This window comes from Arachis stenosperma, chromosome 4 (genome assembly GCF_014773155.1).
Source record: "Arachis stenosperma cultivar V10309 chromosome 4, arast.V10309.gnm1.PFL2, whole genome shotgun sequence".
Taxonomy (NCBI): Eukaryota; Viridiplantae; Streptophyta; class Magnoliopsida; order Fabales; family Fabaceae; genus Arachis; species Arachis stenosperma.
The window spans coordinates 104,946,066-105,018,154 of record NC_080380.1 but is presented as its reverse complement, the minus strand read 5'-3'; the positions used below and the strand labels follow the sequence as shown (position 1 = coordinate 105,018,154).

General features: G+C 37.6%; 2 protein-coding genes and 1 non-coding gene across 3 annotated transcripts; 2 read left to right on the top strand and 1 right to left on the bottom strand.

The window, feature by feature from the left end:
- Window positions 1-8,737: 8,737 nt before the first annotated feature.
- On the top strand, window positions 8,738-8,841 carry LOC130977482 (small nucleolar RNA R71). The gene has a single exon (XR_009085171.1). It is a non-coding gene; the product is annotated as a small nucleolar RNA R71 (small nucleolar RNA).
- Window positions 8,842-47,721: 38,880 nt separating this feature from the next.
- On the top strand, window positions 47,722-49,795 carry LOC130973742 (uncharacterized). Its single transcript, XM_057898391.1, has 2 exons — window positions 47,722-48,075; window positions 48,890-49,795. Exons 1-2 carry the CDS (start codon window positions 47,890-47,892, stop codon window positions 49,286-49,288), a joined length of 585 nt encoding a protein of 194 aa, XP_057754374.1. The 5' UTR covers window positions 47,722-47,889; the 3' UTR covers window positions 49,289-49,795.
- A 1,225-nt stretch (window positions 49,796-51,020) lies between these two features.
- LOC130976292 (uncharacterized) lies at window positions 51,021-56,762 on the bottom strand. Its single transcript, XM_057901114.1, is given in 10 exon segments — window positions 51,021-51,604; window positions 52,130-52,729; window positions 53,264-53,437; window positions 53,883-53,934; window positions 54,023-54,090; window positions 54,290-54,348; window positions 54,904-55,047; window positions 55,399-55,502; window positions 55,685-55,793; window positions 55,988-56,762. Coding segments are annotated over 7 exon segments (1,302 nt in total). The 5' UTR covers window positions 55,037-55,047; window positions 55,399-55,502; window positions 55,685-55,793; window positions 55,988-56,762; the 3' UTR covers window positions 51,021-51,388.
- Window positions 56,763-72,089: the final 15,327 nt, after the last annotated feature.

Genomic DNA, 72,089 nt, shown 5'->3' with positions numbered 1-72,089 from the left:
ATGGGAGGAGCCTCAAAGGATTGATCATCCTTCTTGGCAACAACAACCTCCGGTTTCTTATGGGTATAACTCTCATCCTAATGCATATCAATCTAATGGAAGTGGTGACCCTTATTGTGATTGTCAACAACCACCACCACATGCCTATGAACCACCCCCTCAACATGATTTTGAACCACCTTACTCACAAGCCCCTTTTCACCAAACACCTCCATATGACCCCAACCCATATTCACCATACCAACCACCTTGTGAACCATATGAAGAACCACCCCAATTCAACCCCCAATACCCTCAAAAACCACCACCTCCATACTATTACCAAGATGAACCACCTCCAATGTATGAGAACTCTCAACCACAAGATGAATCACCTCCCATATTTGAAAAAATCATGGCTCAGTTTGCTAACATTACCGCTATCTTGGACTCATGGGACTCATGCAAGAAGCAAAGCATCTCCATAGATGAATGTGAGAAATCAACAGAATAAAGGAGCATGAAGGAGATTTTAGAATCTCAACATGAGGACAAGGAGATGGGGTATGTCTTGCAACAAGTGGAGAGTGAAGAAATTGTTAATGAAGAAGAAGTGGTTGAAGACTTAGGAGATGCGGAACCTCCATGGGAAGCTAAAATCATAGAAAATTCCTCCAAGAAGATTGAATTTGATGTTGAGGAGGAAAGTGCACAACCTCCAAAACAATTATTGAATGAAGACTTAGAAGGAATGGAGCAAGAGTTGAGTTCCCTTGGTGATGAAGACCATGCATCCAACCTTATTGGTGGTGAATCCTTTGAATTTGAAGAACCTTCTCCTAATGAGATGGAAAGCAATGTGGAGGTAGATTTCTCTCAACCTCCCATTTATGATTCGGGTAATGGAGAAGAGTTAGATGAAAATGATGAACAAAGGATTGAAATTAGAGAATTTTATGAAGAGGTGGAGATTGACAAGGAAGAACACAAGGGAGTAGAGCTTACAAGGACATTGGAAATACCTCTCCCCAAGCCACCACCATCCATTCTTTCATTCAAGTGGGTAAATTCCTTATACTTAAGCTTTATTATTCCCCTTGAATATGGTTTGATTGAAATGAATGGTCAACTTAGACATATTTGTGGCTTTAAGAGCAAAAGGGAGATGGTTAGTGGTTAGAAAAATCATTCTAGGTTCACTATGGCTACATGTTCAAAGCTCAATTGCAAGGGTTGGTGTAGAACTATAATGCTTGGGTATAGGAAGATGTTTGGTCACTTAAATGAGAATTCCAAGATTATGGCACCCGAATAGAACAACGATGATCAACTTAAAGATGGGTGTCGAAACAAGGTATGGGATCCGGGAATACATGAGGATCACCTTTGGGAGCCCATGGCTTGTGAAGAACTCCATCAAAGCTTGGAGCTATTAAATTTGAAGAATGGAGCTTATTGGAGATTCAAGCATTGGTAGATGTTCCAGGATAGCTTTAAGCACAAGCCACCTTGACAAGGAGCCTCCCAAATGTCCAACTTAAGGACATAAACTAAAAGTGTTAGGTGGGAGACACCCCACCATGGTAAACTCTTTCCACTCTCTTTTAGATTTGGTTGAATAAGTGATTGGAGTTGCCATTATAGGTAGTTTTCTTCTTTTCTACACTCTTATATATTTTGTTTCGATGATAGGTTGTAGTAGTGTGTTTTGATTAGTTTAGATTGTTGATTAAGTAGGTTGCTTGTAGTATAAGTTTTGTTTTTAGTGTATTTGAAAATTTTTCAAAAACTAAAAAAATTTTTTGTTAAATTTGATTTGTGATTGTTTTAGAATGCTTGTAGATTAGGAGAGTGCCCTATTCTTGGGAAAAAAACATGCAATCCGCACGCTAGCACGCTGCGCGCGCGCGGATTTGCCCTGCCGCATCCGCGCGTGCTAGCGCGCGCCGTTGTGGTTTCACAACTCCTAGTACTAAAACCCGAGAGTTGTGCCCACTTTATACCTACTTTGTGCCAGGCAATCCGCGCGCTAGCACGCTGTGCGCGCGCGCGGATTTGCTCTGCTGCATCCGCGCACTAGCACGCTGCGCGCGCGCGGATTTGCACCCTATTTTTTCTCCTTTCTCCTTTCTCCTTCTTTCTTCTTTTCTTATTCTTTCTTTCTATTTTTTTTCTTTTCCTTCTTCCTCCTCTCTTGAAAAATTTTCTGTTTTCTTCAAAAAAAAATTTATAAATAAAATAAAAAAAAATAAAAATAAATAAAAATTAAAGAGCTAAATTGATGATGATCAATCAGCTTTGGTGATGATAAGAACATCACCTTGAAACACTAGAATTCATTCTTAAGAACTCTGAAGAAAAATAATACCTAATCTAAGCAACAAGATGAACCGTCAGTTGTCCATACACAAACAATCCCCGGCAACGGCGCCAAAAACTTGGTGCACGAAATTGTGATCACTACTTTTACACAGAACAATCCCCGGTAATGGCTCCAAAGACTTGGTGCTCAATACCATGGCATAAACACAACTCCGCACAACTAACCAGCAAGTGCACTGGGTCGTCCAAGTAATAACTTACGTGAGTAAGGGTCGATCCCACGGAGATTGTTGGTATGAAGCAAGCTATGGTCACCTTGTAAATCTCAGTCAGGCAGACTCAAATGGGTATAGATGATGAACGAATAAAGCAATAAGATAAAGATAGAGATACTTATGTATATCATTGGTGAGAGCTTCAGATAAGCGTATGAAGATGCCTTCCCTTCCGTCTCTCTGCTTTCCTACAGTCTTCATCCAATCCTTCTTACTCCTTTCCATGGCAAGCTCATGTAGGGTTTCACCGTTGTCAGTGGCTACCTCCCATCCTCTCAGTGAAAACGTTGCCTATGCTCTGTCACAGCATGGGTAATCAGCTGTCGGTTCTCGGTCAAGCCGGAATAAAATCCATCGATTCTTTTGCGTCTGTCACTAACGCCCCGCCTGCTAGGAGTTTGAAGCACGTCACAGTCATTCAATCATTGAATCCTACTCAGAATACCACAGACAAGGTTAGACCTTCCGAATTCTCTTGAATGCCGCCATCAGTTCTCGCCTATACCACGAAGACTCTGATCTCACGGAATGGCTGGCTCGTTTGTCAGGCGAGCACTCGGTTGTCAGGCGATCAACCATGCATCGTGTATCAGGAATCCAAGAGATATTCACTAAGCCTCGTATGCTTGTAGAACAAGAGTGGTTGTCAGTCACTTTGTTCATAAGTGAGAATGATGATGAGTGTCACGGATCATCACATTCATCAAGTTGAAGAACAAGTGATATCTTGGAACAAGAACAAGCGGAATTGAATAGAAGAACAATAGTAATTGCATTAATACTCGAGGTACAGCAGAGCTCCACACCTTAATCTATGGTGTGTAGAAACTCCACCGTTGAAAATACATAAGAACAAGGTCTAGGCATGGCCGTGAGGCCAGCCTCCCAGTGATCAAAAGATTCAAAGATCTCCAGATGAAAATACAATAGTAAAAGGTCCTACTTATAGAAAACGAGTAGCCTAAGGTGTACAGAGATGAGTAAATGACATAAAAATCTACTTCCGGGCCCACTTGGTGTGTGCTTGGGCTGAGCAATGAAGCATTTTCGTGTAGAGACTCTTCTTGGAGTTAAACGCCAGCTTTTATGCCAGTTTGGGCGTTTAACTCCCATTTAGGTGCCAGTTCCGGCGTTTAACGCTGGAATTCCTGAGGGTGACTTTGAACGCCGGTTTGGGCCATCAAATCTTGGGCAAAGTATGGACTATCATATATTGCTGGAAAGCCCAGGATGTCTACTTTCCAACTCCGTTGAGAGCGCGCCAATTGGGCTTCTGTAGCTCCAGAAAATCCACTTTGAGTGCAGGGAGGTCAGAATCCAACAGCATCTGCAGTCCTTTTGAGTCTCTGGATCAGATTTTTGCTCAGATCCCTCAATTTCAGCCAGAAAATACCTGAAATCACAGAAAAACACACAAACTCATAGTAAAGTCCAGAAAAGTGAATTTTAACTAAAAACTAATAAAAATATACTAAAAACTAACTAAAAGATACTAAAAACATACTAAAAACAATGCCAAAAAGCGTACAAATTATCCGCTCATCACAACACCAAACTTAAATTGTTGCTTGTCCCCAAGCAACTGAAGATCAAATAGGATAAAAAGAAGAGAATATGCAATGAACTCCAAAAACATCTATGAAGATCAGTATTAATTAGATGAGCGGGGCTTTTAGCTTTTTGCTTCTGAATAGTTTTGGCATCTCACTTTATCCTTTGGAATTCAGAATGATTGGCTTCCTTAGGAACTCAGAATCCAGATAGTGTTATTGATTCTCCTAGTTAAGTATGATGATTCTTGAACACAGCTACTTATTGAGTCTTGGCTGTGGCCCAAAGCACTCTGTCTTCCAGTATTACCACCGGATACATACATGCCACAGACACATAATTGGGTGAACCTTTTCAGATTGTGACTCAGCTTTGCTAAAGTCCCCAATTAGAGGTGTCCAGGGTTCTTAAGCACACTCTTATTGCCTTGGATCACAACTTTATTTCTTTTTTTTTCTTCCTTTTTCTCTTTCTTTTTCGTTTTTTTTTTCGCTTGCTTTCTTCTCTTTTTTTTTTGTATTCACTGCTTTTTCTTGCTTCAAGAATCATTTTTATGATTTTTCAGATCCTCAGTAACATGTCTCCTTTTTCATCATTCTTTCAAGAGCCAACATTCATGAACCACAAATTCAAAATACATATGCACTGTTCAAGCATACATTCAGAGAACAAAAGTGTTGCCACCACATCAAAATAATTAAACTGCTATAAAATTCAAAATTCATGCAATTCTATTCTTTTTCAATTAAGAACAATCTCTAAGAAAGGTGATGGATTCATAGGACATTCATAACTTTAAGGCATAGACACTAAGACACTAATGATCACAAGACACAAACATGGACAAACATAAAGCACTAAAATTCGAAAAACAGAAAATTAAAGAACAAGGAGATTAAAGAACGGGTCCACCTTAGTGATGGCGGCTTGTTCTTCCTCTTGAAGGTCTTATGGAGTGCTTGAGCTCCTCAATGTCTCTTCCTTGTCTTTGTTGCTCCTCTCTCATGATTCTTTGATCTTCTCTAATTTCATGGAGGAGGATGGAATGCTCTTGGTGCTCCATCCTTAGTTGTCCAATGTTGGAACTCAATTCTCCTAGGGAGGTATTCAGTTGCTCCCAATAGTCTTGTGGAGGAAAGTGCATCCCTTGAGGTATCTCAGGGATTTCATGATGAGTGGGGTCTCTTGTGTGCTCCATCCTCTTCTTAGTGATGGGCTTGTCCTCATCAATAGGAGTGTCTCCCTCTATGTCAACTCCAACTGAATAACAGAGGTGACAAATGAGATGAGGGAAGGCTAACCTTGCTAAGGTAGAGGACTTATCTGCCACCTTATAGAGTTCTTGGGCTATAACCTCATGAACTTCCACTTCTTCTCCAATCATGATGCTATGAATCATGATGGCTCGGTCTAGAGTAACTTCGGACCGGTTGCTAGTGGGAATGATTGAGCGTTGAATAAACTCCAACCATCCTCTAGCCATGGGCTTGAGGTCATGCCTTCTCAATTGAACCGGCTTCCCTCTTGAATCTCTCTTCCATTGTGCGCCCTCTTCACATATGACTGTGAGGACTTGGTCCAACCTTTGATTAAAGTTGACCCTTCTAGTATAAGGATGTTCATCTTCTTGCATCATGGGCAAGTTGAATGCTAACCTTACACTTTCCGGACTAAAATCCAAGTATTTCCCCCGAACCATAGTGAGATAATTCTTTGGATCCGGGTTCACACTTTGATCATGGTTCTTGGTGATCCATGCATTGGCATAGAACTCTTGAACCATCAAGATTTTGACTTGTTGAATGGGGTTGGTAAGGACTTCCCAACCTCTTCTTCGGATCTCATGGCGGATCTCCGGATATTCACCCTTTTTGAGTGAAAAGGGGACTTCGGGGATCACCTTCTTCAAGGCCACAACTTCATAGAAGTGGTCTTGATGCACCCTTGAGATGAATCTATCTATCTCCCATGACTCGGAGGTGGAAGCTTTTGCCTTCCCTTTCCTCTTTCTAGAGGTTTCTCCGGCCTTGGATGCCATAAATGGTTATGGAAAAACGAAAAAGCAACGCTTTTACCACACCAAACTTAAAAGGTTTGCTCGTCCTCGAGCAAAAGAAGAAAGAAGAGAGTAGAAGAAGAAGAAATGAGGAAGAAGGGAGTGGCTTATGTATTCGGCCAAGGAGGGGGAGAAGTGATGTTTAGGTTGTGTGAAAATGAAGGAGTGAAGAAGGGTATTTATAGGAGAGAGGGGGGATAGGGTTCGGCCATTATGGGTGGGTTTGGGAGGAAAAGTGGTTTGAACTTGAAGGGTGAGGTAGGTGGGGTTTTATGAAGGATGGATGTGAGTGGTGAAGAGAAAGATGGGAGTTGATAGGTGAAGGGTTTTTGGGGAAGAGGTATTGAGGTGATTGGTTAATGGGTGAAGAAGAAGAGAGAGAGTGGTGGGGTTGGTGGGGATCCTGTGGGGTCCACAGATCCTGTGGTGTCAAGGAAAAGTCTTCCCTGCACCAAATGGCATTCAAAATCACGTTTTGAGCCATTTCTGGCGTTAAACGCCGGGCTGGTGCCCATTCCTGGCGTTTAACGCCAGGTTCTTGCCCTTTTCTGGCGTTTAACGCCAGTCTGGTGCCCCTTTCTGGCGTTAAACGCCCAGAATGGTGCCAGACTAGGCGTTAAACGCCCAACTGCTAGCCTCACTGGCGTTTAAACGCCAGTGGGTTCTTCCTCTAGGGTGTGCTGTTTTTCTTCCTGTTTTTCATTCTGTTTTTGCTTTTTCAATTGATTTTGTGACTTCTCATGATCATCAACCTACAAAATAAGATAAAATAACAAAGGAAAATATATAAAATATAACATTGGGTTGCCTCCCAACAAGCGCTTCTTTAATGTCAGTAGCTTGACAAAGGGCTCTCATGGAGCCTCACAGATACTCAGAGCAATGTTGGAACCTCCCAACACCAAACTTAGAGTTTGAATGTGGGGGTTCAACACCAAACTTAGAGTTTGGTTGTGGCCTCCCAACACCAAACTTAGAGTTTGACTGTGGGGGCTCTGTTTGACTCTGATTTGAGAGAAGCTCTTCATGCTTCTTCTCCATGGTGACAGAGGGATATCCTTGAGCCTTAAGCACAAAGGATTCTTCATTCACTTGAATGATCAGTTCACCTCCATCAACATCAATCACAGCCTTTGTTGTGGCTAGAAAGGGTCTGCCAAGGATGATAGATTCATCCATGCACTTCCCAGTCTCTAGGACTATGAAATCAGTAGGGATGTAATGGTCTTCAATCTTCACCAATACATCCTCTACAAGTCCATGAGCTTGTTTTCTTGAGTTGTCTGCCATCTCTAGTGAGATTCTTGCAGCTTGTACCTCAAAGATCCCTAGCTTCTCCATTACAGAGAGAGGCATGAGGTTTACACTTGACCCTAAGTCACACAGGGCCTTCTTGAAGGTCATGGTGCCTATGGTACAAGGTATGGAAAACTTCCCAGGATCTTGTTTCTTTTGAGGTAATTTCTGCCTAGACAAGTCATCCAGTTCTTTGGTGAGCAAAGGAGGTTCATCCTCCCAAGTCTCATTTCCAAATAACTTGTCATTTAGCTTCATGATTGCTCCAAGGTATTTAGCAACTTGCTCTTCAGTGACATATTCATCCTCTTCAGAGGAGGAATACTCATCAGAGCTCATGAAAGGCAGAAGTAAGTCCAATGGAATCTCTATGGTCTCATTTTGAGCCTCAGATTCCCATGGTTCCTCATTGGGGAACTCATTGGAGGTCAGTGCACGCCCCTTGAGGCCTTCCTCAGTGGCGTCCACTTCCTCTCTTTCCTCTCCAGATTCGGCCATGGTTATAGCTTTGCACTCTCCTTTAGGATTTTCTTCTGTATTACTTGGGAGAGTACTAGGAGGGAGTTCAGTAACTTTCTTGCTCAGCTGTCCCACTTGTGCCTCCAAATTCCTAATGGAGGACCTTGTTTCAATCATGAAACTTTGAGTGGTTTTGATTAGATCAGAGACCATGGTTGCTAAGTCAGAGGGGTTCTGCTTAGAATTCTCTGTCTGTTGCTGAGAAGATGATGGAAAAGGCTTGCCATTGCTAAACCTGTTTCTTCCACCATTATTGTTGAAACCTTGTTGAGGTTTCTCTTGATTCTTCCATGAGAAATTTGGGTGATTTCTCCATGAAGAATTATAGGTGTTTCCATAGGGTTCTCCTAGGTAATTCACCTCTTCCATTGAAGGGTTCTCAGGATCATAAGCTTCTTCTTCAGAGGAAGCATCCTTAGTACTGCTTGGTGCATTTTGCATTCCAGACAGACTTTGAGAAATCAAATTGACTTGTTGAGTCAATATCTTATTCTGAGCCAAAATGGCATTCAGAGTATTAATCTCAAGAACTCCTTTCTTCTGACTTGTCCCATTGTTTACAGGATTTCTTTCAGAAGTGTACATGAATTGGTTATTTGCAACCATTTCAATGAGCTCTTGAGCTTCTGTAGGCGTCTTCTTCAGATGAAGAGATCCTCCAGCAGAGCTATCCAAAGACATCTTGGATAGTTCAGAGAGACCATCATAGAAAATACCTATGATGCTCCATTCAGAAAGTATGTCAGATGGACATTTTCTGATCAATTGTTTGTATCTTTCCCAAGCTTCATAGAGGGATTCTCCATCCTTCTGTCTGAAGGTTTGGACTTCCACTCTAAGCTTACTCAATTTTTGAGGTGGAAAGAACTTTGCCAAGAAGGCATTGACTAGCTTTTCCCATGAGTCCAGGCTTTCTTTAGGTTGAGAGTCCAACCATATTCTAGCTCTGTCTCTTACAGCAAAAGGGAATAGCATCAGTCTGTAGACCTCAGGGTCAACCCCATTAGTCTTGACTGTGTCACAGATTTGCAAGAATTCAGCTAAAAACTGATGAGGATCTTCCAATGGAAGTCCATGGAACTTGCAATTCTGTTGCATTAGAGAAACTAATTGAGGCTTAAGCTCAAAGTTGTTTGCTCCAATGGCAGGGATAGAGATGCTTCTCCCATAGAAGTCGGGAGTAGGTGCAGTAAAGTCACCCAGCACCTTCCTTGCATTGTTGGCATTGTTGTTATTTTCGGCTGCCATGGGTTCTTCTTCTTTGAAGATTTCTGTTAGGTCCTCTACAGAGAGTTGTGCCTTAGCTTCTCTTAGCTTTTGCTTCAAGGTCCTTTCAGGTTCAGGGTCAGCTTCAACAAGAATGCCTTTGTCTTTGTTCCTGCTCATATGAAAGAGAAAAGAACAAGAGAATGTGGAATCCTCTATGTCACAGTATAGAGATTCCTTGAGGTGTCAGAGGAACAGAAAAATAGAAAGAGGAGGTAGAAGAATTCGAACTTGATCAGATAGAGTTCGAATTGTGCATTAAGAAGGAGTTGTACTCCATAAATAGAAGGATGTGGGAAGAGAGGAAGAAATTTTCGAAAATCAAGTGAATTATTTTGAAAACATTTTTGAAAAACTTTAATTAATTTTCGAAAATCAAGAGTGGGAAAAAAAATCAAGTAATTTTTTTTTGAAAAAGATTTTTGAAATTAGAAATCAACAAGATATGATTTGAAAACTATTTTGAAAAAGATGTGATTAAAAAGATATGATTGAAAAGTTATGGTTTTAAAAAGATATGATTGAAAAGATATGATTTGAAAACAATTTTAAAAAGATTTGATTTTAAAAATTAATGACTTGCCTAACAAGAAAAGATATGATTCAAACATTAAACCTTTCTCAACAGAAAAGGCAACATACTTAAAATGTTCAATCAAATTATTAATTGTTAGTAAGTATCTTTGAAAAAGGAAAGAAATTGATTTTGAAAACATTTGATTGAAAAGATATGATTTGAAAAAGATTTGGTTTTGAAAAACTTTGAAAACTTGAAAAAAAATTGATTTTGAAAACAAAATCTTCCCCCTAATGCCATCCTGGCGTTAAACACCCAGAATGGTGCACATTCTGGCATTTAACGCCCAAAACTCTACCCTTTTGGGCGTTAAACGCCCAGCCAGGTACCCTGGCTGGCGTTTAAACGCCAGTCTGTCTTCTTCACTGGGCATTTTTGAATGCCCAGCTTTTTCTGTATAATTCCTCTGCAGTATGTTCTGAATCTTTAATTCTCTGTATTATTGACTTGAAAAGACACAAATTAAAAATATTTTTGGATTTTTAATAATGAGGAATAATCAAAATGCAACTAAAATCAAATAACAATGCATGCAAGACACCAAACTTAGCAGTTTGTATACTATTGACACTAACAAAATGAGAATGCACATAAGAAATAACAAAACACTCAAGTCAATAGAATTCAAAGATCAAAACAAGGAAATCATCAAGAACAACTTGAAGATAAATGAAGACACATGCATAAATTTGAAAAATGCAAGAAGAACAGAAACATGCAATTGACACCAAACTTAAAATGAGACACTAGACTTAAACAAGAAGTATTTTTTTTTGTTTTTATGATTTTGTAATTTTTTTGGATTTTTCAAAAATTAAGTGGAAGAAGAAAATAAAGGTATCAAAATTCTTAATGAGAATTCCAGGAATCATGCAATGTTAGTCTAAAGCTTTAGTCTAAAGGAATTAGACATGGCCAGCTAAGCTTCAGCAGGACATTGCATTCAAGAGCTAAATTGATGATGATCAATCAGCTTTGGTGATGATAAGAACATCACCTTGAAACACTAGAATTCATTCTTAAGAACTCTAAAGAAAAATAATACCTAATCTAAGTAACAAGATGAACCGTCAGTTGTCCATACACAAACAATCCCCGGCAACGGCGCCAAAAACTTGGTGCACGAAATTGTGATCACTACTTTTACACAGAACAATCCCCGGTAATGGCTCCAAAGACTTGGTGCTCAATACCATGGCATAAACACAACTCCGCACAACTAACCAGCAAGTGCACTGGGTCGTCCAAGTAATACCTTACGTGAGTAAGGGTCGATCCCACTATGGTCAGTAAATTGACTCAAATGGGTATGAGATGAACGAATAAAGCAATAAGATAAAGATAGAGATACTTATGTATATCATTGGTGAGAGCTTCAAATAAGCGTATGAAGATGCCTTCCCTTCCGTCTCTCTGCTTTCCTACAGTCTTCATCCAATTCTTCTTACTCCTTTCCATGGCAAGCTCATGTAGGGTTTCACCGTTGTCAGTGGCTACCTCCCATCCTCTCAGTGAAAACGTTGCCTATGCTCTGTCACAGCATGGGTAATCAGCTGTCGGTTCTCGGTCAGGCCGGAATAAAATCCATCGATTCTTTTGCGTCTGTCACTAATGCCCCGCCTGCTAGGAGTTTGAAGCACGTCACAATCATTCCATCATTGAATCCTACTCAGAATACCACAGACAAGGTTAGACCTTCCGAATTCTCTTGAATGCCGCCATCAGTTCTCGCCTATACCACGAAGACTCTGATCTCACGGAATGGCTGGCTCGTTTGTCAGGCGAGCACTCGGTTGTCAGGCGATCAACCATGCATCGTGTATCAGGAATCCAAGAGATATTCACTAAGCCTCGTATGCTTGTAGAACAAGAGTGGTTGTCAGTCACTTTGTTCATAAGTGAGAATGATGATGAGTGTCACGGATCATCACATTCATCAAGTTGAAGAACAAGTGATATCTTGGAACAAGAACAAGCGGAATTGAATAGAAGAACAATAGTAATTGCATTAATACTCGAGGTACAGCAGAGCTCCACACCTTAATCTATGGTGTGTAGAAACTCCACCGTTGAAAATACATAAGAACAAGGTCTAGGCATGGCCGTGAGGCCAGCCTCCCAGTGATCAAAAGATTCAAAGATCTCCAGATGAAAATACAATAGTAAAAGGTCCTACTTATAGAAAACGAGTAGCCTAAGGTGTACAGAGATGAGTAAATGACATAAAAATCTACTTCCGAGCCCACTTGGTGTGCTTGGGCTGAGCAATGAAGCATTTTCGTAGAGACTCTCTTGGAGTTAAACGCCAGCTTTTATGCCAGTTTGGGCGTTTAACTCCCATTTAGGTGCCAGTTCCGGCGTTTAACGCTGGAATTCCTGAGGGTGACTTTGAACGCCGGTTTGGGCCATCAAATCTTGGGCAAAGTATGGACTATCATATATTGCTGGAAAGCCCAGGATGTCTACTTTCCAACGCCGTTGAGAGAGCGCCAATTGGGCTTCTGTAGCTCCAGAAAATCCACTTCGAGTGCAGGGAGGTCAGAATCCAACAGCATCTGCAGTCCTTTTGAGTCTCTGGATCAGATTTTTGCTCAGATCCCTCAATTTCAGCCAGAAAATACCTGAAATCACAGAAAAATACACAAACTCATAGTAAAGTCCAGAAAAGTGAATTTTAACTAAAAACTAATAAAAATATACTAAAAACTAACTAAAAGATACTAAAAACATACTAAAAATAATGCCAAAAAGCGTACAAATTATCCGCTCATCAGGCACCCTACCAATTTGAAAAAAAAAATTTGTTGAACTTGCTTGAAGAATTTATTTTGAAACATGGTTTTTGAGCTAAGAACACAAGCATGTGAGTTTTGAGCCAAATTGTGTGGTTACATCTTATAACCACTTATTTTCATTCTTGTGTGCATTGTTCTCTTTCTATGATTGTAATCCTTGCTTTGTTTGATTCTATATGTCCATTATTCCATGTATACATGCGTTTATATTATTGAGGCCATCATTTTATTTAGCTCACCTACCCAAATAGCCTACCTTTCATCAACCATTGTTAGCCAAATTTGAGCCTATTTAATCCATTTTGTTCTTAATTTTAGCACATCATTACCCCTAAGTGAAAAACAATAAATGTCCTTAATTTGGATCTTTGATTAGCTTAGGCTAGTGAGGGTGTGTATCATTTGGGTATGGGAAACTTGGGACATTGGTTGAGGTAAAAGTGTAATTTTTATATTTTTGTTGAAAATATTGGAAATTGGGTACATATTCATGCACTATATGTAAAACCATATGCATTGATACGTTTGTATATACTTTTGAAAAAAAACAAAAGAATGTGAAAAAAAATGATAAAGGAAAAAAATATATATATATATAAAGAAATAAAAAGGGGACAAAAATGCCCCAAAGTAAAGTTCAATAAAAAAATCAATGCATATGGAATGTGAATTAAAAAGAATGCATGAGTATGTGAAAAAGTGGAAATCATGGGTTGCTAGGTTGTGTATTAGAATTGTATAGATTGTCATATGTGTTAGGTGAGAGCTTGGACTAATCAAAGATGCAAATTTTAAGTTCACTTGACCATATATATCCTTATCTTGACCCTAGCCCCATTACAACCTATGAATAAGTACTCATGATGAATGTATGCATGCATTGAATAATTGTTGATTGTTAGATAAAAAACAAATATTAGAAAGCATGATTAGAAGAGAATTGAGTGGATCGACACTATACACTAGAGCGATTAGAGCGGATACACTTCCGATGAGGGTTCGATGCTCAATTCCTTGTTCCCGGCTTTCATGAGCTTTCTTCTTGCAAGTCTATTTGAACTTCATTTTGATATTTGAATTGTAGAGTTTGTGAGTCGTCATATGACCTTTGCCCTACTTGCTTATATATGTTCTTGGAGATTGATTTACTTTTAACCAAGTAGATAGAATTATTTTGCATTAAGTTGCATGCATGTAGATAGGTTTATATAGTTTATTTGCATTGAATAAATGTTCATACCCTTTTCTTGTCCTTCTTTACTCTTAGCATGAGGACATGCTTGGTTTAAGTGTGAGGAGATTTGATAAACCCCAATTTTGTGGTTTATCTTGTGTTTATTTTGGGGGGATTTTATCACCTTTTCTCACATTTATTCAATGAAATAGCATGGTTTTGCAATTCTCCCTTGATTTGTGCTTAAATGTGAAAACATGCTTTTTAGGCCCTAAAATAGCTAAATTTAATTCACTTTAATTTCATTCGATGCCTTGATATGTTTGTTGAGTGATTTCAGGTTCATAAGGCAAGTATTAAATAGAAGAAGTGAAGAGAAAAGCATGCAAAGTGGGAGAACTCATGAAGAAATGAAGGAACCGTAAAGCTGTCAAGCCTGACCTCTTCACACTCAATCGACCATAACTTAAGCTACAGAGGTCCAAATGAGGCGGTTCTAGTTGCGTTAATAAGCTAACCTTCGGGGCTTCGAAATGATATAAATTTTGTCATATGTTGTTTTGCGTATAGGGGCGCGCACGTGCAATGTGCGCGGACGCGGGGATTGAGCACGTGACCCACTAAAGAGCAACACGTGGCCAGCGATTTCTAGCTCATTTTGGGCCCAATCCAACTCATTTCTGATGCTATTGAACCCAAGGATTGAGGGGAAAATGAACCAAGTAGTCATAGTTGAGTTTTCATCATGTTTTAGGCTAGAATTCTAGAGAGAGAGGCTCTCTCTTCTCTCTAGATTTTAGGGTAGTTTTAGTTAATTCTTCTTGAATCCAAGGTTTAATTCATGTTTTGATTTACTTTTCCTTTACAATTTCTTGTTCATCTACTCTTCCTCTCTCTATTTTTGTATTTCATTCTTGCAATTGTTATTTTGTTGTTGATGCACTCTTTCTTCTTCTATTTCCCTTCAATGAAATTTGAAGTAATTCATGTAGATCTTATTTCCTTTAATTGTTGTGTTAATTCTTTACATTTGATTGTTGTTAGATTTAATTCTTGTTGTTAATTTATTATGCTTTCCTTTTATGCCTTCCAAGTGTTTGATGAAATGCTTGGTTGGATTTTAGTATAGATTTTGATCCTCTTGGCCTAGGTAGTTGGCTAGGACTTGTGGAATCAAGTTAATTCATCCACTTGACTTTCTTCCTTGGTTAAAGGTTAACGAAGTGGTACCAATAAACAATTTGTGGTCATAATTAAGGAGGATAATTAGGATAGGACTTCTAATTTTCATATCTTGCCAAGAGTTTTGTTAGTTGCTAGTTTATTTTCTTTGCCATTTACATTTCTTGTCCAAAATCTCAAAAACCCCAAAATACCTCATAACCAATAATCATACACTTCATTGCAACTCCTTGTGAGACGACCCGGAGTCCAAATACTCTGGTTAATTCTTATTTGGGGTTTGTTCTTTGTGACAACTAAAATTTTTGCATGAAAGGATTATCGATTGGTTTGGAAACTATACTTTACAATGAGACTCCATTAGATGAATTCTAAACCGTCAAGAATCTGATCATCAATAGTCTGCAAAGCGGGCAAATTGCTTATCTTGTTCCGCCTGGTGGAGTTTCTGAGGATAAAGCATTTTGGCTTTGTATTCCTCAACCTTAGTTGCTGTAGGTTAATTGCCTACAGATGTGGGTTGAGAAGCCTTTTTAGAGGGGTTGCTATCAGCACTTGTATGTGTCTGATCCCCCACTGGCGTTTGAATGCCAGGGGTGGAAGCTGGAGTGGCATTAGACGCCAACTCCTTACCTGTTTCTGGCATCTGAATGCCAGAACTGTGCTTCCTTTGGGCGTTCAACGCCAATTCCTTGCCTGTTTCTGGCGTTGAACGCCAGGACTGAGCATGGGTTGGGTGTTCAACGCCAGTTCTCCTCCTTTTTTCTGGCGTTTGAGCACCAGAATTATTCCTCTCTGGGCTCTGACTATCCTCAGAGGGATTTTGGGTAGCAGTTTGTTCATTTCTTGGCTTCCTGCTGCCTTGAAGTGAGGTATTTAATGTTTTCCCACTTCTTAATTGAACTGCTTGGCACTCTTCTGTTATTTGTTTTGATAATTGCTGTTCTGTTTGCTTCAACTGTACTTCCATATTCATATTAGCCCTTCTTGTTTCTTGTAATATCTCCTTGAATTCGGCTAGCTATTTTGTTAGAAAATCTAATTGCCGATTGAATTCTGTAACTTGTTCTGCAGGACTGAGTTCAGCAGTTACTGTTTTAGCCTCTCCTTTCATGGAAGGTTCACTGCTTAGATACAGATGCTGATTTCTGGCAACTGTATCAATGAGCTCTTGAGCTTCTTCAATTGTTTTTCTCATGTGTATAGATCCACCAGATGAGTGGTCCAGAGAAATCTGAGCTTTCTCTGTAAGCCCATAATAAAAGATGTCTAACTGCACCGACTCTAAAAATATTTCAGAGGGGCATTTTCTTAGCATCTCTCTGTATCTCTCCCAGGCATCATAAAGGGATTCATTATCTCCTTGTTTGAAGCCTTGGAAGCTCATCCTTAGCTATGTCATCCGTTTTGGAGGAAAATAGTGATTCAGGAATTTTTCTGACAACTGTTTCCATGTCTTTATGCTATCCTTAGGTTGGTTATTTAACCACCTCTTAACTTGGTCTTTTACAGCAAATGGAAACAGTAACAATCTGTAGACATCCTGATCTACTTCCTTATCATGTACTGTGTCAGTAATTTGTAAAACTGTGCCAGAAACTCTGTAGGTTCTTCCTGTGGAAGACTGGAATACTGGCAACTTTACAGCACCATGATAATGAGCTGAGGGTTCAACTCAAAGCTACTAACTCCGATGGAGGGTATACAGATACTACTCCCATATGAAGCAGTAGTGGGGTTAGCATATGACCCCAGAGTCCTTCTGGACTGTTCATTTTCACTTAAGTCCATGATGGAGAAAGGGAGATTATGTGAATTTATTTTATTTATTTTATTATTATAGAGAAAACTTCGAAATAATAAAATAAAATAAAATAAAAACTAAAATTAAAACAAAAACAAAAAGAATTTGAAAACATTTTATGAAGATTTTCAAAAAAGTGAGGCGAGAGAAAGTGGTTAGGATATTTTTGAAAAAGCTATAATTTTTTTTAAAATCTTAAAAGGATAAGATTTGAAAATTTTGAAATTGAAATCTGAATTTTTATAAAAAAAAAAATTCGAAATACTTGCTTAAAAATAGTTAGAAAATATATTTTTTGAATTTTGAATTTTATGATGAAAGAGAAAAACACACAAAAGATATAAGACTTAAAATTTTTAGATTTAATGCTCCTTGTTTTCGAAATTTTTGGAGGGAAAACACCAAGGAACACTAAACTTAAAAATTTTAAGATCAAAGTACAAAGGAGACTCAAGAACACTTTGAAGACTCACAAGAACAACAAGAACAAAAGATAGAACACCAAACTTAAAATTTTTAGAAAACCACAATAAAGTTTTCGAAAATTAAAGATTAACAAGAAAACACCAAACTTAAAGTTTGGCACAAGATTTAATCAAAGAAAAATTATTTTAAAAAAGTTTTAAAAAAAGATAGCCAATTGCCAAGAACATAAACTAATGCTCTAGCCAACTGAGCTATAAATTTAACATGTTTTAATATTATATAAAAAAAGGTATTTTTGAAAAAAAAGCACAAGAAAAACACGAAAACACACAGAACAAGAAAAATTGACAAGAACAACTTGAAGATCGAGGAAGAACAAAGAACATGCAATTCGAAAATTGAAAGAAAGAAAAGCATGCAAATGACACCAAACTAAAAAATGACACTAAACTCAACGCAAAACTAACAATTAATAAAGAAAAATAATATTTTTGAAGAAAAAAATTTTAAAAAGGAATAATAAAAGATGCAATTCTAGTGGCTCTAAACCAAAAAGACAAATTTTTCCTAATCTAAGCAACAAGGTTCACCGTCAGTTTTTCAAACTCAAACAATCCCCAGCAAAGGCGCCAAAAAACTTGGTGCACGAAATTACAATCACCACTTTTGCAATCCACACAACTAACCAGCAAGTGCACTGGGTCGTCCAAGTAATACCTTACGTGAGTAAGGGTCGAATCCCACGGAGATTGTTGGCTTGAAGCAGCTATGGTTATCTTATTAATCTTAGTCAGGATACCAATTAGAGTTATCAATTGACTTGCAAATAAATAAGAGAGCATGGATTAAATAATACTTATTATGCAGTAATGGAGAATATGTCGGAGTTTTGGAGATGCTTTGTCTTCTGAATTCCTGCAACATAATGCTTTCTTACTTTCAAACATGCAAGGCTCCTTCCTTGGCAAGCTGTATGTAGGGTCTCACCATCGTCAATGGCTACTTCCCATCCTCTCAGTGAAAATTGTCCAAATGCTCTGTCACAGCATGGCTAATCATCTGTCGGTTCTCGATCATGTCGGAATAGGATCCATTGATCCTTTTGCGTCTGTCACTACGCCCAACACTCGCGAGTTTGAAGCTCGTCACAGTCATCCAATCCTTGAATCCTACTCGAAATACCACAGACAAGGTTTAGATTTTCTAGATTCTCAAGGATACTGCCAATGGATTCTAGCTTATACCATGAAGACTCTGATAAGGAATCTAAGAGATACTCATTCAATCTAATGTAGAACAGAGGTGGCTGTCAGGCACGCGTTCATAGGTTGAGAATGGTGATGAGTGTCACGGATCATCACCTTCTTCATATTGAAGTGCGAATGAACATCTTTGATAGAAACAAGCGTGATTGAATAGAAAATAGAAATACTTGCATTAATTCATCGAGACACTGCAGAGCTCCTCACCCCCAACAATGGAGTTTAGAGACTCATGCCGTCAAAAAGTACAAAGTTCAGATCTAAAAATGTCATGAGGTACAAAATAAGTCTCTAAAAGGTGTTTAAATACTAAACTAGTAAACTAGGTTTACAGAAAATGAGTAAACTAAGATGGATAGTGCAGAAATCCACTTCTGGGGCCCACTTAGTGTGTGCTGGGCTGAGACTTAAGCTTCTCACGTGTCTGGGCTGTTTCTGGAGTTAAATGTCAACTTGCAACCTGTTTCTGGCGTTCAACGCCAGAATGCAACATGGAACTGGCGTTAAACGCCAATTTACGTCGTTTATCTTCGAGCAAAGTATAGACTATTATATATTGCTGGAAAGCCCTGGATGTCTACTTTCCAACCCAATTGAGAGCGCACCAATTGGACTCCTGGAGCTCAAAAAAATCCATTCCAAGTGCAGGGAGGTCAGAATCCAACAACATCAGCAGTCCTTTTTTAGCCTAAATCATATTTTTGCTCAGCTCCCTCAATTTCAGCTAGAAAATACCTGAAATCACAGAAAAATACACAAACTCATAGTAAAGTCTAGAAATTTGAATTTTGCCTAAAAACTAATAAAAATATACTAAAAACTAACTAGAACACACTAAAATCTACATGAAATTACCCCCAAAAGCGTATAAAATATCCGCTCATCAATGGCCACCAAGAAGGGTAGAGAGGAAGCTACTCCCAAACCACCGGCAAGGAAAGAAACAAAAAGAGCACCAACGGAGGAACCACAACCCCCATCCACTTGCACATCTTAGCATGCACTGAGGACGGTGCAATCTTTAAGTGTGGAGAGGTCGATACCGACTTCCAGGGGTTAGTTACCTTCTTTTCAACACCAATACTCTATTTTCTTTGTTTGTTCATTGTTGCATTTGCATATTTGTTTGATTTTATGCATATTCTACTTGGTTGAAAAATAATAAGTTTCTTCTAAAGACCCTATTTTTGAAAATTTTCACTAATTTAAAATCAAAATTTTTTGTGTTAAATTTGTTTGAAGTTGTATTTGGAACATGGTTTTTGAGCCAAAGAATACACAACCTGTGAGATTTTGAGCTTATTTATATGGTTACATTATTTAATCATAAATTTTTATTCTTGTGTGTTTTCTTCTCTATCTTTGTTCCATTCTATATGTCCATTATTTAGTATATTTACGTGCTTACTTGTTTTTGCTTACTTATCCCAAATAGCCTACCCTTTCAATCACCTTTGTTAGCCCCCTTGAGCCTTTTTACCCCTTCTTCTGTTTTATAACCACATTACTAGCCTTAAGTAGAAAAACAAAATAAAAATTCCAAGTTGAATCCTTGGTTAACTTAAGATAGATATTGTGTATAAATTAAGTATGGGGAATTTTATGGGAACATGGGATGAAAAAAAAAGGAACTAAATTGAATAAGTTATCTCAAAAATTTTGGGAAGCATGCTCATGTGAAATCAAAATAAATTAAGTTATCATGTGCATAGATAAAAAAATTTGAGTAATTAAATAAGGGGATAAAAAAATTTTCCCAATGCAAAATAAAATGAATCAATGCACATAGGACAAAATTCAAAATTAAATTTGGTGCATGAGCATGTAATATAAAAGTGGGGAAAATTTGGGTAAGTAGGTAAAAGAACTTTGAATTTATATAAAGTATGTATATTAAGTGAGATCTTAGACTAATTAAGGATTCATTTTGTTAGCTCACTTAGCCTTATATATACATCCTTACCTTTACCTCAGCCTCATTACAACCTTAAAAAGACCTCATGATGTTTGCATTGGTATACTAAATATTTGTTGATTGGTTAGATGAAGAACAAAGTTTAGAAAGCATGACTAGAGAAGAGTAGAGTGAATTACCCTATACACTAGAGATATTAGAGTGCACATACACTACCAGTGAAGGCTCAATGCTTGATTCTATGTTCCCTGCTTTCATGAGCTATCTTCTTACAAGTTCACTTGTTTTCACTATATGATTTGAATTAGTGAAATTTGAATTATATTTATCTTGGAGAACTTATTTACTTTTAACCAAGTAGGTAGGAACATTTTGTATGTAGTTGCATTCACATAGATAGGTTGCATTGCATACTCTCTATCATTCCTCTTCACTCCATTATAGTTTCTCTTGAGTTTAGCATGAGGACATGCTAATGTTTAAGTGTGGGGAGGTTGATAAACCTCTATTTCATAGTTTATCTTATGCTCAATTGAGTAGTTTTTATCAACTCTTTACCCACTTATTCATACTATTTGCATGATTTTACTTTTTCCTTCCGGATTTTGTGCTATGATTGAAAACATGTTTCTTTGGACTTTAAATTTGCTAATATTAATCCTCTCTTATTATCATTAGATGCCATGATATGTGAGTTAAGTGTTTTCAGAGATTACAAGGCAGGAATGGCTTAGAGGATGGAAAGGAAGCATACAAAAGTGGAAGGAATACAAGAAACTGAAGGAATTGCCAAAGCTGTCAACCTGACCTCTTCGTATTCAAACGGTCATAACTTGAGCTACAGAGATCCAAATGAGGTAGTTCCAGTTGCATTGGAAAACTAACGTCCGGAGTTTCGATTTGATATATAATTTGTCATTGTGACCGTACATCTAGATGACGCGAACGCGTGCTCCACGCGGACGCGTCGCAGTGACAAAAATCAGCGTGGCAAATTTCGCAACCAGCGAATCCTGGGCTATTTCCGGCCCAGTTTCAAGCCAAGAAAACACAGATTAAAGGCTGCAAAGTGGAGGAATGAAGGGAGAGGACTGATAATTCACTTTTCATAATTTAGATATAGTTTTTAGAGATAGAGGTCCTCTCCTCTCTCTTAGGTTTTAGGATTAGGATTCCTCTTAAAGGATTTAGGATTTATTTCTTCTTCATCACAGGTTCAATGTTCCTTTTGTTTATTTTTCTCTTCCATTTTTAGATACTCTAATGCTTTTATTTGATTTATGTTGCCAAATTGGCTTATGAACTTTTCATGTTAGGATTTTCTTAACTAATGCAATTTGAGGCATTTTCAGATATATGATTTTTATTTAGCTTTCTACATTCTTGGCTTGGGTTGATTAATTGGTAACTCTTGAGTTGTCAAACTCATCGTGATTGATAATTGATATATTTGCTGATTGATTTAGATTCCTATAACTCTAGTCTTTCCTCAGGAGTTGACTAGGACTTTAGGTGTTAAATTAATTTATCCACTTGACTGACCTTCATAGTTAGAGGTTGACTTAGTGGTGTAAAACCCGGTTAATTAACGGCTAATTAACCCATAAATGAGAATTTATTCTGGAAAGCCTAAAATGTGATTTTTATGGCTAAATGTGATAGAGGAGACTGAGACGAGAATTTTGGTACCAATTTTATAGAATTCGGACCAAGATTGGACCGAACGGGCCAAACCGGGCCAATTGGACCCAAAGTGGGCCCTTGGCCCAACATAACTTAACCAAAACCCTAGTTTTCAGCACTCTCTCTCCTCATTTGTTACACACAAGCTGAAATTAGAAAGAAAGGGAGGAAGAACACTCTCTCAAGTTCTCTCCCTTGGTTGATCTTCAAACTACCATAACTTTTGATCTAGAGCTCCGATTGCCGCCCCGTTGCGGCGACACGTTCACCGCGGAGAGCTCTACAAACCCATATATCAATCTTGAGGTAAGCCACGTGTTGCTGTTCGAATCTCAGCCCTTATTTTCGAGTTTCATGGTTGAATGTTGAGATTTTGGGTTCTTTGATGTTATAGGACCCAACTCTCTTGAAGGAGAAGTTAATCTTGTCTCCTTGGACCTTGGGTGTGGTAAGATTCTCAACCCTAGTGTATTTTGTTGTTTTATGATGTTGGGTTTTGAGATGTTGTGTATGGGTATGATGGTTGTGGCTTAGGTTGTGTATGTGTGGATATTGGAGCTTGATTGGTGACTTGACAAGCTTGGAAAGGGTTTGGTGGTGAAAAAATCTGTTCTTGGAGGTGTTGAGGCCTTGAGAGCTTGTGGATAAGTGGTTTGGAAGTGCTCCGGTGGAGCTTGGGAAAATCGGCTAAGGTATGGTTTCGGTTTCCCGTATCTAATATGTAATGTGGTAGGAAATACTTAGGCTAGAGGCCCTAAGATAGGCATTGAATGGTTGATGTTGTTGAATGATTGAGATATATGATGTGGTCATATATGTGATGATGATTATTGATGCCTTGGTGGTATGATGTATGAGAAATATGCATGTTGTGACATATGCTTGATGATTGGTTAGGGTTGCATTGTGGGTTGAACCATGTTGGAGGTGAGTATGATGTTGATTATGTACAATGATGATTTATGGAATTGGTGTTTTGAAAATTGGCATGAGGAATAGTATATGATATGTCAATATGTTTGAGTTTGAGCCACTTGGGTGAAGTGGCTAAAATGATGAGATAGTGATTGTATATATTGTGGTAATGTGTCAATGTGTGAGTTGAGGAGGCTTGATGTTGAGTTTGATACATTTGATTGATTTCAAAGAAAAGGGATGAAATTGGCATGTTTTGATTGATTTTGAAAGGAGTTGAAAATGGTTTGTTTTGAAAATGGCATATTGTGGTTTTGTATGAAAATATGGTTTTTGGGCATACCTTGACGGGACATAACTTGGACTACGGATCTCCGTTTTGTATCAAATCTGTTTAGAAATGAAATTTGATCCGGGATGTCCATGCCGTTCGAAGAACGGGTGAAAAACGATTTAAAATGAGGAAGTTATGTCCGTTGGAAGATTGGGGTTTAAATCTGTGAAATTCTGCAGCTTTTAACTTAGAAAATTTTTAGCAGAATGACCCCTTGCGCGTGGGCGCACCTGGCGCGTTGATACGTAAAAATTAAGATTTACGTACAACCGGCAAGTATACCGGGTCGTATCAAGTAATAAGACTCACTAGGAGTGAGGTCGATCCCACGAGGATTGGTAGATTAAGCAACTTTAGTTAAATGGTAGATTTAGTCAAGCGAACATAGTTTTGATTTCATGAGCATTTTGATTTTGAACATAATTGTAAGAATTTAAATGGCAAAGAATGTAAAGAACTAGAAGATAGAAATAAAGTAAGTAATAGCGGAAACTTAAATTGCAAGAAACTTAAATGACATCAAAAATAAATTGCAAGAAGATAAAGTGCTGAATTCTAAAGAGCATGAGAGTAGGAATAAGAAACAGAATGTAAATGACAAGAACAATAAATTGCAAGAATGTAGAAGGGAATTGGGTAATGGGTTTTCAAACACTAAGAACAAAAGAAATAAGGAGTAATGATAGAGAGGATCATTAGGGATCAGAGATGCAAGTGTTCATGAATTGATGTTAGTCAAATCCTTCTCAATCATGGTGTAGATCCATGGCAAGTGGGTAATTGAATCCCAATCTCTTGGTGATTCAATTTCTCTCAACATAACCAATTGCCACTCTCGTGATCTAATTGTTCATGAGAAGAGTTGAAGCTCAATTTCATCCAGCCACACAATTACCAAATCTCAACCATGGAAAGTTACATCTCACATACTAACCAAGGTATATTGATTGAGGGAATCATGAAAGGATGAACTCTAAACTGAATCATGTGGCTCATTTCTCAACTTCACCACATAATTCTCATAGATTAACCCCTCTCTCGATGTGGTTGAATCTTTGAAGAACAAGAGCTTCCTCTTTGGATCAACCTCATGAATTGAGGAGGAAAAGAGGAGTTCATCAATCCATTGTAACTGGCAGAGCTCTTCCCCCTAATGAATGTGGGGTTTAGTGAGTCATTGCTCCAAATTCAACAACAATTGCCATAAATCAAAATTAAACTAAATGTAAAGGAAGAAGAAGAAGAAGAAGAAGAATCAAATGCTTGAAGATTAAGAAAATGAGAAGAGAAGTTCCAAGATGAACCAAAATTGGTTCTCTGGGTCTTCTCCCGGAAGTGCCACAAGAGTCTCTAATACAAGTGCTCAAAAGTGTGAAAAAGTTCTAAGTGTCAAAAGTAAAGTAAAAAGTTTAAAAGTTCCCCCAAGTACAACTCAATCTCTATTTATACTAGTCCTAAAGCTCTTCCAAAGATCTTCACTTGGGTTAGCAATATGGGCTTCCTCTTTGTTGAATTCTTGGCTCAATTGGAGAAGTTGTTAGCCTTTGTGATGAATAAGGGAAGCAAAGCAAGTTGGCACCAATTCTGGCCCATTGAGGGGCGTTGTTGGCAATAACTCAGGCCTTAGTGCACGTTGGCAACGTGCATGCCAATTTCCTGGAAGTGAGTTTGAGACTTGGGCGTTGCTAGCCCAAGTTGTTGCAAACAACTTGCTCTTCCTCTTCTTGGCTCTACTCTCATGCCTAATGTTGCCCAGAATTTGAGTATCTATCCTTTGCTTCAATATGGACTATCATACATCATTGGAAAGCTCTTGATGTCTTCTTTCCAACGCAACTGGAATCACTCAATTTGGATCTCTGTAGCTCAAGTTATGCTCCATTGAAGGGGACATGGTCAGGCTGCTAAAATCGCAGGCGTTTTGGCAAAAACGCCTTTGTATTTCCACGTTGCCAACGTGCTCAGATTCTGAAGCTCTAAATGAAGCCATCTTTTGAAGCTTCAAATGAATGCCAACCCCATACTATGATATATGGTTGGAAAGCTCTGGATGTCTACTTTCAAATGCCGTTGGAATCACCTCATTTGGATCTTTGTAGCTCAAGATATACTCCATTGAAGGAGGTAAGGTCAGGCTGTCCAGCTCTCCAGCGTTGGCAACTTGGTTGGTGCCTTGTCTTGGCGTTGGCAACGTGAATGATGCATGTCCCTGGCGTTGGCAACGTGGCTGGTGCATGTCTTTGGCGTTGGCAACTTGCATGGCATGGCATATGGGCGTTTGGAACTTGGTTGGCACGGCTGGTGGGCGTTTGGAACTTGGTTGGCACCAAGACTTGGTGCCTAGCCAAGCATTCTTGTGTGGCGTTGGCAACGCCATTCTTGAGTTGGCAACGCCAGCTCCTTTTCTTCCAGGCCAAGCTTGATTGTGTGGCGTTGCCTTCAACAACGCCCATAGTTCTTGGCGTTGGCAACGCCCTCGACACTCCTTCATGGCCCAAGTTTCTTGCTTGTGTGCGTTGCCTTGAATAACGCCTCTTCATTCCCGCGTTGGCAACGCCCTCGAGCTCTCCTTGGCTCAGCTCTTTGCTTGCCTGGGCGTTGCCAACTTGGTGTTGGCGTTGGCAACGTGGTGACATCCCCTGGTGGCTCTGGCGTTGCCAACTTGGTCTTCAAGTTGGCAACTTGCAATGCTTCATTTTCTTGCATTTGGGGCTTAAGTTTCCCTCTGATTTGAGCTTCCATTCCTTGCCACATTATGAACTATTGTATATCGTTGGAAAGCTCTTGATGTCAGCTTCTCAACGCAATTGGAATCATGTCATTGGATCCTTGTGGTTCGAGATATTCATCCTTGAAGAGGGAAGGTCAGGCTGCAATTTCCGCTGATTGTGCACTAGCACGTTGCCAACTTGGTTTCCAAGTTGCCAACGTGCTACACCTCCTGGCAGCACCAATTTGGGCGTTGGCAACTTGGAAACCAAGTTGCCAACGTGCTCTCTCATCCTGGTTGCATCAAATGGGCGTTGCCAACTTGAGGATCAAGTTGGCAACATGCATCTCCTTCTTGCTCCAAGGTTTCCTTGCATCATTGTCTTCTTGCTTCATCACCTATCATAAACCAAAGAAATAGCTTCAAAGTCTTACCAATTCATGCACAAATTCCATGAGATTCATTCATACTCATTCATGTATATATTCTTTAAATCATTTGCATGAATTTGGCTAGAATCACATGTTCCTTGGTATTCTCATGCATGAAGATAAAACTCATAAAAGGACTTGTTTATTTAGAGAAAATGAGTGAAACTAAGCTAAAACCAACTAAACTAACTAGCTAATATAGTAAATATGCAAATGCATCACAACACCAAACTTAAACCTTGCTTGTCCTCAAGCAACAAAAGAACTATGCACAAAGATTTCTTTAATTGGAATGAGTTGAGGAATAGCTTGTAATACCTTGGTGAGTGAAGTGATTAAGTGATAGTGGGGTGAACTCTGAATTATGTGTTCATGCAAGGGTCCCAGTGCTTATCAGTCCTTACATTTTGGAAGTCTTAGATCTTAGGACTTTCATTCAAATGATATCATGGAGATCTCTTATATGTAATCACCTTGAAGCAGCTTATAATTTTTTTGTGCTTTGACCTCGACTCTAAGTGTCATGTCTCAAGGCGGCTCTTTAGATAAGCTTTCAATCAATACTCCTAAACCAGTTGGTTTTAAGGTATTAGGTGTTAAAGCACCCCCAAGGATTTACTTGCTTAAGCCTCTTTCCTTGACACACTTCAACCACAAGCATTTACTAGGATAGCAACTCTTTTGAGTTTTTGTTTCTTTCTTTCTTTTTCTGCCTAGTAATTGATGCTCAGAGCCTTGGGCCATGTTCTTTTTGTTTTTGCACTTTCTTTTCTTCCTTTTGTTTTGTTTGCTGCTTCTTGGATCAATAGATTTTTGAGAATCTCTACAATACTTCTTTGAACTTCATGTCCTGCCTATGAGCTCCCATGCAAGTTTTCACAAGCATGCAACCTCAATACATGATCATACTACTAGAACCACCACTCCTCCTAATCTTTTGCTTGCCTCAAAAACTGATTTTATTCCTCAATCCTTCTTTTCAAAGAACTTTCATGTGATGCATTCTTGAAAATTGAGTGCAAACAAGTTTTGAAGATAAGAATGTTGTGAATAATCAAGCATCTTGCTTATTATAAAGAAAGACTATGCTATGAAGGCAGGCGGGAATATAAAGAGAAAATTATATGATGCAGACAAACAGGGCAAATAAGGATACAATCCAACTTTCAATCACAGCAACATTTGATGTAAAATATCACTTAACAATACAACCTGTTGGAGTTCACTTGCTTTTCTTCTCATCATCATCATTGCTAGCCTTTATGTTCATCTTTTGCTTCCTTGATTGATGATGCTTAATCCCTCCAAAGGCTTGTATGACATTCTACAATGATATTAAAGTTGCTTGTTCCCCAAGCACTTAGAAACAGTGGTTAGTCTGCATGATTTATTTGTGGGCTTTTTGAACTTACTTTGGTGTGGGAACACCAAACTTAGTACCTTGCCAATGCATCAAATTAACCATGTATGAAACTCTTTCTTCTTTTTCTAAGGTAATAGGCTAAAAACTAGAAAACAACAAGATAATTAACTAGTCCGTCTAAATGCATGAAGCTAGCCTTATGGCAGAAAGTGAGAATGTGTTTTATGATGGGATTTTTGGTGGAACACCAAACTTAGAATCCTTCATTCTCCCTTAGATTGTTTTGGTGTGCAACACCAAACTTAGCTTCTTACAATCTAGATGAAACTAATTAACAGTTTTATTGAATTAGATATGAAAAGATGGTTACCTCTGGTTGGGTTGCCTCCCAACAAGCGCTCTTTTATTGTCACTAGCTTGACATTTGTCCCTCTTTAGGGCGGATGATGATCATAGTGCCTTAATCCTTCCCTCTCACCGTGAGCTTCCTTCCAGTATCATTCTTGATGATTTCTACATGTTCAAGTGAGAGGATTTGTTCACTGTGTAGTATCCAGAAAAGTGTGGAGATGTCTCTTTTGGTTGGTAAGTTAGCATCACTTTATCCCCTGGTGAGAAGTCTTCAGTGGAGATTTTCTTGTTTCTCCATCCTCTTGGCATTTTCTTCTTGAGACTCTCTTCTTTTCCAGGGGATAGTTCAGGTTTTGGAATCTCAAATTTTGGACAGTCCTTGCTATGAATCTTAAATGCTGACTTTGATTGCAGCTTCTCCTCTATTCTTTGAGCTTGTTGCAGCACCTCCACCTCTTCATTTTCTCTCCTGCATGAGCTTGGAAGTGCCTCATCAGGTGCCTCTTTCAAGTTTGGATCTATGGAATCAATCTTCATACACTCTTCCTCTTGGGTGGAGTCTTGCAAATTCTTGAAGACATGGAACACTATATGCTCATCATGCACCCTTAGCATTAATTCTCCTTTTTCGACATCTATCAATGCCCTGGCAGTAGCTAAAAAGGGCCTCCCTAGAATAATGGGAGTGTTGTCATCTTCCTCTATGTCTAGGATGACAAAGTCAACTGGGAGGAAAAATTTGTCCACCTTTACTAATACATTCTCTACAACCCCGAGTGCTTGCTGAATAGATTTATCCGCCATTTGAAGGGCTATCTTTGTAGGTTTCAATTCATGAATCTGAAGCTTCCTCATCAAAGATAGAGGCATCAGATTTATGCTTGCACCAAGATCACAAAATGCTCTCTCAATCATCATGTTGCCTATTGTGCAGGGGATGTGAAAGCTCCCTGGGTCTTTCATCTTCTTTGGCAACTTTTTCTGGATGATGGCACTACACTCCCTGGTCATCATAACCGTTTGTCCCTCTTTCAAGGATCTTTTCTTTGTCAACAATTCCTTCATGAACTTAGCATATAGGGGCATCTGTTCAAGTGCTTCAATGAAGGGGATGTTGATGTGTAGTGTCTTGAATATCTCCAAGAATTTGGAATATTGCTTCTCTTTGTTCTCTTCTTTAAACCTTTGAGGGTATGGGAGCATTGGTTGGTATGCTTTCACTGCCTCCTTCTTAGCTAATTTATCACTTTGTGTATAGGTTTCTTGCTCCTGCTTTTGTTCCTTCACCTCTTCTTTTAAGCCTTCTTTGATGTGCTCTTCCTGAGTAATGGCTTCTGTCTCCACTTTCTTCCCACTTCTCAGGGTGATTGCTTTACACTCCTCCCATTTTATGGCTTTTTCTGTGTCTCTTGGGTTGGGTATCGGATCACTTGAAAGAACATTGGTTGGTTGCTCGGCTTGTTTGGCCAATTGCCCCACTTGTCTCTCAATATTCTTCATGATGACCTCATGTTCCTTGTGTCCCTTAGCTAAGGCTTGAGTGGTTTGAGCAAGTGCTTGCAAGGTTGCTTCCAGACTTGAGATTCTGGCCTCATGATGGTCAATTGGAGGTATGATGGGGGTTAATTATTGTTGGAAGTTGTTGGGTGGATTAGTGTGGTAATTTTGTGAAGTGGATGTTGGTGCAGAGAAGTTATTTTGGTGAGTTTGTGAATTATGATGGGGTGGTTGATATGTGTTTTGTGTTTTTCTATATTGGTTAGTGTTGTTGGCATGGTGATTTTGGTTACTTGTGTTGCGGGTGTGATTGTGGTTGTTGTTCTTTTGCCAATGGTTTTCACCCCACTTTAGATTGGGATGATTTCTCCAAGATGAGTTGTATGTATCACCATGAAATTCATCCTGAGAATTTGAAGTATTCTGCATGTATTGAACTTGCTCTTGTGGTTGTTCAACAGTGGTCCCTTCACCTTGGCCCCATTCAAGTGATGGTTGATTTGTTGTGTTCACTAATGCTAGCTGGAAACCATCCATTCTCTTTGTTATCAGCTCCATTTGTTGTTGGATTTGTTGGTGCATTAACTTGTTTTGTGCCAAGATAGCATCAACACCTTCAAGCTCCATTACACCCTTCTTTGGGGGCGGATTGTGTTGCCTCTCTGATGAGTAATAATATTGATTGTTTGCCACAATCTCAATGAGGTCTTGAGCCTCCTCAGCAGTTTTCATCATGTTGAGTGATCCTCCTGATGAGTAATCTAGTCCTTTCCTTGCTTCTGGACTTAGGCCTTCATAGAAATTTTGGAGTTTGACCCAATCACTAAACATGTCAGGTGGGCATCTTCTCATTAGTGCCTTGTACCTTTCCCAGGCTTCATATAATGACTCCCCATCCATTTGCCTAAAAGTTTGAACCTCTGTCTTCAACTTGATGATCTTTTGAGGTGGGTAGAACTTTGCTAGAAATCTCCTCATCACTTCATTCCAATCATTGAGGCTTTCCTTGGGGAATGACTCTAGCCATTGAGTGGCTTTGTCCCTCAAAGAGAATGGGAATAGCAACAACTTGTAGACATCTGGATGCACTCCATTTGTCTTCACTGTATTGCATATCCTCAGAAAAACAGATAGATGTTGATTTGGGTCTTCAAGAGGTCCCCCTCCATAAGAGCAATTGTTCTGTACCAGAGTGATGAGCTGAGGTTTCAACTCAAAGTTGTTAGCCTGAACTGGAGGAGTGGCAATACTACTCCCACAATGTCTTGGGTCAGGGATGGTATACGAGGATAACACCCTTCTAGCTTGTACACCATTGTTGTTGGCCCCTCCAGGATTGTGCATCTCATCCTCCATGACTTGATCTTCTCCCTCTGATTCCTCTGACCCTTCTTCACCAACTATGAACTTTCCTCTTTCTGTTCTCCTTATCCTTCGGCGGGTTCTCTCGTCCTCAATATTATGTCTATTAGCTCCTGACATACACAAACAAAACCAAAATCACAAGTGAAATATTCTAGAACTAGAGTGAAATTGGGGTTAGTGAAACAAAGTATCAAACAGTTAGTGGGCTTAACAAAACACAAAGAAAAATTGCTTAATCTAAACCACCTTTCACTTAATCATTGTCAATCTTTCCAATCCCCGGCAACGGCGCCAAAAACTTGATACGTAAAAATTAAGATTTACGTACAACCGGCAAGTATACCGGGTCGTATCAAGTAATAAGACTCACTAGGAGTGAGGTCGATCCCACGAGGATTGGTAGATTAAGCAACTTTAGTTAAATGGTAGATTTAGTCAAGCGAACATAGTTTTGATTTCATGAGCATTTTGATTTTTGAACATAATTGTAAGAATTTAAATGGCAAAGAATGTAAAGAACTAGAAGATAGAAATAAAGTAAAAGTAAATAGCGGAAACTTAAATTGCAAGAAACTTAAATGACATCAAAAATAAATTGCAAGAAGATAAAGTGCTGAATTCTAAAGAGCATAAGAGTAAGGAATAAAGAAACAGAATGTAAATGACAAGAACAATAAATTGCAAGAATGTAGAAGGGAATTGGGTAATGGGTTTTCAAACACTAAGAACAAAAGAAATAAGGAGTAATGATAGAGAGGATCATTAGGGATCAGAGATGCAAGTGTTCATGAATTGATGTTAGTCAAATCCTTCTCAATCATGGTGTAGATCCATGGCAAGTGGGTAATTGAATCCCAATCTCTTGGTGATTCAATTTCTCTCAACATAACCAATTGCCACTCTCGTGATCTAATTGTTCATGAGAAGAGTTGAAGCTCAATTTCAATCCAGCCACACAATTACCAAAATCTCAACCATGGAAAGTTACATCTCACATACTAACCAAGGTATATTGATTGAGGGAATCATGAAAGGATGAACTCTAAACTGAATCATGTGGCTCATTTCTCAACTTCACCACATAATTCTCATAGATTAACCCCTCTCTCGATGGTGGTTGAATCTTTGAAGAACAAGAGCTTCCTCTTTGGATCAACCTCATGAATTGAGGAGGAAAAGAGGAGTTCATCAATCCATTGTAACTGGCAGAGCTCTTCCCCCTAATGAATGTGGGGTTTAGTGAGTCATTGCTCCAAATTCAACAACAATTGCCATAAATCAAAATTAAACTAAATGTAAAGGAAGAAGAAGAAGAAGAAGAAGAATCAAATGCTTGAAGATTAAGAAAATGAAGAAGAGAAGTTCCAAGATGAACCAAAATTGGTTCTCTGGGTCTTCTCCCGGAAGTGCCACAAGAGTCTCTAATACAAGTGCTCAAAAGTGTGAAAAAGTTCTAAGTGTCAAAAAGTAAAGTAAAAAGTTTAAAAGTTCCCCCAAGTACAAACTCAATCTCTATTTATACTAGTCCTAAAGCTCTTCCAAAGATCTTCACTTGGGTTAGCAATATGGGCTTCCTCTTTGTTGAATTCTTGGCTCAATTGGAGAAGTTGTTAGCCTTTGTGATGAATAAGGGAAGCAAAGCAAGTTGGCACCAATTCTGGCCCATTGAGGGGCGTTGTTGGCAATAACTCAGGCCTTAGTGCACGTTGGCAACGTGCATGCCAATTTCCTGGAAGTGAGTTTGAGACTTGGGCGTTGCTAGCCCAAGTTGTTGCAAACAACTTGCTCTTCCTCTTCTTGGCTCTACTCTCATGCCTAATGTTGCCCAGAATTTGAGTATCTATCCTTTGCTTCAATATGGACTATCATACATCATTGGAAAGCTCTTGATGTCTTCTTTCCAACGCAACTGGAATCACTCAATTTGGATCTCTGTAGCTCAAGTTATGCTCCATTGAAGGGGACATGGTCAGGCTGCTAAAATCGCAGGCGTTTTTGGCAAAAACGCCTTTGTATTTCCACGTTGCCAACGTGCTCAGATTCTGAAGCTCTAAATGAAGCCATCTTTTGAAGCTTCAAATGAATGCCAACCCCATACTATGATATATGGTTGGAAAGCTCTGGATGTCTACTTTCAAATGCCGTTGGAATCACCTCATTTGGATCTTTGTAGCTCAAGATATACTCCATTGAAGGAGGTAAGGTCAGGCTGTCCAGCTCTCCAGCGTTGGCAACTTGGTTGGTGCCTTGTCTTGGCGTTGGCAACGTGAATGATGCATGTCCCTGGCGTTGGCAACGTGGCTGGTGCATGTCTTTGGCGTTGGCAACTTGCATGGCATGGCATATGGGCGTTTGGAACTTGGTTGGCACGGCTGGTGGGCGTTTGGAACTTGGTTGGCACCAAGACTTGGTGCCTAGCCAAGCATTCTTGTGTGGCGTTGGCAACGCCATTCTTGAGTTGGCAACGCCAGCTCCTTTTCTTCCAGGGCCAAGCTTGATTGTGTGGCGTTGCCTTCAACAACGCCCATAGTTCTTGGCGTTGGCAACGCCCTCGACACTCCTTCATGGCCCAAGTTTCTTGCTTGTGTGCGTTGCCTTGAATAACGCCTCTTCATTCCCGCGTTGGCAACGCCCTCGAGCTCTCCTTGGCTCAGCTCTTTGCTTGCCTGGGCGTTGCCAACTTGGTGTTGGCGTTGGCAACGTGGTGACATCCTCCCCTGGTGGCTCTGGCGTTGCCAACTTGGTCTTCAAGTTGGCAACTTGCAATGCTTCATTTTCTTGCATTTGGGGCTTAAGTTTCCCTCTGATTTGAGCTTCCATTCCTTGCCAAATTATGGACTATTGTATATCGTTGGAAAGCTCTTGATGTCAGCTTCTCAACGCAATTGGAATCATGTCAATTGGATCCTTGTGGTTCGAGATATTCATCCTTGAAGAGGGAAGGTCAGGCTGCAATTTCCGCTGATTGTGCACTAGCACGTTGCCAACTTGGTTTCCAAGTTGCCAACGTGCTACACCTCCTGGCAGCACCAATTTGGGCGTTGGCAACTTGGAAACCAAGTTGCCAACGTGCTCTCTCATCCTGGTTGCATCAAATGGGCGTTGCCAACTTGAGGATCAAGTTGGCAACATGCATCTCCTTCTTGCTCCAAGGTTTCCTTGCATCATTGTCTTCTTGCTTCATCACCTATCATAAACCAAAGAAATAGCTTCAAAGTCTTACCAATTCATGCACAAATTCCATGAGATTCATTCATACTCATTCATGTATATATTCTTTAAATCATTTGCATGAATTTGGCTAGAATCACATGTTCCTTGGTATTCTCATGCATGAAGATAAAACTCATAAAAGGACTTGTTTATTTAGAGAAAAGAGTTATGCCAGAACTGTGCCGGTGTTGTGCCTGGGGCACGAGAACACCCGCGCGTACGCGTGGTTGACGCGTGCGCGTCGATGGGCAAGTTTGGAATCCACGCGTTAGCGTGCACGACGCTTGCGCGCCGATGAGTTTTTGAGGCCATCCACGCGTGCGCGTGGAGTGCGCGTACGCGTGGCCCTGTTTTCATCCCAAAGTTGATTTTTGAGTTTTAAAAACCAAATCTCATACTTCTAAGCCTCCGATCTCACCATTCATGTCTTAAATCATCATAATATGCCTAGCTATTAGAAAGGGGCTAGTGAATGTGATAACTTGCGAGTGAAGCAAGGGAAAAATGTATGATCAATGAGGATCAAGATGATTATGTGAGATGCGGAGGATGGTGGTGGAAGTGTCTGTTATGCCATGGGCCGAAAGGCCATAACTGTTAATGAAATGGCTGGTTATGGATTTAACCATGAGCCGGAATAGCTGTGTATGCTATGAATATTGGCTGGTTCTGGATTGAACCGTGAGCCGGAATGGCTGGTATGGATGTTGATCCATGGATGAGAATTCATGCATGTTGATGCTGAATTATTGATAATTGTGAAATTGCACTTCCACTATCTGAGTACGAGTTTCCTTGGGTAGTAGCAGTGGCTAGCCACCACGTGCTCCAGGTTGAGACTCGAAGCTCTGTTAACCCTATGTTGTAAGTGTGGCCGGGCACTGTGAAAGGCCCGGATGAGCTCGAACCCCCATAAATATTCACCAGTGAGGGTGAAGGATATGGATCATGTTTATGATCACGTTTATAACGAGTATAACTCGAGTTTGGGGATGCACGACAGAGGGACAGTCCAATGGTTAGCGACCAGGACTTGTCGGGCTGGCTCTATAACCGACAAGATGATATCATCGGCCACTAGGGACAGGCATTCATCATATGCATACTATGTGAATTGTTTGAGATTGCCTATTTGACTGCATATTACTTGTTAATTGTCTAAATGTCTTAACTGCTACTATTTGTATATTCTTTGTTTGATATATCTGTGTTTGCTATAATATACTCCTGCTGGTGGTTGGGAGGTTCGAAGGAATTGGAAAGGGAAGTATTAGTTAGACTGAAGAATCTTTAGTCAGATGCCCTTATACGGTTTAGCTTGTTTATAAGCTTTGATATTATCTGGAGGAAGTTCTAGGATTGCCTTCGGCTTTCCTCTATTATTATGTATTATATATGTGGAAGCTGTTACCATGCTGGGGACCTCTGGTTCTCACCCATGCGGATTTTGTGGTTTTCAGATGCAGGACGTGAGGTGTCCCGCTGATGCATGCTGGAGACTTCTATATTGCGAAGATCCTTTGTTCTCGGGGCTATGTCTTGGTTTATATGTTTTTCTTAGATACTTTTATCTCCATTAAAATAATACAAACTGTGATGACTCCTCTTATGGGAGATTTTGGAGAATAGGTCTTATGTATTTGTGTCCCTTTGGGTTTCCTTTGGGGTTTTCCTTATTTTATCATATGTATATATTGCTATGCTCGGACCGGTTATCTTCGCATCCGGATCTTGAGCCTTGATATTCCTGTTTTTGACACTCCTTTGTATATATATAATCTCGCGTTGGTTATCCTTGTTCGTTACGATATCGATCGGAGTGTTGCGCTTTCGAGTTGCGATTTTTTGTTTACCCCTTTTTCTATAAAGGCTCCTAGTTATAATCACTCATTCATACTACTATATGTACTAAATTTTTATTTTAGAGGTCGTAATACCTTGCCATCTCTGAATTATGACTTAAGCATAAGGCTCTGTATGGTAGGGTGTTACATTATGGTATCAGAGCAGTTCGTTCCTGTAGAGCCTGAGGGATGGACTGACTATGCTTCTGTGCATTCTCTGTGTGTGTGTTATGTGCTATTAGTATATCTACTTGATATAATTGGCATAAACGTTCATGAGCATGCATTTGGGACTTTGAAGTACTAGACTTCCGATATTGAGACTGATCAACTTAATATCGATTGTTTGGTATGTATAGGAACCAGATGGCGCCTCGTGGACGCGGTAGAGGTAGTGCGAGAGGTCGTACGAATGCTCGTGCACCGGGGAATAACCCGAATGACCCGGTGAACTTCATGACTGCGTTGGAGAACATGGCTGCTGCTATGCAAGCCACTGCTGAGGCTCTTGGTCAACAGATGAACAACCATGGTAATGATGGAGGTGGAGTTCAAGGCCCGATGACACTGGCAAACTTTTTGAAGGTTAATCCAACTAAGTTCAAGGGAACCACTAGTCCGACTGAGGCTGATACATGGTTTCAGGCTATAGAGCGAGCGTTGCAAGCGCAAGTGGTGCCTGAAGGACAGCGTGTCGAGTTTGCTACCTATATGCTTGTCGGTGAAGCGTCGCATTGGTGGCAGGGCATCCGACGTCTTCTGCAGCAGGGTGATGACTATATCACTTGGAATGTCTTCCAAGAAGAGTTCTATAAGAAGTATTTTCCGACTTCTGCTAGGACAGCTAAGGAACTTGAATTGTTACAGCTGAAGCAGGGTGCTATGTCCATATCAGAGTATACTGACAAGTTTGAGGAGCTGTTCAGGTTCTCTCGTATGTGCCAAGGGACTCCGGTGGAATATGAGGAATGGAAGTGTGTTAAGTATGAAGGAGGACTCCGGAGTGATATCTTCAGTTCAGTGGGACCAATGGAGATTAGGACTTTCTCCGAGTTGGTGAACAAGTGTAGGGTTGCTGAAGAGTGTGTGAAAAGGGCAACCGCTGAGAAAGGAAGTCACAAAGGATCATTCCCACAGAACTGAGGGAAGAGCTTTGCACCTAGAGGTCCGCCTTTCAAGAGGGGAGGCTCCTTCAGGAGGCCCAACAACAACAACTCCCAAGGAAAGAAGTTTGGGAAGCAGCCTCAGAATGATCAAGCTTGCACTAGGTGTGGGAGTCACCATCCGGGAGCACCATGCAAGGCCGGATGGGGTTTGTGCTACAATTGTGGAAAAGCGGGGCATAAAGCCGCCAATTGTCTGGAAAGGCAAAAACAAGGTGCTGGGAAGGCACAACAGACTGGTCGGGTGTTCACCACTTCAGCTGTAGGAGCTGAGGGATCTGAGACACTCATTCGAGGTAACTGTGATTTAGCTGGTCAAACTTTAAATGCTTTATTTGATTCGGGAGCATCACATTCATTTATTGCATTTGAGAAAGCTCATGAGTTAGGATTGAAGATTGTAACCTTAGGTTATGACCTAAAGGTATATAATGCTACCCATGAAGCCATGGTAACTAGGCTAGGATGTCCGGAAGTTTCCTTTAGGTTCAAGCAGCGTGATTTTGTTCATAATTTAATCTGCTTGCCGATGATTGGTCTTGATCTTATCTTGGGATTGGACTGGTTATCTAAGAACCATGTTCTGCTTGATTGTTCTACAAAATCGGTGTACTTTATGCCGGAGGATACTGAAGGACCGGTCGTGGTGAATAATTATTACTTGAATTCGATGATGGTGAATTGTTCCGGAACCGAATGTCAGGGTATCTTGTTGTTAGCCGCGGGTGTTTCGGGTGATGATCAAAGGTTGGAGCAGATTCCGGTTGTGTGTGAGTTTCCGGAAGTGTTTCCCGAGGATATTGATGAGTTTTCACCTAACTGAGAGGTTGAGTTTGCTATTGAGTTGGTGCCCGGGGCGGGACCAATCTCAAGTGCTCCTTATAGGATGTCACCGTTAGAGATGAACGAGCTAAAGTCTCAGTTAGAGGATTTGTTGGGAAAGAATTTCATACGGCCAAGTGTCTCTCCGTGGGGTGCTCCAGTGTTACTGGTGAAGAAGAAGGATGGGAGTATGCGGCTCTGTGTGGATTACAGGCAACTGAACAAGGTTACAATAAAGAATAAGTACCCATTGCCGAGGATTGATGATCTCATGGATCAGTTACAAGGAGCTGGAGTTTTCTCTAAGATTGACTTGCGATCCGGTTATCACCAGATAAGGGTGAGGGGTGAGGATATCCCTAAGACCGCTTTCAGAACTCGTTATGGTCATTACGAGTACACTGTGATGTCCTTTGGGTTGACGAACGCTCCTGCGGTATTCATGGATTACATGAATAGAGTTTTCCGTCCGTTTCTGGATAAATTCGTTGTTGTCTTCATTGATGACATACTAATTTATTCCAAGACTGAAGAAGAGCATGCGGAACACTTGAGGACCGTATTGCAGATTCTAAAGGAGAAGAAACTTTATGCAAAACTGTCTAAGTGTGAGTTTTGGAAGAGTGAGGTGAAGTTTTGGGCCATGTGGTGAGTAAGAAGGGAATAGCCGTAGACCCAACTAAGGTGGAGGCTGTGATGGGTTGGAAACAACCAACCACCGTAACAGAGATAAGGAGTTTTCTGGGTTTAGCTGGCTATTACCGAAGGTTTATCAAGGGCTTTTCACAGATAGCTTTGCCAATGACGAAGTTAACCCGAAAAGACACTCCGTTTGTTTGGACTCCTGAATGCGAGGAGAGCTTTCAGACATTGAAGAAAAAGTTGACTACTGCACCTGTGTTAGTGTTACCCGAGCCGAATGAGCCTTTTGAGGTGTATTGTGACGCCTCGTTGAAGGGTTTAGGGTGCGTGCTGATGCAGCATCGTAATGTGGTGGCGTATGCCTCACGACAGTTGAGACCTCATGAGGTTAGTTACCCTACGCACGATTTGGAACTCGCTGCGGTTGTGTTTGCCTTGAAGGTGTGGAGACATTATCTCTATGGGGTTAAGTTCCAAGTTTTCTCTGATCATAAGAGCTTGAAGTACCTCTTTGATCAGAAAGAGCTCAATATGAGGCAGAGGAGGTGGATGGAATTGTTGAAAGACTACGACTTTGAGTTGCATTACCATCCGGGAAAGGCGAACGTAGTGGCGGATGCGTTGAGTCGGAAGTCGTTATATGCGGCTTGGATGATGCTTCAAGAGGAGAAGTTGCTCAAGGGATTCGAGAGTCTGAAACTCGGTGCTCGAGAAGTATCCGGAACTTTGTGTTTGAGCCGATTAGAGATCTCAAGTGATTTTAAGACCGAACTCCTAAAGGCTCATCAAAATGATGAAGCGTTATGGAAGGTGTTACCGGCTATTGAGCAAGGAAAACGGTGGAGAGTGTCGGAAGAGAAAGATGGGTTATGGAGGTTCAAGGGTAGAATCATTGTGCCGGATGTTAGCACTTTAAGGCAAGATATTTTAAAGGAGGCACACAAAAGCGGATTCTCCATTCACCCGGGAAGTACTAAGATGTACCATGATTTGAAGGCGATGTTTTGGTGGCCGGGTATGAAGAATGATGTGGCGGAATATGTTTCAAAGTGCTTAACTTGTCAAAAGGTAAAGATTGAACATCAAAAGCCCGCCGGTATGTTACAACCTTTAGAGATTCCACAATGGAAGTGGGAAAGTATTGCAATGGACTTTGTGTCAGGATTGCCAAGGACTAGGGCTGGTTTTGATGCTATTTGGGTGATTGTGGACCGATTGACGAAGTCAGCTCACTTTTTGCCCATTCGGATGACTTACACCCTTGAGGAGCTAGCACGGTTATACATAAAGGAGATTGTGAGACTCCATGGTGTACCTGCTACTATAATCTCTGATAGAGATCCTCGTTTCACTTCAAGGTTTTGGGGTGCATTTCAGAAAGCTTTTGGAACCCGATTAAGCTTGAGCACGGCTTACCATCCTCAAACAGATGGTCAATCTGAGAGGACGATCCAAACACTAGAGGATATGTTGAGAGCTTGTGTTTTGGACCAACCGGTGAGTTGGGATCGATATATGCCATTAGTGGAATTTGCATACAATAATAGTTATCATGCGAGCATCGGAATGGCTCCGTATGAGGCCTTGTATGGGAGAAAATGCCAATCTCCGCTATGTTGGTATGAAGCTGGAGAGAAAAGCTTGTTGGGGCCAGAAATGATAGCTGAGACTACTGAACAAGTCAAGAAAATCCGTGATAGGATGCTTACGGCGCAGAGTCGTCAAAAGAGTTACGCCGATCAAAGGCGGAAGCCCTTAGAATTTGAGGAAGGAGACCATGTTTTCCTTAAGGTTACTCCGACCACGGGAGTAGGTAGGGCGATTAAAGCAAAGAAGTTGAATCCTCGATACATTGGTCCATTTCAGATCCTAGAGAGGATTGGACCGGTGGCGTATCGGATGGCTCTACCACCTCATCTTTCGAACCTGCACGACGTGTTCCACGTGTCGCAGCTTCGGAAGTACACTCCTGATGCTAGCCATGTGTTAGAACCTGAATCGGTTCAGTTGAGGGAAGATTTGACGCTTCCAGTGGCTCCAGTCAGAATTGATGATACTAGTATCAAACGGTTGCGTGGAAAAGAGGTTTCATTAGTCAAAGTGGCTTGGAGTTGAGGCGGTGTTGAAGAACACACTTGGGAACTTGAGTCAGAGATGCGATCGGATTATCCGCATTTATTCTCAGGTAATTGCATTTGAATTTTGTGGGCAAAATTCCCAATTAGGTGGGTAGGATGTAAAACCCGGTTAATTAACGGCTAATTAACCCACAAATGAGAATTTATTCTGGAAAGCCTAAAATGTGATTTTTATGGCTAAATGTGATAGAGGAGACTGAGACGAGAATTTTGGTACCAATTTTATAGAATTCGGACCAAGATTGGACCGAACGGGCCAAACCGGGCCAATTGGACCCAAAGTGGGCCCTTGGCCCAACATAACTTAACCAAAACCCTAGTTTTCAGCACTCTCTCTCCTCATTTGTTACACACAAGCTGAAATTAGAAAGAAAGGGAGGAAGAACACTCTCTCAAGTTCTCTCCCTTGGTTGATCTTCAAACTACCATAACTTTTGATCTAGAGCTCCGATTGCCGCCCCGTTTGCGGCCACGCGTTCACCACGGAGAGCTCTACAAAACCCATATAATCAATCTTGAGGTAAGCCACGTGTTGCTGTTCGAAATCTCAGCCCTTATTTTCGAGTTTCATGGGTTGAATGTTGAGATTTTGGGTTCTTTGATGTTATAGGACCCAACTCTCTTGAAGGAGAAGGTTAATCTTGTCTCCTTGGACCTTGGGTATGGTAAGATTCTCAACCCTAGTGTATTTTGTTGTTTTATGATGTTTGGGTTTTGAGATGTTGTGTATGGGTATGATGGTTGTGGCTTAGGTTGTGTATGTGTGGATATTGGAGCTTGATTGGTGACTTGACAAGCTTGGAAAGGGTTTGGTGGTGAAAAAATCTGTTCTTGGAGGTGTTGAGGCCTTGAGAGCTTGTGGATAAGTGGTTTGGAAGTGCTCCGGTGGAGCTTGGGAAAATCGGCTAAGGTATGGTTTCGGTTTCCCGTATCTAATATGTAATGTGGTAGGAAATACTTAGGCTAGAGGCCCTAAGATAGGCATTGAATGGTTGATGTTGTTGAATTATTGAGATATATGATGTGGTCATATATGTGATGATGATTATTGATGCCTTGGTGGTATGATGTATGAGAAATATGCATGTTGTGACATATGCTTGATGATTGGTTAGGGTTGCATTGTGGGTTGAACCATGTTGGAGGTGAGTATGATGTTGATTATGTACAATGATGATTTATTGGAATTGGTGTTGTTGAAAATTGGCATGAGGAATAGTATATGATATGTCAATATGTTTGAGTTTGAGCCACTTGGGTGAAGTGGGCTAAAATGATGAGATAGTGATTGTATATATTGTGGTAATGTGTCAATGTGTGAGTTGAGGAGGCTTGATGTTGAGTTTGATACATTTTGATTGATTTCAAAGAAAAGGGATGAAATTGGCATGTTTTGATTGATTTTGAAAGGAGTTGAAAATGGTTTGTTTTGAAAATGGCATATTGTGGTTTTGTATGAAAATATGGTTTTTGGGCATACCTTGACGGGACATAACTTGGACTACGGATCTCCGTTTTGTATCAAATCTGTTTAGAAATGAAATTTGATCCGGGATGTCCATGCCGTTTGAAGAACGGGTGAAAAACGATTTAAAATGAGGAAGTTATGTCCGTTGGAAGATTGGGGTTTAAATCTGTGAAATTCTGCAGCTTTTAACTTAGAAAATTTTTAGCAGAATGACCCCTTGCGCGTGGGCGCACCTGGCGCGTACGTGCCGATCTTCCGAAAAGTGCCATCCACGCGTACGCGTGATGTGCGCGGGCGCGCCGATTGTGCTGCACCCAATGCCCAGCCATTTTCCCGAGAGTTATGCCAGAACTGTGCCGGTGTTGTGCCTGGGGCACGAGAACACCCGCGCGTACGCGTGGTTGACGCGTGCGCGTCGATGGGCAAGTTTGGAATCCACGCGTTAGCGTGCACGACGCTTGCGCGCCGATGAGTTTTTGAGGCCATCCACGCGTGCGCGTGGAGTGCGCGTACGCGTGGCCCTGTTTTCATCCCAAAGTTGATTTTTGAGTTTTAAAAACCAAATCTCATACTTCTAAGCCTCTGATCTCACCATTCATGTCTTAAATCATCATAATATGCCTAGCTATTAGAAAGGGGCTAGTGAATGTGATAACTTGCGAGTGAAGCAAGGGAAAAATGTATGATCAATGAGGATCAAGATGATTATGTGAGATGCGGAGGATGGTGGTGGAAGTGTCTGTTATGCCATGGGCCGAAAGGCCATAACTGTTAATGAAATGGCTGGTTATGGATTTAACCATGAGCCGGAATAGCTGTGTATGCTATGAATATTGGCTGGTTCTGGATTGAACCGTGAGCCGGAATGGCTGGTATGGATGTTGATCCATGGATGAGAATTCATGCATGTTGATGCTGAATTATTGATAATTGTGAAATTTGCACTTCCACTATCTGAGTACGAGTTTCCTTGGGTAGTAGCAGTGGCTAGCCACCACGTGCTCCAGGTTGAGACTCGAAGCTCTGTTAACCCTATGTTGTAAGTGTGGCCGGGCACTGTGAAAGGCCCGGATGAGCTCGAACCCCCATAAATATTCACCAGTGAGGGTGAAGGATATGGATCATGTTTATGATCACGTTTATAACGAGTATAACTCGAGTTTGGGGATGCACGACAGAGGGACAGTCCAATGGTTAGCGACCAGGACTTGTCGGGCTGGCTCTATAACCGACAAGATGATATCATCGGCCACTAGGGACAGGCATTCATCATATGCATACTATGTGAATTGTTTGAGATTGCCTATTTGACTGCATATTACTTGTTAATTGTCTAAATGTCTTAACTGCTACTATTTGTATATTCTTTGTTTGATATATCTGTGTTTGCTATAATATACTCCTGCTGGTGGTTGGGAGGTTCGAAGGAATTGGAAAGGGAAGTATTAGTTAGACTGAAGAATCTTTAGTCAGATGCCCTTATACGGTTTAGCTTGTTTATAAGCTTTGATATTATCTGGAGGAAGTTCTAGGATTGCCTTCGGCTTTCCTCTATTATTATGTATTATATATGTGGAAGCTGTTACCATGCTGGGAACCTCTGGTTCTCACCCATGCGGATTTTGTGGTTTTCAGATGCAGGACGTGAGGTGTCCCGCTGATGCATGCTGGAGACTTCTATATTGCGAAGATCCTTTGTTCTCGGGGCTATGTCTTGGTTTATATGTTTTTCTTAGATACTTTTATCTCCATTAAAATAATACAAACTGTGATGACTCCTCTTATGGGAGATTTTGGAGAATAGGTCTTATGTATTTGTGTCCCTTTGGGTTTCCTTTGGGGTTTTCCTTATTTTATCATATGTATATATTGCTATGCTCGGACCGGTTATCTTCGCATCCGGATCTTGAGCCTTGATATTCCTGTTTTTGACACTCCTTTGTATATATATAATCTCGCGTTGGTTATCCTTGTTCGTTACGATATCGATCGGAGTGTTGCGCTTTCGAGTTGCGATTTTTTGTTTACCCCTTTTTCTATAAAGGCTCCTAGTTATAATCACTCATTCATACTACTATATGTACTAAATTTTTATTTTAGAGGTCGTAATACCTTGCCATCTCTGAATTATGACTTAAGCATAAGGCTCTGTATGGTAGGGTGTTACAAGTGGGAGCAATAATACAACTCTCATCACCATTGATAAGGATAACTAGGATAGGACTTCTAGTTTTCATACTTCGCCAAGAGTTTTTCTTTGCTATTGCTTTAATTCCCTGCAATCTATTTTTCTCATTCAACTTTTCAAAAACCCAAAAATACTGTTTTTCATAACCAATAATAAATCATACTTCCTTGCAATTCCTTGAGAAGATGACTCGAGGTTTGAATACGTCGGTTTATAAATTTTATTGGGTTTGTTAATTGTGACAACCAAACGTTTGTACGAAAGGATTTTCTGTTGGTTTAGAAGCTATACTCACAACGCAATTATATATTTTTATATTTCTTTACCGATAGAAAATCCGGTTGTCAGATTCCTTGAGCTCTCTTCTCTCTTCATTGTGTATCACCAAGAATGAAGAGGGAAGAGCGGCTGATTTAGCTTTTAGATGTTGGACATTGGGCCAAATATGAGCCCAATCTAATTGATTTGGTTTGTTGGCCTAATTTTAGGTCAAATTTTTTAAAATTAGAATTTTAATTTGTATTCTAATTATTTTGTACTTTTTTAAATTCTAAAATTTAATTTTTTTTTTTATTTTTTGACTCATAATTAATTTAATAATTAATTATTTATTAATTTATAGGATTTTACAGTTTCACACCAGTTATACTATTTCTTTTTCTATTATTTTCATTTTGTGTAGTATTCAAGTTAAATAAAAAAATGACAAATGAGAACATTTTATATAAAAAATTCTAATTAATTTAACTATGCAAAGATTATATTACATGATTATCAATATCATTATACATTAGCAAATAATTGATAACTTTTGACATAAAAAATAATCTGTCTAACTGCTCCAACAACAATGGCTCCAACAGTTGACACATTATTAGAGTGCAACAACAGTAATGGCTCCATTTTTTCATTTATTATATTTCATACAGATTGGGAATATCCTTTTTTTATTTTATTGTTATGGAGATTTGAGGAAGAATAAAAAGAACAAAGAGGAGGAGATTCTCAAAACAAAATGAAAATGGTGGTGGGTAAGAAGAGGTGGAGAAAAAAAATAGGAACATGTCTTATTATTTTAATATTTTGGAACCTATTTGTATTCAAATTTTTTAGGGAAAAAGATAAATAGGTCCCTGACTTTTCAAACTTTTGACAAATACATCCCTGACAAAATTTAAATACAAAAAGGTCATTGATTTAACAAACGGAGGACAATTTAGTCCTTCCGTCTATTTGCCTCTCATACACCTAACGGAACTGGCTGACGTGGCTGAAACGGTGTACAGGTGTCCGTTACGGTGCCACGTTGGAAGGGAAAAAAAGTTCGAAGGACAAATAAGTCCTTGACGTCATTTTACAAATAAAGTTCGAAGGACAAATAGGTCCTTGAGAATTTTTTTTTTCAAAATTAATAAACTCATTTCCTAAATTCTCTCATCTACCTCTCTCTATTTTTATATTTCTCTCTACTATTTTTACTCTATATATAATTATATTTTATATTAGTAATTTGACAAATCAAAATATGTCATTCGATATTTTTTTACAATTAAAATATTTTAAATGTAAAATTATACACATTAAATTATTTTAAATTTTAGATAACGAATGTTAAAATTAATTACTAATAAAAAATTAGACTTTTTCATATAAAAATAATAACTAAAAATCTTATTATTTAATTTTTTATCTGCAGATATCTTGGTCTTCTTAGTAAGAAACTTTTGTCAACTTACGACTTTTTTGTAAAAGTAGTTTGATTTTATAAATCTTTTGTGTCATGCATAATTTATACTGTTAGAACAAAGTGAACTATAATTTAAAAAAAATATTCTCGTAATGTTATTATGCATAAAAAATACTAGTTCTAATATAATACACAAATGCACTAATGCTAACTTAATACATGAATGATGCACAAATGAACTAATGCTAACTTGATGCATAAATGAACTGATGCTAACTAATGCCACTGGTATGATGAAAACTGAACTAATGCAATTTAACAAATTCTAATATAATACACAAATGTACTAAAACTAAACTAATGCAATTTAAGAAAAAGAGTAGAAACATAACAAGCCCAATTTCTACAATTTTAATACAAATAATTTAAATTGTAGAATAAAACAAGTTAACTAGATTTCAAAATACAAGCATAATTTTATCATAAATTATTTTTAATATGGAAAGAAAATTGGTGTTTTGGTTGAATATTGACATTTGAAGTGTATTACAGTATTGTAAAAATTATTCAACACGCCTCCACGTGTTGGCTAAGATGCTGCCACGTGTTTAACACGCCCCCACGTGTTGGCCAGAATAATGCCACGTGTTGACTTCCCACAAAAAAAATCCACCTATCTATAATTACACCACATTCTCTCATTTTCAACAAAAACACCAATATTTTTTCCATACAAAAAAAAATTAGCCTAATTTTATAAACTAAATTCTCATAATAGAAGCATAATAGAAGTATAATGAAAAAAAAATTCTCAAGGACCTATTCGTCCTTCGAACTTTATTTGTAAAATGACGTCAATGACTTATTTGTCCTTCGAACTTTTTTCCCCTTCCAACGTGGCACCGTAACGGACATCTGTACACCGTTTCAGCCACGTCAGCCAGTTCCGTTCGGTGTATGAGAGGCAAATAGACGGAAAGACTAAATTATCCTCCGTTTGTTAAAGTCAGGGACTTTTTTGTATTTAAATTTTGTCAGGGATATATTTGTCAAAAGTTTAAAAAGTCAATGACCTATATGTCTTTTTCCCAATTTTTTATTAGCGGTCTAATTTACTACCGTTATGAATACGTGAAAAATTTGACTTTTACATAAGCTCGTTTTATTACGCTTTAAACTAGTAATTGGATGGAAGGACCTCTTTATCATGCCTTTGAAGATGTGAGGGATGATTTTGTATTTTTTTAATGTGAAAGGCAAATTTGTCTTCACAAAAAAAATTAAGAACTTTTTTTATTTTTTATTCTCATTTTTAAAGAAATATTTTTCTTAAAATAAAATTAAAAATTATTTTATTTTAAAAACAAATAATGTTAATAGTTTCAATAATATTTAATCTTTTAATATAAATTTTTTTTATAAGATTCAAATAGTTAATTTAAAATATATAAAATTAAAAAAAAACAATTAAAGATAATGTGGTAAAATCCTCTGCAGTTTTCAATTTGTGCATTGCGTCTCCGTCTGTCAAACACTCAATTCTCAAATCCACTGTCAAATCACACTCACCTCATGGGCGTCATTAGAAGCTCATAAGTGCTCTCAACTTCATCTTCATATTTCTCGTTGAACGGTTTCTGATTCTTCAATTTCGAAGAACATTCTAATCAACACGGATGACGCTTCAACTTGCATTGCCGCCGTCACAGCTGCCCAGACCCTACAGCTGTCCGCCGCTCCTCCGCCTCTCTTCTACCACTCCCACTGGCCGCTGGTGGTCAGCGATTGGTGATTCTCCTCCTCGTTCGTTGTCCTTCTCCTCCATCCCGCCAAGTGTCCATCTTCACACTCATCTCTCTGAGGTTAGCTTCTTTCTTTCTACCTGATTAGTCTTGCACTTACGAAATCATTCTTTTCTATGTTAATTATCGAATAAGAATTACCTTTCAATCTTAATAGTAGCATAGAGTAGATTCATATTAAAATCAGTTTGGTTCCTCTAAGTTTAGGGTTCACCCTCTCATGAATTTGAAGCCTAAGGCTCACATAACCTGTTCTTTACTGCGATCTTTTGAACTTCTGAGTTCTGATTGGGGTTCTAAATTGTAAAAAATTCGAGCATTTTGAGATGAAAGCCGTATATGACACTGTTCCACTCCTCAATTTTTTAAAGAGAAACCCCAATTTAGTTGCTAACAGTTTTCAGCTGGACATCCTAGTCATGCAATTTGCGGTACGAAAGCCCTAAGGGTATGAACATTACAAATTCACCTTTCATAATTGCCTTTCTAAACAAGTTTCTCCCTTACCATTGGAAAAAGAATTTAATTTTTGATGCATTATTATAAAGCCATGTCAGAAAAGGTAACTATCTATATGAATGGTTATCCAGAGGAACAGATATAAATAGATATAAATAGACGTGTAAATATTTTACATTATCCGTAGTGCATCAAAATTAAACTTCAAAAAAAGGTGGAAATATTAGTCCTCCTTGTGTATGTACAGCTTTTGTCGAAGATTTGTATGCTTAGGAATTTCAAGTATAATAACAATATAGTGACGAGATTGTTTAACATCGAATTGTCAGGGGCCAAATCAGGGTGTTAGTAATTTCAATTCTTTCTCCCTCTCCATGCTCAGTCTACTCTTTGTATCAACATCTGCATTTTGTAGGGGTGCTCTTTCATCCAAGCTGCTTGGACCCGAAGATCTCGAAGTGAAGCTGCAAAGAAACCTAACAGGAAATCATGGAAGCAGAGGACAGATATGTACATGAGACCGTTCTTACTAAACGTTTTCTTTTCAAAAAGATTCATTCACGCTAAGGTGATGCACCGAGGGACAAGCAAAGTGATCTCTGTCGCTACCACAAACGCCAAGGATCTTCGAAACTCTCTCCCCTCCTTGACAGATCACAATGCTTGTAGAGTGGTTGGAAGGCTCATTGCCGAGCGATCAAAGGAGGCTGATGTATATGCATTGGCTTATGAACCAAGAAACAATGAAAGGATTGAAGGTAAACTGGGTATTGTTATCGATACCATTAAAGAAAATGGAGTAATTTTTGTTTGAGTTCATTCCCTATCAATATATATATTGGTCAGAACTTCAGATGTAGCCACCTTAAATGAATATTCTAATTTACAAAAGACCATGCTCTGTATATTGTTTCCTTGGCTAGTTGAATTACTAGTGTTATTTCTCTGAGTTCTGCTGACGAGTGTTTTCGAAATACTTAGATTTTACAAATAGTTTGTAGTCACTAGTCTCAAGCCATTGACTTCTAGAATGGAAGGCTGGGTGTTTGCTTATTTACATTTGTCTCAAACTTTAGGAGAGGATAGGAATGAAGGTTGGGGACAGAAACAAGAGGCTTCAAGGGGAAATGCCCGTTGCTGGTAGCATTTCATAATTTTATTGGCATCACGTCTTTTAGAATGATGAATATTAACACACATATATTAGGTGTGATTCTTCATTCTTGTGCATATTTACATAGGAGTGCTTGTGGTGTGGTTTGAATTAGTTTTAAAGGAAAAATCAATCCAATTAGAAGTATATACATTGTTGTGGTTTGAATTGGACCGGTTTGATTTTATTTTTAAGTGCAATCTAATCCCATCCTATTGCTATTTGGATTATCAGTTTCTTCCTTTCTTTTAAAGAAATACAATTTTACGATTTTATTATTAGAAAATAGAAGTAATTTTAATTTTAAGTTAATAAAATATATATCATTTTACATTCACAAAATTTTACTATAATAATAATAATAATAATAATAATAATAATAATAATAATAATAATAAGAACAATAATAATAATACAACAACAACAACAAAGCCTTGTCCCACTAGGTGGGGTCGGCTGCATGGATCAAACGATACCATTGAGTTCTATCATGTATCATGTCTACAAAGAGACTGTTTACATGTGAATTTGTTTGACCATCTCATGGATGGTTTTCCTAAGTCTTGATCTGCCTTTCACTCATTGTCTTTCTCTCATCTCCCCTCTTGACTAGGTGTTCTATCGGTCTACTTTTCACATGTCCAAACTATCTGAGACACGATTCTATCATCTTTTCCACAATAAGTACCACTCTAATTCTCATATATGTTATATCTTCGTTTTTTATTCTATCCAATCACGTATGACCACTCATCTATCTCAATATTTTCATCTCTGTCACACTTAACTTGTGTTTGTGCTCTCCTTTAGCCGTCCAACACTCTGTATCATAAAGTATAACCAGTCTGATAGCAGTGCGATAAAATTTACTTTTATAATAATAATAATAATAAAATTCGTGTGTACTTTAAATAAAATTTCACAAACAAGTTTGACTTTTTCTAATATAATAATAATAATAATAATAATAATAATAATAAATTTCGTGTGTATTTTAAACAAAATTTCACAAACAAGTTTGACTTTTTCTAATATAATTCCTTTCAAGTTTGACTTTTTCTAATATAATTCCTTTCGTACCGATAGAATTGGATTAAATTTTTTTAAAAATTGATAAAGTGTTAAAGTGAATAGTTAATCACTTTTAAATTAAGATATTACGACACATATTTCATAAAAATTACAAAATCAATAATAATTAATCTTTTACAATACTACTTTACTATTTTTCTCACTTTAAAGGAATCTAAATTCAATAGAATTACATTAAAAACACTTTCATCAACACAAAAAAAGACTTGAAATTAATACATCAGCAAGAGATTATGTTTTCAATATTAGTACAAAATAATTCAATTAATCAAAATCGTTTTAACATACCTAATATCCCCCATTAAAAAAAAATCATAATGAAAAGTGCATAATCATGGGCCAATATTTTCAGAATGCTTTGAATTTATCATCAAAGTAACATTATCTACTTATTACATCAAAACTTCCATCATGCAAACAACTTTTGGTGCTATTTACACACAACGGCCACAGTTTCAGTGAAGGATCAACACAGAACAATTTAACATGGCCATTGACTCTGTGTCTCATACACAAGCCCCCATTTAAGGGAAACAAAAGAAAAAAAAAGCAAAAAGCTAGTGTTTAAACCTTCATGTAAAACTTATTTTGATGCCAGTATTAGTAAAACAAACAAGCAAGATTTTCATCTGCCAGTTGAAGCCAGCAAATGACTTGGCCGAAACAACATTACAAGAAGACGGGCAAGTTTTGCTCTCCAGAAGCATAAGAAATTATACTTCTTTTCAGCGGTGGTATATAATTTGCGCCATGGAAGGCTGCAGCTCGAAGTATATTAAAAGGTCCGAAATCAACTGAGTAAGCTTTCTGGAAGCTTTCAAGGATCGCCATCATGGAAATATTTGCTGGTTTCCTCTCCGCTTCATACTTCTTTAGCAAGTTCACCTGCACAGCAAGCATGCACAAAGAAGAAAGAATCATACTAGTTACATGCCATTCCATTCCATATCCCTGGCAAAGTCCCACACAAGGGTGTAAAGGCGCCAGAAAGCAATCCCAACTTCAAAATTTATATAGCAAGGCGCGTTTGGTTTACGTTTTCATTTTCTGTTTTGATTTCCAGTGTTTTCTGTTTTTATAATTTTGTGAAGGAAACAGCAAGTGAAAATAGAAAATAGGATTTGTTGTTTTCACTCTTTTCTCTTTTTCCTTCACAAAATCCAGAAAAAAAAATATTGAAAATGAAATCAGAAAATCAAAATGCAAAGCAAGCGCACCCTTGATCCTTGATCTCTCCAATGACACTACTTTAGGAAGATACCTCATCCTCCAACCTTCAAACTCTTTCAAATTAAATCAGAACATACATATACAAGGGATGCTTTGAGTTCACAAAGAGTGACAAATAGAATATGTAAGTATCTAACTTCACATATATGTATTGATAAGCTCATTGTAAACAATAAATACCTCTCCGATGTCAGTGCCTAAAGCAATGCCCTCTGCAATAATTCTTGAAAGAGAATATGCATCTCCGAAACCCAAATTGACTCCTTGACCAGCAAGAGGATGGACAGTGTGGGCTGCATCTCCAATAAGAACAACACGTTTCGAAGCATAGGAGTTGGCATGGCGTAAAGACAAAGGAAACACCATCCTTTCAGAAGCTAACTTAGTTATTTTCGGTGGAACTTCAAAGGATTCATTGGCTGATACTGTTATATCCATTTGAAACCAAGAGAACACATCTCGGGTTCCAGATAAGCTTGAAGTAGGATGAGGTCCATATCCATAATCTAAAGCGGAGTTCACATCCTTCAAAAATTCTTCCTCAGTAATTGATTTGCGCTGGTTTGATTCTGTTGGGCTCATGGTCCAAACAATATTGCTGAACTTATCACCGATGGGTAAAAGTGCAATTGGTCCTGTAGGTAGAAACCGCTGCCATGCACATCAATTTTCAGAAGGATGCTCTACTGTGCAGATGATTGCATTCTGAGAATAGTTCCATCCAGTTGTTTTGAATCCTGCCAATTCTCTAACACGTGATTTTCCTCCGTCGGCCCCAACCTTCAAGACAATCATGTTTAATCAGATATCAATTTTTGCATATAAAATTGCAATAATCAGATAGCTTCTAACTTGTTACCAGAATGTAAATTACCAATGTTTTGCCAACTATTTATCACAATGCAATTATAACAAATTCATAATCAAAAGTTTAAGGGTAAAGTATATTTTTTGTCCCTGAAGTTTGGCAAAAGTTTAAAAAATATCCCTAAGTTTTATTTTGTTTCAATTTTGTCCCAGAAGTTTTTTATTTGCATCAAATATAGCCTTGATGGCTAAATTTTCAAAAATATTTAAGACCAATATAACAATAATGCATGAAAAATATGCTTGATTTGCTTGTGTTGAGGGGTCGTTCTTATGAAATTGTTGTTGAATCGGTCTTAATTTTTTGAAAAATTAGCCGTCTGGGGTATATTTGATGCAAATTGAAAACTTCTGAGACAAAATTGAAACAAAATAAAACTTAAGGGTATTTTTGAAACTTTTGTCAAACTTCAGGGACAAAGTATACTTTACCCAAAGTTTAATTACCACCAACTTTGCATATATGCTATTGCCATCACTAAGTTGCAGCCTTGCACATTGGCCTTGAGCAGATGATGATTCTCTGCTGCTCATATTCTCCTCCACTACAGACATGCTGCTTCGGTTCAAAGTCATTGAATTTAACCTCAATGGATATATTGTTCTCTTGAAATCAGAATCCTGCCAAAAATTAGTAGTTTGCAATACAATTAAGTATCATGCCTTAGAATAACAAAGTTTTCTACTGACATAAGGAATAATCTTGACAGAAGAACCTTGGAAGCAGAAAAAACATAGCTAGCTAGATTTAGTGATTTAGTTGTGATGGATCTGAAACCTACACGTAAATTGATGACTTAGACTTACAAGAAATTTCTGAGCATCCAAGGATATCATACAAAACCTCTCTTCATTTTTATACCAGTGTTAATAGCAATTTGGATCATTTATAACATCTAAGGAGAACAAAGATTAAAGAAGAGGAGGATTAAAAATCCTCCTAACAGCTTCCAACTGTGAAAAATGAAAAGAATTTCCAACAGAAAACACAGTTCATGCAGTTAAAATGCAAAAAATATACTATAGATCACAAAATGAAATAAAATAAAATATTCTGATATTCTACCTGTATGCATGACAATAAGGCACTATGGAGAACTTTATTCTCTGCTACACACCTGAATGATCAAGTTTAAGGTATTATTAATATGATAGCTGTTCTCAAAAAGAGGCTCTCTTCAATGTCACATATGTTCACACTTTTACCCAAGCAAGTCTTTATTTACATCTCTTGCATTGTATCTAGCATACCCCAGCCCAGTATAATCCCAGACCTGCCAAAGGATACAAAATAATCTATGAAATTTTGAACAATTCAAACAAAAATAACATCCTTATGGTTATAATGCCTTGAGTTTAGCAACAAAAAAGGAATTTGGCAAGTGAAACTAGGAGCTTGGAAAAATGAACAAACTATCAAAGGACAACTGATATATAAGTGCACAAATTCCAAGCACCAGCATCTGGGAATACCTGCATTTTGTCAAAATATGCATGTCTATTTTGCTCAACATATTTCCAAGCACCAGCATCTGGGAAAATAGATCAACTAATAAGGGTCATTATCTACATAAACAATATGTTTCCATCTTTTTGTAACATTCTTGAAAATAAACTTTGGTGTCAAACTGACTTTAGGAAACAAGTTTATAGTATGTTTGATCTGTTCAAATCATAGTTTAAAAGTTTCCAAATAGGAAACAAGACATGGTATTAAGAGTCCTGGGAGTGATTCTATTCTGTTAGCAGTTATTGGCTGAATTTTTAAAAAGCAATGGTGCCTATTTTCACATAAACCAGGAATAAGAGAATGGTTGACCACTTCTGTTTGTTCTACTCATGGCAGTTCCAAGGGAGATGCGATTTCAAGCATGTACAAATAGTTTAGCATCCATTCTGTAATCTTGAATTTTTTTTCCCCTTTTTTGCTCTTTTCTATACTTCTTATTCCCTCTTTAACATTTGTACTTCTCCCATTTTCTCTTTTTTATTTTTTTGGGCATTTTATATCCATAAAAGAAAATTGATCATTTGAAATTGATAGCATACCACAGTAGTAGTGAAAAACAAACGTAAAAACTGGATACCTTTCATAAAAGATATAGTTGCTGGAGTTACTGTACTGACTCTTGGATCAGGGGGATCTTCCTTCTTAATGCTCATGCTACCACTGAGAGCAGGATTGCTATCAATAATTGCAACACTCAACTGCTTAGTCATTGGCACACTTGCTGGAAGAACAACACATTTAGGAGAATAATTAGCCAAACTAGAAGTATAACTATTTGCCTTCAATTATATCCTGGTCTATTGTCATGAATAATCTCTCCCAAAGCTTTAAGCTATTGGAAAGACACACATGAATGTTTTACATCTAACGCATCCCCTTAACTTCTATTTTAGAAGAACGGAGACCATAAACTATTTCTTCTAAAATTTTTAAGCCACTTGATAGCAGCATATGGTTGATTCAATATCTATCAAATATTTTTTCCAGCTTCTTCAACCACAGCTCTTTTTCTATCAAAAATCAAAGAAAAGAGAAAAGAAAATGCGGAGGAAGAAGAGTATTAGTGTATTACCTACCCAAGAAAGATGCCAAAGCCATGCCAACCATGCCTCCTCCTACAATAGCAATATCATATTGTTTAATACTATTGCTTGTGGTGTTCTCCTTCTCATTCTCCTACAAATTTTCAAACCACATCAATTGGGGAAATATAAAAACAAAGAATAACAAATAAAGTAAATATTCATAATCATAGATGGGATATAAACCAAGAGTTATTATTATTATTATTATTATTATTATTATTATTATTATTATTATTATTATTATTATTATTATTATTATTATTATCCACTTACATTGAGAATTTCAGCAACATTGGAACCAGGAACTTTGACAACCCCGGTACAAAGGGACTTGCTTGGAATTTTCAACGCAAAGAAATTTGAAACACTCTTCTTCACCAGTCTATTAACGCAGCAAACACATTCAATTAGACCCATAATAATTAGTAACATAGAAAGAGGGGGGAAATGGAAACACACTCTTTCTAACATACTTCAAAGTTCAAAGAAAAGTGAATAAACTTGAACAAAAAATGTGCAAGAAAGAAATGTAATTTGTGCTACTGAAAGATGATAAATGATGAAAAGCAACTTCACCTGTTCATCTTTGTGATCGTTTTCTTCAAAGTGGGAGGAAAAGAGAGAGCTTAGAGCCTAGAAATAAGAAAGCACCAAATGGTTCGTCGTGTCTGCTGCCTAAAGTTGCCACGCTGCATCGCCCATTTATTTTGAGATCTTATTAAGGAGAAGATTTTTTATGTTGGTTCAGCAGGTACTACAAATTGAACCGAACCGAACCAAACCGTTCAAATTATCGGTACCCATAGATCCAACCATTTAATCAATGATATAATCAGAAATAACTAAATTATAATTAAAATTAAACAATCTTAATTGCATAAAATAAATCCAAATTCCAAATAGAAATTTCAATTACCAAATATAAAAACAAATAATAGAGCTAACATAAAATTATATTATGAATCGCAATCATTAAAATTCAACATGCCTTGCACAAAATTTAAAAAGCAAACCTAATTTGGTCAACAACGGGTCATCTATGTTATCAACAATTTAATCAAATTGATAAACAATCAACAACAACAGCAGCGATACCATATTGATAGCAGCAGCAACATTAGCACTTAAATAATAAGTTAATAACACATTGGTCAATAATAAAAATGTAAACATAATAAGTAGCCAAAAAAACGGCAGAGGCAGAGCAGATTGGAGGATAGGAGGAGCCGGTGTAAGCAAAGAGAAAGGAGGTCGCGGCGGAGAAGAAGGACATGCAGAGAGGGTAGCAGGTGACTGGCTGAGTGATGTGGTGAAGGAAAGTAGGAACTGGAGGTTGGGAGAATTCGGGTTTCATTTTGTCAAGAGGAACATAGTTGTTAGAACTTAACTGATGATCAAATCGGTTAGGCTAGTGGTTCAACTGATTGAACCGGTGATTCGATCCCACGTAAATAAAAAATATAAAATAGTCAAAAATTTAATATTAAAAATTGAATTAGCCAGCCTCAATAGTTTGGTCCGATTTCAACAATGAAATGTTAGACGAATCCAAATTTATTTTTACCCTCAATCAGCCCACAATGTTTGTGCGAGTTAAAATTAAAGTTCTAAAAATCGGACAGATGATTAAACTATTCTAATTATTAGTTTATTGGTTCAATTGGTTTAATTATGATTCAATTGAAAAAATCGTTTTATAATAAACACTTAATTCTATAAAAATTCAATTAATAGAGCAATTGATTTTAAACACTCTTCTACTGCATTTTTTTCTTACAAAGCTCAAATTCTTAATTTTTTTTTCTTTTTACTTTTCAATGGATTGTATACCTAAAGGCTAGATTGAAATCCTTAATATTTAATTACAAAAACTTTTCCTAACCAATCATTTTTAATAATTTTGGCCAATATTTAATTAGTATAAATATTAAATTATTTTCAACAAATAAATTTTACTAATTTATATATGTAAATTATATTTAGGGGTGGAAATAGGGCAGACGGCCTGTCAGGGGCCTACAACTTGGCCTGTGTTTGGCCTGGCCTAGCCTGACCTGATAGGAAATAGGCCCAGGCTCAAGTTATTAAAAAAGCCTATATTCTTTAAAAGACCAGGCCTAGACTTTTGAAATAGCCTGTTGGGCCTGTCAAGCCAGCCTGAGCCTGCAAATATATATAGAGAGTTTTATTATACTAGTAAAAATGCTATTAGAAAGATTTGAACTTAGATCTTTTATCTTATAATAATACCTTTATCCACTCAACCATTTGTCTCTTTAATTATATATGTGTATTTTGTATCAATATTATTCATAAATTTATTATTTTATATTTTATAATTTTAAAAATTAAATTATATCTTAAATTTAATTATTATTTAAAAAAAAATAGGCCTATTGACAGGCTTCAGGTCAGGCCAGATTTAACAACAAGCCAGGCTCAGGACTCATTAAAAAGCCTATACCAGACTACAGGCCAGGCTAAAGCCAATATACTCTATTACAGGCTTGGCCTGTTAAGAGTAAAACCTGACTTGACCTGGCCTGTTCCCACCCCTAATTGTATTAATTCGTGTATGCAAATTCTAATCAATATAATATAAATTATTATCGACAAAATAATGGCCTAAAATAATAATATTTACTGATTATATAATATTATTAATTTAATTAAATTTACACCAATCACTCTTCCAATCTAAAATCTAAAATTGATTATATCTTTTTAAAACAATTATTCTCCACATACAAGCTATTTTACTATATATACAAGTCCATATAAGTCATTTTTCCCTAAATCACCCTTACGCGCACGTCTTACGCATGCATATTTCACGCACCTCTTAATTTAACAAATTTCAATCAACGCGCGTACGTTCTTTTTCATGTCTTTACTGCACGTTCTTCTTCTTTTTCGTTATCGTCGTTATTAACACCACCTCCTCCTCCTCCTCCTCTTTCTCCTTCTTTTTTTATTGGAATTTCTTTTCTTCCTTCCTTTTTCTCCTTCTCCTCCTTATCTCGTTATTGAAGATAATGAATAATTCAAGTTTAGATTCTCAACTGAACCAAAATGAAATTGATTATTGTTTTGAATTCAATCAAGTGGCTGAGGTGTGGTTTGATTCTAGTTAATTTTTTTGTTAGTAGTTTATGATTCTGTAGGTGAATACTGTTTCATCATTAATGATTTGAATTGAATGTAATGTAAAAGTTCTGCATTAAAGAAAATATTTTTCTGTTTTTCCAGCAAATTTGGGTGTAACACTAAGATATTTGGGTGTAATACGAAGATATTTGAGTGTACTATTTAAGAATTTTCAGTGTATTGTGTTGATAAGTTCTGCATAATTCAGAACTCTTCTTCTCCCTCCTCCTCGTCTTTTGTTGCTTCTTATTTTTCTTTTTCATCATCATCATCTTTTTTTCTTATTTTATCTTCTCAAGTTTCTTCTTATTGTACTCTTTTAACAAGAATAAAAACAAAACAAATCAAACAAAAAAGAAGAAGAAACACATAATGATACAAAATTACTTGGAAGATGATGAACTTACATTCATTCAAAAGAAAGAAATAAGAAAAAATGTAGCATTAGAGAAATAGTTTTCTGTATTTGCAACAAATTTAGGTGTAACACGAAGATATTTATGTGTATTGTTTAAGAATTTTTTGGTGTATGTGTGCTGATAAGTTCTGCATAATTCAAAACTTCTCATCTTTTTCATTCTCATCTTTTGCTGCTTCTTCTTTTTTTCATCATCATCACCATCTTCTTCTTTTTTTCTTATTCATCTTTTCTTTTTTGTTTTACATTCTCAAATTTCTTTGTTTTACTCTCTCACCAACACCACCTCCTCCTCCTCATCCTCCTCTTCTTCCTCCTTCTTCTTTCATTGGAATTTCTTCTCTTCCTTCCTTTTTCTCCTTCTCCTCCATCATCAGTTATCTTGTTGTGGAAGAAAATGAATAATTCAAGTTCAAATTGTCAATTGAATTAAAACAAAATTGATTATTTTGAATCCAATCAAGTGGAGGTGTGCTTCGATTCTAATTAATATTTTTGTTAGTAGTTTATGATTCTATAGGTGAATAATATTATTTTTGTTTGTGAAAATTGTTGTTCATTGTTGATGGTTTGAAGTGAATGCAATGTAAAAGTTCTGCATTAAAGAAAATATTTTTCTGTATTTGGGTGTAACACGAAGATATTTGGGTGTATTGTTAAGATTTTTCAATGTATGTGTGCTGATAAGTTCAGCATAATTTAAAATTTTTCTTCTCCCTTCTCCTCATCTTCTGTTACTTCTTCTTTTTCCTTTTCATCATCATCATCATCATCTTCTTTTTTTTTTCTTATTCATCTTTTTTCTTGTTTTATCTTTTCAAGTTTCTTTTTGTTTTATTCTTTTAACAAGAATAAAAAGAAAGAAAATCAAACAAAGAAGAAGAAGAAACACATAATAGTACAAAATTACTTGGAAGATAATGAACTTACACTCGTTCAACTAAAAGAAAGAAAGAAATAAGGGAAAAAAAGAACAAAAAAATGTAGCATTGGAGGAAATATTTTTCTGTATTTGCAGCAAATTTGGATGTAACACGGAGATATTTGGGTGTATTGTTTAAGAATTTTCTGTATATATGTGCTGATAAGTTTTGTATAATTTAAAACTCTTCCTCTTCCTCCTCCTCATCTTCTGCTGCTTCTTCTCCTTCATCTTCTTATTTCATATTCTCATAATTCTTCTTGAGAGGAAAAAATCAAACAAAGAAGAAAAAAATACATAAGCTTGCAAAATCAATAGAAAGAGAAGGAGGAAAAAAAATGCAGCAACAACAACAGTAATAAACAAACGACGATGAAGATGAAACACGCGAAGAAAAATCAGGAGAAATGCAAAGAAGAAGGAGAAGAAGAAGGAAGAAGAGGAGGAATGCGAAGAAAAAATGATGGTTGTGGTTTTGATCGAGGAAGCGTCTTTCATAATGGTGAGTGGGCGCACTATGAAAACCATTGAGTAGCGCGCGTGTTAACACGCTCGTATGGGTTTGTGTTGGATTTGGCCCAACTTGTATGACTTGTAAGGCAAAAAGACTTGTATGTGTAGTAGCTCTGCATACAAGCCCTTTTTGGCTTACAAGTCATACAAGTTGGGCCAAGCCCAACAAAAAGAATCCTTACCTATACGAGCGTGTAAACACGCGCTAACTCAATGGTTTCAATAGTGCGCTCACTCACCATTATGAAAGACGGTTCTTCTTCTTTCTCGATCAAAATCACAACCCTAAAGATTCAAACCACATTCGAAATCTCTCAAGAAACTGTTAAGTAATTGTCTCCAACACTCAAGGAGATCAACAAGAAAACATCAAAATCTCCATCAAAAAACACCAAAACAAAAGAAAAAAGATTATTCAAGGTACTGTTTCACTAATCGTCGAGGTTTTTCACTTTTCTCTTTCTCATTTCGAATGTGAAACACTATATCGTCGTATTTCTATTTATTAAGTAGATTCATTATGTGTTATTGGTTGAAAATAGATATTATTATTCTCATCAAACTGTTCAATCGATGATAACTGTTTTACGTTCTGTTTCACAAATAATTTAACATATATAAATTAATGTGTTTTTGTGCATGTTTGCATGTTTGGAACTGAGTTTGTATAAATAGAAGTTTTCGCTGTATTTCAAGTAAATTCGACTGTAACTGGTGTTGTTGTTATTGAATTCGTACTTAAGCTTCTGGTGACATTTTATGTATGTTTAGTTGACTTGAATATCATTTTGAACTCATATAATGTCATGTAATGAAAAACATAATAGAGGTGTATGTGACTGATATTTGGTGTATGTGGATAGTATTTGGGTGTATGTGGTTGGTATTTGGGTATATATCAATCGAATTCGAGTGTAACTGGTGTTATTGTCCTATAATTGGTGTAACTAGAAACAAAGTATTGTCTTGTGCTTCTGGTATCATTTTATGCATGTTTGGTTGACTTGAATATCATTTTGAACTTATATAGTGTCATGTAATCCAAAAAATAATAGAGGTGTATATGACTGGTATTTGGGTATATGTGGTTGGTATTTGGGTGTATGTGACTAGTATTTGGTAGGGGTGGCAAAGCGGGCTGGCCCGCCCCGCCCCGCCAAAGCCCGCCCAAATATGGGGCGGGCCGGCCCGCCCCGCCAAACTAATATGGGCTCAACTTGCTACCCCGCCCCGCCAAAGGGCGGACCGCCAACCCGCATCTTTTTTTTTTTGAAATATTTTTTAACCATATATAAAAATTTAACCATATTTTTCAATTTATCGTACTAACTAACTACTATAATAAAATTATTTTATTGAATTAATTTTTTAACATATAAAGTAATATCTTAAATTAATTATTAATTCATAAAAAATTTATAATTAATCATTATAACTCTTTTCATTGAAAATAACATAGCAAATAATAAATATCAAAGTCTCAAACATAAGTGGCTAAGTGCATAACAATAATAAAACAAACACATAATCCACACATAAATCCTACTATAATTAAAACAAAACACACAACATAATTCATAAATTAACAAGACACCCAAAACAATCCTTAAATCAATCCACATAAATCAATTATCAACTTCCAAATCAATAAAATTTGAATCTAATCCGGAAGTTGAAACACCGCCTCGCCTAGCACCTTGAGGATTCACATCTTCACCTTCACCTACAATTAGAAGAATACCCAAATTTAGAACAAGGTATAAACACTTAAATATTATATAAATATTTAATTAGTAACTGACAATCTAATTACCATCAACAAAGCCTTTATTCCAATTGCGAGTACAAATCACAGCTTCAACATTTTCTGGCAACATTCGACTTTTATATTTGTTAATGACATGAGCTCCAATACTAAAGGCAGATTCCGATGCAACCGTAGTAATTGGAATACTCAATAAATCACGTGCCATGATTGACAACTTCGGATAACGACTCTCATATAATTTCCACCATTCCAAAACATCTAAATCTTCAAAGCAATCCTTTGACAAAAGTGGCTCCTCCAAGTATGTATCAAGTGGATTCTTTCCACTAGAGACCTCAGCTTGATGGTTACATTTCATCAATTTCTAGCAAAATAGAAATAATCACATCTTGTTAAGATAGAATAATGACAATCAATAATATAAGAGAATTAAAATATGTTAAACAATACTTACGCCAACAATCGCAAGTCGCTTCTTGCTTGCACTTTCAGGAGTATGGGTCATGGATGAAGACTGAATACTAGGTCCTTGTGCTTCAACAGTTGGAGGAGAATTCTTGTCATATTTTTCAAAAAGCTTGTATAATTTATTTTTCACCTGTTTCACCTTTCCTTTTGCAGTCTCAGTATCAATCTCTTCATACATAAGCTCTAAAGTAGAAATCTTAAGCCTAGGATAAAGAATTGCACCAAATGCAAGAATGACACTATACTTTTCCCAATACTTCTTAAATTTATTCATCATCTTTTCTCCCATGCTCCTTAGAAGCTCATCTTCACTTCTCAAACTTCCCATCAAAACACATTGAATATGATAGACTTGTAGAAAATACAAATTCGAAGTTGGGTAAGATGTACCAGAAATCAAATTAGTAGTTTCATAAAAAGGGTATAAAAATTCACATATCCTTTCAGCTCTCCCCCATTCATCAACCGAAGGACAATACTTATAAGCATGATCAGTTGCCTTCAAATACTCAAAGGCCTTCCGATACTTGATAGCACTTTCGAGCATAATGTACGTAGAATTCCATCGAGTAGTAACATCTAGATGCAACCCACTTGTAAAATTCAAACCAGGAATCGCAGAAACACATTCTTTAAACCTTATCATTCTACTTTCCGATCCCCTTACATATTTCACACTTTCCCTAATCTTATCCAATGCATCATGAGCAATTTTTAATCCATCTTGTACAATAAGATTCAAGATATGAGCAGAACAATGAATATGAAAGAACTCCCCATCACACAACAACCAATCATGCATATTTAATGTACTTTTCAAATGATCTTGGCATGTATCATTAGCAGATGCATTATCCAGTGTAAGAGTCATAATCTTCTTTTCAATTCCCCACTCATTTAAAAGCTCAAAAATCTTGGAAGACAATTCAAATCCCGTGTGAGGAGGAGGCATATGACAAAAACTCAATATTTTACTTTGCAATTTCCAATTTAAATCAACAAAGTGAGCAGTTAAGCATAAATAACCCTCTGTAGTGATCGATGTCCACAAATCAGAAGTCAAACAAATTCTATTGGGAATGGCTACTAAAGTACTTTTAAGCTTTTCTTTTTCCCTTGTGTAAATTTTCAGCACATCCTCTTTAAGAGTATTTCTAGTAATCAGGCCTAGAGTTGGACTGATGTATTTTATCCAATTCCTAAATTTTTTATTATCAACAATAGAGAAGGAAACATCATAATCAATCACAAAGGCAGCAAACATCTCACGTGATACATGATTATCTATCTTGAGAGCCCCCATTTTATTTTGCATTTCTATCAAAGTTTGACCAATATCCTCAAAGTCTATTTTCACGCACCTGTCTAAATGACGCTTAAGTGACGATGTCCCATATTGTTTACCACCAGCCTTGAACTTATGTTTGCATCCATCACATTGAGCACGATCTATACCATCATCACTAGGTTCAAGCTTTGTGAAATATCTCCACACATCAGATGTTGTTGCCTTCGTCTTTTTCTTTTTAATATCTTCTGCCGTTTCAGATGTTTCCATATTTTCAGGATTTTGTGTTACATTCCCACTATCAACTTCCATAGAGAAAGGGTTATCCATAGCAAAATCAACAATTCAACCTAAATAACACAAATACATCAGAACAAGTATGAAAGAAGCTAAGCAGAGGAATTGAACCATCAATAATTTTCAATAATGTTGCATCAAAAATTCAAAACAAATACACCAAGCATCCCTTTAAGGCAAAAATCATTAAAGCAACGAATTAAAACAAAAATACAAAATGCATATCAACATAAATAAGAAATTAAGAATAAACAGTCAATAGCATATTCAATCAAGCTACCAAGCCACCAAACTAGTTTCAATGTTTGAATTCATTCATAAATTAGAAGTTAATTAGCATTTTAAAAATAGGAGAAAGAAGCTGTCCACAAAAGCATGAAAGAATCTGTCTAGAACCAATCAACCACAAAAACAAGTTTTCTAAACAAATTCACAAAATCCAGTGTCTAGTGAAACAAGTTTCCTAAACAAATTCACAAAAAATTTGATAAGCATGAAACAAGTTGTCCAGAACCAGTCAACCACAAACACATGAATATATGATTATATGATATAGCCATAACAAAAACAATGAATAGGTAAACTCAGTAACTCACTAAACTGTAATCACAGTTCCTTATTTAAAAAGAATAGAAAATAAATAACTTCACTTACTGAGTTTGAAACACAGTCGCCAAGAAGCAGAGGAGGAGAGAGGAGGGCACCGGGAATCTACCGGAGGTCAGACACAGAACCGTCGAGACCCGAGAGGCAAAGGAGGAGAGAAGAGAGATGAGCAGAGGACTGGCGAGACCAAACAGCGCCGCCGGGAGTGCGATTCGGTGAGGACGGGCGAGAATCGCACGAGACAGGGACCGGCAAGTGGGAGACCGACGGTGATGAGCTGCAAAGGAGGAGAGATGAGCAGAGGATAGAGTAGAGGCAAGACCAATAGCGCCGCCGGAAGTGCGATTCGGTGAGGCAGCAACTGGCGACTGGGAGACCGACGGGCTGAAGGAAGTCGAGGCCTTGAGGACGAGGCAATGCTCAGGGTCTCAGGGACAGGTATTCACCGACTCAGCCACTCAGGGTCAGGGTCTCACTCTCAACTCTCATTCTCTCAAGGAGTCAAGGTTAGGGTCTCAGGGAAGCTGGGAAAGTGGGAAGGGAAAATGGGAAATTAGGGCCGGCTGTGTTAATTGTGGGAACTAGGAAGGATGAACAAGGAAGAGTAAAAAATTTTTATTTATATGATAGGTAAAATTACAAAAATGCCCTTTAAAAAAAATAAAATACCAGCCCGCCCCGCCCTGCCCTGGCCCGCGGGTTTGACGGTGCGGTTTAGGCCGTTTTTTTAAATTTTGGCGGGTTCAAAATCTCGGCCCGTCCCGCCTTTTTGGCGGTTTCGGCAGTTTGACCCGGCGGGTTCGACCCGTTTTGCCACCGCTAGTATTTGGGTGTATATCAATTGAATTCGAGTGTAACTGGTGCTGTTGTCCTATAACTGGTGTAACTAGAAATAAAGTATTGTCCTGTGCTTCTGGTGTCATTTTATGCATGTGTTGGCTGACTTGAATATCATTTTAATCTCATATTATGTCATGTAATCTAAAAAGTAATAGAGGTGTTTATGGCTGGTATTTGGGTGTATATTAAGCGTATTCGAGTATAACTGTTGATGTTTTTATCTATTAACAATATTTTTTATTCCTTACAGTAAAAAATGGCAAGCAAAAATTTGGTGAAAAAAATACAATGTAAGCACATATATCATAGACCAACTCAATTTTTCTTTGTATAAATATAGATTATTTAAATGATTCTCGTTTTGTTTCTTTACAGAAAGCCAAAGATTTGAGATGCTCAACAAGACTATTGAATGAAAAGTTCCAACATATGAGCGAAGAAAAGAAATCCATTGTCCAAAAATTGGAATTTGATGGTTTGATGAACATCCCTTCGATGATTCTGCCACATAAACTCTTGAAGGAGTTGGCATATAGCTTTAATGTGGTAAGAAACAGATTGAACACCCGATACGGTGAATTGACCATCAACCCCGAAAATATAGGAGCTGTCCTTGGCTTGAATGTATCTGGTAATTGATTGCATAAAACATTTATACTTGCATTCTTTGTAATCTATTATTCTGAACTCATATTATCTCATGTAATCAAAAAATAAATTGAGATATATATGGCTAGTATTTCGGTGTATTTCAAGTGAATTGAAGTGTAATTGGTGATCTTATTTTGCTACTTTTGTAAGGGACTTATTTTCAGAAAAAAGTTAATTTTAAAAAGTTATCTAAGGAGGAAAAAGAAATTTTTAGAAGGTTCCAGGGCAAAACATTGAAGAATCTAACGAATGAAATGATAGATATTTGTGTTGACACTGATGAAGATCAACTTATGTTCAAGAGGGTTTTCATCCTCTATATTCAAATGGTGTTCTTGTTGCCGACAATGATAAACAAAGTTTCTCCAGTCTACATGCTTCCAATTTTTCATCTGGACAACATACGGGAGTGGAACTAGGGAAGCCATGTCCTCGAATTCATCATCAAGGGTATAAGCGAGCACCACTTGAAAAAAAATTCATTGATAGCTGCCTCTATGCCTTGATGATTGTATACTTTCATGAAACAAAACACAAAAATAAGAATGCAGATGCAATCCTTGGACTACCTTGGGTGAGGCATTGGAATAGTGAGTTACTGCTTCAGAGGATCAAAGCTGAAATTAATGGTCATATGGTAACTAAACAGAATTCTTTCTCTAATTTGGGTGTATTTGTTTTATGTACATGGTGTAAATTAATATTTTAACTTTTTTAGGGTATTGTCAAGATTGCAGAACTAAAAAAGAAATTAAAGACAATGAAAAAATAAGAAAAGAAGGAAAAAAAAACAAAAAAATGACATTTCATCAGAGAGTGATATTGTTATTTCCTCTGAGTCTGAGTCTGAACAAAACTCAAAGGAACCAACAAAAACAAGAAAACAACCAACCAGAACAACAAAAAAAGTAAGTAATATTTTTGGGTATATTTTGTCATTTTTACGGTGTTTTTTACTAATGATTATTTGTTGTCCAGAATGGTATCTAAAAAGAGGAAGCAGATTGTAGAGGATTCCTTTTCGGAAAGCGAAAGTGAATCTGATGATGAGTAAGATTCTGAAATTATCATTGCATTGCTATATTTTTTGTTTATATTAAAATTTTATGTAACAGAGTGTTTCTCATTTATTGTGAGAAGTGAAGAATCGGAGCAAATAATAAAAGAAAAATCGAAGAAAAAAGTTCAGACTCCACCAAAAAAGTATGCATTGCTTTCGGGGGTATATTATCATCAATTTTATTGTGTTTGTGTGATTGATACTTATTTGATTTTCAAGACGCAATCCAAAAAAAAGCACATTGTTGAGGATTCATCTTTTGAAAAAGAAACTGAATCCGATGATGTGTAAGATACATTGTAAAGTTATCTTATTCTTTTTTATCAAAATTTTATTTGTTAACTTATTCTTTTGCATGTACTGTCAGAATTGATGTCAGCATTGAAGAAATACAACAATTTTTTTTAGAATAAAAAAAAACAAATGAAAAAGCGGTACAAGGGTATATTAAATTTGGGTGTATATTGCCGATTTCAAGGTGTTTTTGTTGCTGATGATTGTTTTTGCTTTTTCAGGATGCAGGAAAAAAGGGCAGACATACCGGAGGCTGAGCTCCCCTCGACGGAAGCTCACTATGATTCATCCGAAACATAAGATCCTTTATTTGATAAAATTTCGTAGATCCTGATGTAATTAAATAGTCTACTTTTACTGAATAATATTTATTTTGTCCTTACAATGCCATAGGTGAACTTGGAAAGTGAAAATGATCCTGTGTTTCAAACACGGATGGATCAAAGTATTGTAAACGAACCAAGTGATAACATATAATTTCTGTTTCTATTGCCATCTGCTTAATTCTTGTTTTACCATCTTCTGCTTCTGACTTTGTATATATTTTTTTAGAAGAAAAAGGCAGAAAAAAATTCTGCAACTATGTAAGTTCTCAAAAAATAAAGGTTGTGTTTAATTTCTATTCAATTCTTGAGGTGTATTCTAACATGATTTCAGTGGATTTCAGGTTGGGTGTAGAAGAAGGATCATTCAATGACCCTGGCTCACCAAAAAATGATTATTGTTTGGAAAGAGACACATTCGCAATCTGAACCACTCGATATGTGAGTTTTCCAACTAAATTTCAACCTTCTAATCTTCTATTTTAAGAGAGTTTATTAACTTTTTATTTTTGTCTTGGTTAGAGTTCAACTTCAAGTATGTCTACCTCCATTAGAGACGAGAGCATCAAGCCCTCTGCAGAGTGAACCAACCCCTCTAAAGTCTCCGAGCGAGAAAACTAGAGAAGAAACAATTAAGGGGTAAGGAATAATATTTGGTTATATGTCTTTTATATAGAGGTGTATTTGGTTCTTATTTTGGTGTATCTCTTGTGAATTGAGGTAGAATTGGTTTTCTTCTAATTTAAAACCTTTTCCTTAACCCTATAGCACTCCACAACCCCATCAACCTGCTAAAAGTACACCCACAGAGCCATCAGCTCCTTCTAAATGTAAGTTCTACACAATATAACTCTCTTTCGATATCATTTATCTATTCTTATTCTTATAGTATTTTATATGTCAATATGCAGTAATCCACCCCCTCAAGCCACTACTGCGTTGATGATGATGGTTAGGACAACATCCTTTATACCGAAAGAATTCCCTATGACATCGTTCAGTCTTGGATTTACTGATTCGAGTCAGGAAGAAACACTAACTTAGGAGGGCCGACCGGCGTCTGAGAAGGGAAGGAGTCAAGAGAGCCCGATACTGGTTGAAGATTTAGAGGAGCTGGTGGAGTAGGTTGTAAACACTAGGGTTGCGGCAGCCTTGAATTTTGCATAGGATATAAGTCCCCTGCTCTAAAAGGTGCAGCCTGCCGAGTGATGTGATGAAATATTTGAAACTCTTGCGAGAAGGAGTGAAGTGTCAGATGACCTCAAAGAAAAGTGCTTTCTCTGGGCAACAAATATAAAAGACCTATGACGATGGAAGCACTAATAAGTGGGAGACAATCTGTATCCTGAATGCTCAACAACCGATGGAGATGTCAAAATGTCACTTTGTGTCTTTAAAAGCTGGTGCATATATTGAATCTGAGGTAATCTTAGAATTACATTAATGATTTTATTATGAGTTGTGACTGCCATGTGTATGTAGTTACTTTAAGCCCTAGGAAAATCAAACCTTGTTTCCTTATTCTAAATCATGCAAAAAAAAATTTCACGACGATTCTTAATTAACCAATTTCCAATATCTTGGCTCCTCGATTTCTCATCAATTAACCAACTGCCAATGTCTTGGTCAATCAATCAATTGAAGAGGTTAAGTGCAAATCTGATTCAGATCCTCATAAAATTCAAAAGTATTCCTTAGGTCGATTTATATGTCACGTATCCAAGCTAGTCCTGTCCAATTGAATCTTATAAGAAAATACAATTTTTAAAAGTTATTCTAATCCGAATTATATGTCACGTATTTAAAACTAGAGTGATTGAAAATCATGTATATGTCGCACACTTTAAAAACCATTATGACTAGTCGATTCAAAAAGTCATGTGAAAGAGTTTTCAAGCATAATTTGAATATTAGTTCTGTCGAAGCAATAAACAAATTCAATATGGGATTAGAACACCTTTCTATGCTACTAATCCATTAAGGATGAAAACGAATAACTCAATCATGAAATAGATCAATGCAACCCTTTAAAATAAAAGAGAACTAGATTAATGATCCATAGAAACATAAACAGAGATCCTAACCCTTTGACAAAATGATTAGTTACTTATGAAGGAATGGAAAACAACAATAAAAAAATTGTGCCAAGGAAGCTTGGTGTCCTCTCTGTGAATGTCATTCACTTATTTATACCTAGAGTTTCTTCTAATTCAAATTCAAAATCTCAATCTTATCTTAATTAGAATAATTAAGATATCTAATTAAGATAGCTCCTAATAAGTCAAATCTTAAAAATAGAATCAAATTAAATTCAAATCATAGCAGAATATTCTTCAATCTTCAATTAGGAATCACATCTTTGAGGTTAGACATTGTTGAAATCATTATTGGAATTACACATGGCTGACTGGAGTGTAACTGGGCTTGGCTCTTTGGACTTGGACGTGTAACGCCAAGCAGGCCACCTTCAATTTTGGGCCAGGCGTTGCATGCCCCTGCTTTGGCTACTTCCAGGGGCTCGCTTTCATATGGGATGTGGCATGCCCTCTTCATTGCATTACACGCCCCCCCTTTTGCTGCTACCAGGGGCTTAGGTATCCTTCAAGGCGTGGCGCTCTTCCTTAACTGTGTGGCACGCCAACTCCTTGCTTCTTTCATGGGAGTTGCACGTTTTTCATGGCGTGGCACACTTTTGCTTCTCCTCCAGGGTGCATTGCACGCGCTTCTTGTAGCATTGCACGCCAATTCAACTTCAGTGCAGATCGTTGCATGTCCCTACTTTTTGCTCCAGAACATTACACACCCTGTCCCTAGCGTGGCACGCTAGCTTGTGTTGCATAGGTTTTATAGCTTTGATCCTTACGTACTTTGATTGTATATCTTTTCCAATGCCTTGCCCTTTGATTATGTTTTCTTTACTACTTGATTTTCCTTTCTTAATCCTATATTTTCTTGAAAAAATACTTAGAAAATACCTTAGTAGCAAATGATACCTAAAGTGATGAGATTAGAAGAAGAAATTTTGATTAAACCTAACAAAATAAGAAATTAATGCAAGAAAAAGTACTAAAGATGCGAACGCATCACTGCCATCACCGTCGCACTCATCACGGTCATCAAGTTGCTCTGTCGACACTACCCTTTCTCCTTTCCCTTTTCTGTCCAGTGTTGGCAGCGACAACGGCTCTGAGCCTCGCCAGTGCCACCCGTTCTCTTTCTTCTTCATTATTTCTTCCTCCATCATCCTTTTTCTTCTTCTTTCCCTCCTCTCTTTATGTATTTGATAGATTTTAAACAAATTGAAGCAAATAACTATGGCTTGTTGAATGTGAAAATATATTTGTTTTATTGTTATTAATTATTTTTTGTTTATGATAATGGTGATTAGGGTGACTGAGTGAGAGTGACTTTGATGGTGGTGGAAGGGAAGGATTTGAATGTGATGTGACAATGATAATGATAGAGATAATAAGGGTAATTTTAGAAAATTTGAAATATTTTTAATGGAGTTAACTCAAAATTTAATGTTTTCATATTCTTACAAAATTAGTTTCATTCTTTTTATCAGTGCTCTAAATATGCATGTATAAAAATGATAATTTTTTTTATAATAATATCTTATCAAAGACATTTAAGATTCATCATTTATATTATCCCCATATTATTAGACCATCATCAACATTTAGTAACCACTCAGCAAATTGTGGTTGCTTCTTGATTTGACATAGTTGTACTTATAAAGAAACTTATATTTTCTTCTGTTAGTTTGAGTACACGGCAAAATTATTAAAAGTAAGATTTCATAGCAAAATAAATAATATTTTATCTTGATGTTCGTTGAAATGCACGAAGTATTTATCTAAAAGTTCCAAAGGCAAACCTTTGTTAAATATAGAGAAAATTTCACGTTACTGCTAAGTAATAGTTATTACACTAAATTATTTATTAATTGATAAAAAATAATAACAATTAAAGTTTAAAAAGAATTAATGGTCAAAATGATTATCGAAAGAATACATGTGCACCAAAATTAAAATAACAAGAAATATATAATAGTCCATACTTTGATATACCACTATTTTA

What these genes read in the sequence shown, in the direction of transcription:
- LOC130973742 (XM_057898391.1), top strand. Translation starts at nt 47,890, where the DNA reads ATGACGCTTCAACTTGCATTGCCGCCGTCACAGCTGCCCAGACCCTAC. An exon ending in TTCACACTCATCTCTCTGAG is followed by an intron (nt 48,076 to 48,889) that starts GTTAGCTTCTTT and finishes TGCATTTTGTAG; the next exon opens with GGGTGCTCTTTCATCCAAGC.